The sequence below is a fragment of the Lissotriton vulgaris genome, chromosome 3_1 (assembly GCF_964263255.1).
Source record: "Lissotriton vulgaris chromosome 3_1, aLisVul1.2, whole genome shotgun sequence".
In the NCBI taxonomy this organism is placed as follows: Eukaryota; Metazoa; Chordata; class Amphibia; order Caudata; family Salamandridae; genus Lissotriton; species Lissotriton vulgaris.
In genome coordinates this window covers 840,314,286-840,386,374 of record NC_141689.1, presented here as the reverse complement: position 1 = coordinate 840,386,374, position 72,089 = coordinate 840,314,286, and positions in this window count along the sequence as shown.

Here is a 72,089-nt window from a genome sequence, read left to right as displayed (position 1 = left end):
GCTGGAACCCCGCTTGAAGGTTAGAAAGGATGTTTGAGTCCTCCATACATTCCTGGATTCTGCCTAATACCACCCTGGCAGCAACTTTCTGGATACAATCAATCAGGCTAATAGGCCTGTAGTTGCAAGGCTTTTTTAAAGATGGGTATGATAACCGCACCTGCCCAGGTACTAGGCAGGATGCACCTTGGGCAATGAAATTCAATAACAATTGAATATATTGGGCCCAAGAAGCAACATCTTGTAAAAAAACGTCAGCAGGGATACAATCGAGCCCCGGAGCTCTACCACTTGGGACCTTTAGGAGAGAGATTTCCACTTCCTGTTTGGTGAATGATATTGCAGGGACAGAGGTAGGCATCTCAAAGATATCTGTCACTGCTGGACTGGCTGCAAACTGGGCACCAAAGTGATCTATCCTTAAATCAGGCGCCACATTATTATTGGGAATAATACCATGGACCCTGTTCCCCCACTGCACTAGGTGCCAGAACACAGTCATGTCTCTATCTGTACAGGATTTTAGCAGGTCCCTCCAACGGGCTTCGTCCCAGTCCCTTTTAGCCTGAGATTGAGCGAGCTTGTAGGCCTTCCTTTTCTCACGTGCCGTATCACGGTCCTTATTTTTTTATGGCAGAAGCTGATGATTTGTAAGTTAGACGACAAGCAGAGTTGTACCAAACAGCAGCTTTCTGGGCAATTATAGTTGGGGTTAATTTGGTTCTAGCTATAAAAAACTTTTAACACGATTAAAAAAGTTTTTGTGGACCTGTATGACAGTATTTACAGGAGAACTCTGAAGTTTATCATCCTGGAAAATGGCTATGGCTTCAGTTAACATGTTGCTCATCTGGCTCAATTGGTCTGCCCTAGTTGACACTAAAGACCACATGAGCCGACGAGTGTCATTTGCTAGTGATACCTCAGGAACATCTACATGTAGTTCCCGTATTATTCCAATATTGCAGTTTTTCACCTGCATAAGAAGGAGTAGTGGATTATGATCACTTTCGAGACGTATAAGTACCTGCATGTCTATCATGAATGCCCAGAGCTCCTTGGACAAGAGAAAATCGTCTATACGACTTTTGCGTGAACTAGAAACATAAGTGGGCAACCTTTTTTGTCAGATATGGAACAGCCATTTGCTGCTCTCAGCCCATGTTCCAAACATAAAACTTTGAGTTGGAGAGCAGCGCCAGACCAACTCTTGATTGGCTCATGGTCAAGAGGGGGCATTGACCACTCATCGTCCTGCTCTGCTGTTAAGAACATGTCATGAACGTCCAGGGGTTCAAAGGTGCAGTTCAGGTCACCGGACATTAAAATGTGAATTACACCTCCGTGGTTGGCTAAAAAATCGTCTAGGGACGCTATAGTGTTAGTGGCCTTCCTACCTTGTAGGCCTCTGGAATAGACATTGATTAGGAGAAAGTCTGGAAAATTTCCCTTGCTAACCCTAATAATAAGAATATCCATGGAATCAATAAATATCTCATCCAACCTGCAATTTAAACTTTGCCTGACCCATGTTGTTAATCGTCCTTTGGGTTGGCCCCGTTCTCCCTGTACTGCTTTTTTGTGAAAGTTAATGTAACCAGGGCGTATAACTTGGTCAACCGCCCATATCTCTCTAAAAGACACAATATCAAACTCTTCCATAAAGGTGGACCATTCGCTTAAAACTGTCTTATTTATCAGCCCCGCAGTGTTCCATGAACCAATACTTATACCTACTGGTTGTATCGACATTTTAGTGGTACTTTCGCCGGTGCATAGATTACTCCTAAACGGGGTGAGGTCCCCCATGTGTAAGGTATTGTTCTCAATGTGGGATGTACCACATTCTTTTACTTCATATACAATGGGCTTATCTTGTTTTCTACTCTGTGCTGGGCAATCAATACCAATAGTTAGGGATTGGTCATACAAGGGACATATCAATATCGGAGAGCCCCTGGTCCCCAAAGCTGCAGATAAAGATATCACACCATTCCCTACTGGTATGCCCAGTCAATCTATGTTGTCCAAGCCAGAGAGTACACTAAAAGAGTTGTGTGTGGGTACATTATAATCATAGGGACCCGGGCCTGTGTGGGTAGCCCATTGACCACCCAAAGCCGGGAGCAGTGGAGAATTTTTCCTATAGAAAAAGCCCAGAGGTAGGATACTTATGTCTGTCTCACTAAGGTGCTAAGACCCAGATTTACCAAGGATCGAGTTCACTATGTGAGGAGAACCAAAGGTCAACACTACACAATCGCCTCTGCATGCTTTAGGTGACCTGCCAATCCAAGGTACCCTGCGTACCATTTTAAACTCCCTAAATAAATGACACCTAACCCAGTTTTGCTGTTAAGATGAAACAGTGTTTTATTTCTCAACGATGCCCAGTGTTCTTCCTTGTCTGCTGATAGATGGGGAACATTTGTCAGTATCACAGTGTAGGGTGTGGCTTCAGGCAATAGATTACGATAGTCTATTGGAACAGCCATACCCCCCCTGCCACTGCCCTTAGTTGTTTTCACTATTCTCGCTCCGGGGGGGGGGCTACACTGGGTATACTGAATGGAGGGAGAGAATGCTCTTTAGGATGGGGTGGCACACCTGGTATTTGGCCAGAGGCAGGAACAGTACCTTGAGAGTTAGTTGCACATGAAATGGTGTTTCAAGAGGCGTTGGGGCCCTTAGTTGAATGTGTAAATGAAATGAATGAAACTTATATAGCGCACAACTTACCCTGGGGCATCTCAGCGCTTGCTTAGGGAACCCGTCCTGGTATTCCCCTGTGAGATAACCCTGGCAGGGTATCCACAAGGTGAAAGCCAGGCATCCCACAGCGAGGGGCCGTTGTGGAGATTAAGCAAGCTATTGCCCACAGTCGCAGAGTGTGAACCCGTGAGTTGAGGAGGCACCGGAGCGAGAACTAACGAGTCCGTGGAATTTTGAGCCCAAGACCCGCCGAGGCGGGGAATTGAACCCTGGTCCCGGGCCGAACTCAAGCTCCAGGTCTGCCGCCTCTAACCCCTGAGCCACACTTCTCCACAAATGGGGTAGGGTTAGGAGTAAATAGGCCTTGCTCGATTTTATCCAGTCTCCGTTCAATTTTAGACAGCTGCATCAGTATCAGAGTGAGTAAAGTTGATAGTTTGTCTTCAATTTGTGCCAATGTGGGAGCTACTATGTCACTTGGCAGCCCACAGGCCTTCCCAGTGTTCACGGGTTCATTCACTGTGGATGGTCCTGTGTTACAATGTGCTTTTCCCCGCCCTGCTCCCCTAGTTCTTGCCACCTTGTTGGCCTGGTGGGAAGTATGCGGCAACCCTCCCGCTTTCCTTTTTTTTGACAAGGAGGTGGGAGCTGGAGCCTTACTCTTTCCATTTACTTGTGATAGGTGTTGGTTGCGAGTAAGAATTTTAACAGGGGGCGACAGGGAGGGAGAGGACCCGCTATCTGGAGATGGAAGGATATCTAGCGACTATGTGGGAGACATGACACTCGGATGTTGCAGGGGTTCTACGGCTGTGTTATTATTTGACAAGGTACCCACTAGGAGTACTTCAGATGGTAGACGGCGTGGTTCCGTAGACAGTCTCCTTTCTACAAGTGTTATTTCGTGATTTATAGCTGTTGCAGCCCTCGTCAGATAAGAGTCTAGTCTACCAACAACACTTAAACCTCCCATCCCCTTGCGGCTGTCTTTACTCATGACTGAAAAAAAACCAGGGATAACAACTAATGACTTGACAGTGAAGCAGTGAAGCAGTAGTTGTACTGGCACTTTAAAGTCACTAACCGTAGAGGGAGGCAGTGTTCGATGTTAATTCAAATATTGGTGGCCCAGCCCAGCCTCCTCCGGGCTTCGACGGGCGCGGGACGGGCCCACCCTGGAAAATGTAGTCCCCACGCATCAGCAACAACAATGGCGGCTCTCGGCGGTGCTCACGGGTGGTCTCGAGCGCGGCGGCCCCCTCAGGACTTCCGGGTCTCCTCCGGGCTGGCAGCAGGTAAGTCCGGGCTGGCGCAATTACCAGGGTTGTGTCAGGTTAGTAAGAGGCCCCCGCAGTGCGATAGCCTCCTCGCGTTGTTGAGCACCTCCTGGTGTCATCAGGGATGTCATGAGTGATGTCATTGACCATGTCATGAGTGATGTAATATGTGACGTCATCAGCAGTGCATTGCAGGCGCGCGAGTTGTAGTTGACTAAACTAACTATAATGGGGGAATTTCAATGGTTTTGTATGAGTGAAATGTCCAGCTGACTGTAACATGTGTGAAACCTATGTTTTTTTCGGTGAATTTCTATGGTTTTGTAAATGCTAATTTTTAATTATAACATGTGTGAAACCTATGATTTTTTCAGTGAATTTCTAAGGTTTTTTAAATGCAAATTTTTAACTATAACATGTGTGAAACCTATGATTTTTTTCAATGAATTTCTAAGGTTTTTTAAATGCTAATTCCTAACTATAACGTGTGTGAAACTTATGGTTTTTTCAGTGAATTTGTAAGGTTTTTTAAATGCTAATTTTTAACTATAACATGGATGAAACATATGTTTTTTTCAGTGAATTTCAAAGGTTTTGTAAATGATAATTTTTAAATGTATTAATTGTTATATTTTTTTATACTAATTTACTACATTGTTTTAAAGTATTTATTTTAAGATATTTTATTGAAATTGAAAAAAAATGTTTTAAAAATATTGAAATTGTAATATTTTTTTTATTTAATATTTTTTTAATTTATATATATTTTATATAGCAGGCAATGATATCCTATGGAAGGAAATTCAAGTTACTGGTAAGCACAGTTAAATTTACTTTTGAGGAATAGTAGTGAGCTGAAAGATGCAGCACTGAGGTATCTCCTGATAACAGGTGAGTAAATCGGAATTCATAGTTTGGCTGATTTTTGAGGAAATTTTTAAATTTCCAAAACTCCACACTTTGAAAAATTTACAAGTGAAATCAGTCAATGTTAGCCTATAGATGGAAATTCAAGTTACTGTAACAACGATTAGAATTACTTTTCAGGATCAGTAGTGGGCTGAAAGATGCAGCACTGATGTCTCTCATGATAACAGGTGAGTAAATTGGAATTCGTAGTTTGGCTGATTTTTGAGGAATTTTTTAAAGTACCAAAACTCCACACTTTGAAAAATTTCCAAGTGAAATCAGTCAATGTTAGCCTATGGAAGGAAATTCAAGTTACTGTAACTACGATTAGAATTACGTTTCAGGATCAGTATTGGGCTGAAAGATGCAGCACTGATGTCTCTCCTGATAATAGATGAGTAAATCGGAATTCGTAGTTCGGCTGATTTCTGAGGAATTTTTTAAAGTTCCAAAACTCCACACTTTGAAGAATGTCCAAGTGAAACCAGTCAATGTTTCCTATGGAAGGAAATTCAAGTTACTGTAAGTATGGTTAGAACTACTTTTCAGTATCAGTAGTGGGCTGAAAGATGCAGCACTGAGGTCTCTCCTGATAACAGTTGAGTAAATCGGAATTCGTAGTTCGGCTGATATTAGAGGAATGTTTGTACGTTTCAAAAATAGACAGAAACTTTTCTGGTGAAAACCACACAATAGATTCCTTTGGAAGGAAATACAAGTTACTGGTAAGTACGCTTAGATTTACTTTTCAAGGTCCGTACTGGGCTTAAAGATGCAGCACTGACGTCTCTTGTGATAACAGGTGAGTACATCGGAATTCGTAGTTCCGCTGATTTTAGAGGAATATTGTGCTCAAATGTGAAGGAAGGGGGTGGGGCCTGAGGTGACATGTGTGCAAACACGCCCTGTGGCACCTTTAAGATTGGGGAATTAATTCCTCTTCAATCCTGAGGTCCCCTGTGAGCCAACTAGCCCACCAGGTACCTCCAGTATGCGCAAGGGAGCTGTGTTGCAGAGCGGTGTTCAGAGGGCACGCCCCCTTTTTACAGAGGGGGAACTAATTCCGATTGCATATTGGTGGTCCCTGGGGGCCAACCAGCCCATCAGGAACCTCCAGTATGTGCCATGGGGCTGCATTGCAGAGAGGTTTAATGAGGCCATGCCCCTTTTTACACCTCTCTGCAACGCAGCCCCCTGGCACATTTACAGAGGGGGAACTAATTCCCCTTGCTATTGGGGGCCCCTGGGGGCCAACTAGCCCACCAGGAACCTCCAGTATGCGCCATGGGGCTGCATTGCAGAGAGGTGTAAAAAGGGGCATGTTCTCTTTACACGTCTCTGCAAGCCAGCCCCCTGGCGCATACTGGAGGGTGTTGGTGGGCTACTTAGCCCCCAGGGACCCCCAGAATTCAAGGGGAATTAGTTCCCCCTTTGCAAACGCTCCAAGGGGCGTGTTTGCAGAGTGGTGCCTTAATTTTCGGGGGGGGGATCGGCAGTGTACGCGTACCTCGCAATGAGCAGGCCAAGGGATCAGGGTGTTTCTACCCTGCCCCTTTTTCTTTGTTTTTACCTTTGTTTCCCTGTTTTCTTGCGACTCGGTTCTACGAGGCACAAGATGGCTGCCAACACTTCCTGCTTTCGAGTGTTGACAGACAGTTGACAGCCAATAAGCATGCAGCTCGTGCTCGGGAAGGTATGCGTACTGTACTCCGTCTCTAGATATCGCTATGATTTTACTTTTGATTTTCTCAGGAACTACTGAACGAATTTACACCATTTAACAAAAAGCACAATCTGCGAAACAAAACCTACCTCTCTGCCAAATTTGGTGTAATTCCATTCAGCCGTTCGGGCTGTAGCCCTGGCTAAAGGTCCCTAAGGAAAATTGCATGGGGAAAACATGTTTTGGGACCCCCCTTTTTTCTCTGCTCCCACTTAAAGAATCACCCCCAACATTTCAGGGAAGGAGCGGAGCGGAGCAGGCCATTTTCTTGGAGAAATTCGGGAAGATTCATCCATCGGCGCCAAAGTTATTCCAAATAGAATGTTGCAGATTTCCTACAGAAACTAGGTTTTAACTATAACTACCTACTGGCGACCGGTATATATTAACTCTCGAGACATACAATAGATTGATTATGCTATAGAATTAAGGGTTTGTGGCAAAATTGCACTTTTGTAACATGTTTTTAATAGATAAGGATGTGTTTATAAAAGTGAACCTATTAGCTAACATAATTTTATAGAAATATATATATTTATTGTTTTACTAGATCAACTATATTTATAAAAATTTAATGGGTTTTAATGTTAGGCTAATCTATCCATATTTTTAAAAACATGGGAAAAACTGAAACAAATTTTACCAATATAAATATATTTATTGCGATTGTTTGCACAATAATTCTTTAGATAAGAGGGGATCAATGTGTTGTTTTTTAAGGCATTTAAGCCGTACACAAGAGTTTATGTTTACATTTACATTTGTATGTTATTTGCTGCCCTGAAATAACTGGGGACGAATTTGCACTAGTCTCTTTTCAATGTCTATGCTTGAAAGTATCACATGATTATGTGCACAGGGGGCGGGCATTTGGAATTAAGTTTAAAATGTACCATTTCGCTGCTTTAACTTTGTGTGAGCAAGAGCACGGCTGTGCTCAAAATGTGTCCCAGCAGAGCGAGGGGAGAATAAAATTACCTTCTTGACTTGTTTCTCGTGGTCCGCCTCCTTCATTTCCTGGAAGGATTTGCTGTGAAGGATTGTTTACTATAAAGTAATTTGCGGATGTAGGTTGTCTCCGGTGGCGGTACCCCTTCTCCCATTAAGAGGTTTCTAGTAACAACCGACAACCGAGTGGTTTCGAGGAGAAACAGTAATCCAGAAGGCCCCCTATTGCAGCGGAAGATCTGATATCGCTGAAGCCGTGGGGAACGCGACGACGAGTTGGAGGGCCCATTGCCGCTATCGACCTGTGGTGAGTTATCGCAATTCAAGCTGCGCGTAGGTGGGAGAAGACAGAAACAAACAGGCGAGAGGAGAACGGCAGATACGGCGGACGCCGTCCCAAAAAAGAAAACGTAGTGTGAAAGCCCCGCACTGCTGAAAGCCAATGGTGGGTAGTTTGGAGAGAGAATGGGAGGAGGCGGCCGAGGAACTGTTCGGCAGACTGCCTGGGTTAGTCAATAAAGAACCAGCAGTACTCAATTATAAAGAAAAGCATCAAGATACCAAACAATTGTTAAAAATTCTGGAAAATAAAAGCAAAACTGAAATTACCAAATGGTGGGAGCATTAGTCCCTGACAAAATATGTAGAGGCAGGATGTGTGCCTCGGGGGCTTCGCATTTTACTAACTCCAAGCTTTGAAGCACCAAATCCGGTAATGCTCCGTGAATGGGGTGAAAGTAATTTAGATGCCTCTATGAACCTGGTTAAGATTTTGATCAATATGCGGTAATAGATCTGGGTGTTTTGCTAGATAAAATTAAGAAAATCAATGATGAATTAGAAGTAGCGAGTCAAAACATTGAAGGCAAGGATTTGATTGAAAAAACCAAGAAGTAGATTACTGAACGTTTAAGGAAACATGAAGACAGGATTAAAAGTTCACAAGTTTGCTAGAAATTTGAAAGACTATGAACAGGGACAGATACATACGTTCTCTAAGAAATTCGATCATGCTAAAAAATAAAAAATCAATGATAAAAAAGCGAACCCAAGAGCACTGCAAAGTACTTCACAATTACAGCAAAATACGGACACAGAAGGTGATACTATATCATTATCGAGTGTTTCAAGTGGAGACAGCAGTAATATGGCAGTCTTAGGAAGCAATTTTGTATTGAATTTAAGTGAAGAGATCGATTTTTTAGTCGAGGACAGGTTGAAAACACTCCGCCCGAGATCGAGGAATGTTTAAGAACAAGGAAAAATGCAAGGCGCAGGGCAAGAAGAAAAAGACAAACCACAGCAGCAAAAGAAAAAGCAGTGGTTCAAAAACAAAAAACAATAGATTTAACCATTATAAATCTTTCTTCAACCACGCTAACTCTGGAAGAAGAACAACTTCTTGCGCTGGGACTCAATTTCTGTCATGAAAGTTCTTTTAATTACGCGAACACAAGGGCTGATGTCTTCAGTTTCATTAGAAAACTCAAATTAAAAATACTGTTCACTATAAATGAAGGAGGAAATAACGAAAATCAAATTACTAGTGGACATCGGATTGATAAACCACTGCAAGTAATACAAGCGGGTGATGCTAAAAGCTTATTGACCCTTCATGACTTGGCAGGAACAAGTATAGAGCAAGCTGAACAAGATGAATAAGGAATATCTAATACACAAGAGCAACTTTGAGCTACTGACATAAAACAAAGGGGTGCTGGAGAAAGCCCCTTTAGACCGAAAAGTGTTTTTATGCCGAGTATGCCCAAGGACGCCATCAACATATTTCATGAATGTACCATTGAAGACCTAAAGAAACTCAATCGAACTGTGCAAAAACAAAAGTACAATACAAAGAGGAACTACAAGGTGGAACAATATGCCAAGTTGATGAAAAAGTTATCGGAAAACCAAGAGATCATAATAAATAAATCGGACAAAGGAGGCAATATTGTCTTATGGCCAAGAAACGATTATCTTAAGGAAGGCATGAGGCAGTTGGGAGACACGCAATGTTATTCTAAATCTAATGGACTGGAATATAAAAGGGCAAAAGATGCAATAAAAAAACTTCTGCATGAATATAGAAGAACTGGTTTAATATCATTAACAGAATTTAAATTTTTACTTGTAGAACACCCTGTAATTACAGTACTCTATCCAATACCAAAGGTACATAAGATGGTCATACCCACACCAGGCAGGCCTATAATTTCTGCAATTAATAGTGTGGCGGAAGATGTGTCCCAATATGTAGATTTCTACCTCCAGGATCATTTTAAAAATCTCCCTAGTTATGTGAGAGATAAAGGAGATTGTTTAAATAAACTTGGCAGCGTCAAATGGAGTAGTGATTGGTGTCTAATCACATTGGACATTAAATCACCTTGTACAAGTATTGAACATGAGGCAGGCCTACGTGCAGTCCGTTATTTCTTAGGAACCAAATCTTATGAACATTATAGTCACAATAAGATGATTTGTGAACTAATCGTGTGGTGTCTGAATAACAACTACTTTTTGTTCAACAAAGAATATTGGAAGCAAGAACGAGAAGTAGCAATGGGATCATGTTTCTCCCCCAGCTATGCGTGCTTGCACGTTGGCTGGTGGGAGAAACAGGTCCTCGAGAATACACCTGACACAAAATTAAACATTGGCTTCACTTCATTGATGATGTTTTTGCTACATGGGAGGGAAATGTAGAGAGTGCAGAAGAATTTGTAGAAAGTTTAAATGTAAATTCCTGCAATCTACACTTCACATCTAATATCAATGTGTCTACTGTTGAGTTTCTAGATGTTCGTGTTTCAGTTATTGATAACAACTTGGAAACAACTCTGTTCAGAAAGAAAACATTTTGCATGCCAGCAGTAGCCACCCCCATCACCTTATAGAAAGTATCCCTGTAGGTGAGCTTTTAAGATTAAAGCATATTTGTAGCTTCCAACAGAATTATGAGGTATGTGCAAGAGAAATGATGGAGAGACTAAGCAATAGAGGGTATTCTAAAACTACCATTTTGAGAGCCTGGGCTAAAACTGAAGATCGTTCCTGTGGTTCATTATTAGCTGATAAAAACATAGTGGTTGTTAATGAGAATGAAAGTCCAAGACTTATAACCACATTCAGCAAACAAGAAAGAAAAATTAAAGCCATCATTAAAAAGAAGTGGCCGATTGTATTAACTGATGGTGTACTTGCTAGCAGACTACCAGAATTCCCTCAAATTACTTTCAGACGAGCAAAATCAATGAGAAATTAATTGGTTAGATCAAGTCCGGAAATAAAATCTGAAGGGACTTGGCTAAAACAGAGGAATGGATTCTTGAAGTGTTCAACTTGCAGAGCATGCAGATTTTGTATAAATACGACCCATTATACCACCCTATTTTCAAATAGGAGTATAGCCATTAAGGGGAATAATGAATGTCGCACTGAGTACGCTCTATATGTTCTGACGTGCACCTGTGGGCTTCACCGCTTGGGTAGCACGAAGCTGCAGGTGCATGTCAGAATATTGCAGAATCACAGGGCTATCGCCAATAATGATGCAGCTTACTCAGTGGCAAGACATTTTAGAACAACACATAATAATGATCTGAATTGTCTATCCTATTTTATTATCAACGCAGTAGCACCCTTACGTAGAGGTGGGGATAGGGAAAAACTATTAAGGAGGCTGGAAACTCAAATGATAGTTGAGTTAGACAGCAAGAATCCTAATGGGTTAAATAATACAGAAGATCTGCATCATTATTTATAGATCCTAGGACAATACAAGCCAGTCTGAGAGATAAAAACGTAAAACTTTCCAGATAAATAGAAAAATTTGAATATCGTATAAATGCATGAAATAAGTGATGAGCCCTCTACCCTGTCCAGGAATTTTAATATAACATGAAAAAAATTACTATAAAAATTATATTCTTATGAGGTATGTTTTTTATGACTAATATTTGTTCTGCTCTTTGGCACTTTAAAATTAAGTATGGGCGTAAAATCCGTTTCGCAGGCAAATATGCGGATTTTTGACGATTTCGCGATCTGTGAATCGCGAGAATTTGCCCAAAAATCCACAAATTCGCAAGCTATGAATTATTTTGCTTGGTCGCGCTTGAAAAATACAATATGGCATGTGCGGCGTTGACTTACCGTGGTTCTGAGCCCACTGAGTTGTTTTTCTCCCGGTTTGCGTGTGCTGCGCCATTTTCAATCTTGCTGTGTGATCGCGCAAAAGTTTTTTGAACGCAATTACGTTATCGCGGCTTGCCATCTTGCACAGCGAGAGTTTGACAACGCGAGTACGTCATAAAGGTGATCACGCTGGAGTAAACAATGTCGAACACGTAGATGCAGCGCCCAGCTGACTTCCGGCGGGATATTTGAACAGCTCCCGTTCCTGAAATTGCAAAAATTGCAATTCTGCACAAGAAATCCACTGCAGGAAGCATAAACCTTGTGCAAATGATGATTTTGATCAGAATAACTCCTCAGATTGACATTTGGCTGCACTTTTTGGTGCAGGAGTCCATTTTTTGGGGAGGGGTGGGAGGAAGGAAGTGCCCCAAGTCTCCAACTTCCTGTTCCTGTCCAGCAGTCTCCTCCCAGTGCTTTGTTCATGTCCTGGTCACTTTTGATTTGGCTGTGGAGCTGGAAGGATTACTTTTTGTGGCTGCTGGATATTTGTGGACTTTTTGGACTTTGGAGTTTGGATCACTTTTGGACTTGAGATTGTATAAGTAAGTTGGTGTTGTTTGTTTGGGGCATTGCAGTTGAGGCAACTACTGTTCTAAAACTTTTTTCACAACTTTAACAAAATATATATTGTGGTGGGTAGCCACAGTATCCAGTAGGCCCAGATTAGTAATGGGTGCATGATACAACTGTTTTTGTGATTTGTTTTTAAACTTAATTCTCATTTATGTCATGGTATTTTAGGTCACTGTTATATGTTGATTTTTTTTTATTTTGGGGTGCCTGTAAAGCCTCACTAGCCAGTAGGCCCAGGTGTAGTGAGTGGTGCATGCAACTAGTCTTTCTATGGGGTGTCTTGAATTTAAACATCATTGAGGGCATGGATGGCATTGGATTGTGGTGATTTTTGTGTGTTTTTCAACTTTTTGGGGTGGTGTTGGGGCCTGGCCAGGTGGGTGGGGGCCATTTTGAGGCCTGGTACAGGCAGGGCCTGGCCATGTGGTGGGGGTCAAGGGGCCATTTTGAAGCCGGGCAGTGTGCTCAGGCCTGCACCCAGTTTGCCTTCCTTTTAACCATTATGCTCAGGGGTACTCAGTGGTGCATGGGCCTAGTCTTTCTGTGGGGTGTCTCCAATTTAAACATCATTGAGGGCATGGGTGGCATGGGATTGTGGTGATTTTTTGAGTGTTTTTAGACTTTTTGGGGTGTATAACTGATGTTCCTCTGGCTTCCATTTCTTTTAGGTGCGCAAAAGAACCACCAGTGCCCGGAAGAAGTTCTGCTGCGGTGTGTGCAGCATAACGTCACGTGACGTCACATGTGGCCACAGACAGGACAACTCTGCAACTCGTGCAACTGCGGCCTGGTGTTCTGACATCTCAAGAAGATGGGCCCAACGAAAGTTGGCCTTTCTGCCTCAGCAAAAAAAGTTGCCAGTGCCACTGCCAGTAAGATGGAGCAGAAGAAGCAAGTGGCACCACCTACCAAGGAAGGAGACTGGTGTTCCCACCGACACCTTTTTTGGGAAAAAAACTATGCCTGCAGCAGCAGCGGTGTCCGCCGGGGACCAAGCTGGAAGCAGCACCTCCGCTTCATTGGGCTCAGTGCCACCACGCCAAATTAGGTCCAAGAACATGAGTGCTGCTGCGGCAGCCATTTTGGTTGTTCAAACACCATCGACCAGTAATCTTGGCTCATCACAAGAAAGTACCATCCAATCAACGCCGGGTGTAACTCAGCTGATGAGTGTTCAACAACCACAGCCACAAACACAGGTGCAACTAGTACAAGCGCAAGTACATGGGCAAGGAGAGGCGCAGGTAGAGCCGCAAGGAGAGGCGCAAGTAGAGGCGCAAGGAGAGGCGCATGGACAGGTGCAACTAGAGGTCCATGGAGCGGCACAACTGCCTACATCGCTTGTTCCTCCAGAAGTATGGGCACATCAGGAAATTGATATTCAAGAGGAGGTATCATCCGAGGACGCCACTCCTCCTGATGATGATCCATTGTCTTCCAGATCCCCAGCAAGAAAAAGGTCAAGGAGGGATACTACTACTACTACAAGTTCTTCTTCAAGCCCCCTTTATTTTGATGACCTTGATCATGATTGGAACCCAGCAATGCAGTCTGAGAGTGAGTCACGCCATGAGCCGACAGACAAAAGTAGCTAAGCCTAAAAGGAAGGCTCCCGCAAGCCTTCGACTTATGGGTGATGACGACGAACAATAAGTGGTGTCTTCTGCTGCTGATGAACAGTCTGACGAAGATCCAGTCTTCACAGTCGTCACTCCAGACCCTGCGGGCATGCAGCAGACACACATTTTGACCCTATCCCGAATGGCTGCTGAGCGGGATATGGGCGGAGAGGCACTGTTACCACCAATGTTCCCTCTAATTTTTTTCCTCTGTGTGCGGCAGTGGAGGGTCTCTGTGCGCTGCAACCATGGCTATGTGCGCCAGGAACCAAACCGCGCGTGTCTGCGGCGCCAAATGGCACTCCAAAATTTGTCTTTAAAAAGCTAAAAGATAGTGCATTTTCACACATACAGCGCCACAATAAGGGTCTTAAGGGCAGTTTGCAATATTGGATACTGGTCTATAAATGTGAATCCCTGGGGAAAGCGGCATTACAGAAGGTGTAGCACAAAATACAAATTGCAAATGGTTGAGGTGGGTGAACAAGGTAACCCACAGGATGGCTGAGAAGCACACAATCCATCAAAAGATCCCACCTGAAGCTGCTGCAGTGGCGCGCCAAAATATGATTGGCTACGTTCAAGCAATTCTCAGGCAACCATAAATATGTCAAGATAACTGAAGAATGATGGACCTGCTGCAGAGAGATCTCAGTTTTGCCTACTGGAAGTTGACTCAATAAGTAGCTGAGGAGGTTGAAATGCCTGGCGAAAAGCTGGTGAACCATGCAGGATTGGAAGCAGAACTGGAGTACATCATGTTTGCTTGATGCCAACAAAGTCTTTCTTTGCGCATGGCTACTTGAAGGTTTTCGCTACATGTACTGTTTATATACGGGCTTCTTGGCTCACAAGGCATCTCACCCTTGCTTCACTCTTGGGCTCCCTCTGCGTGCTTCCCTTCCTTGCTGCACTCTCTGTGCTTCTCTCCCCTGCTGCACGCTCGTGCTCTCTAGAGATGTGGCCTAACAACCAGAGCTGCCATCTAAGTCACGTGCATACAAAACATGTTGCACTCCAAATGCTATAGGTGTCACATTCGCAAAAGTTATAACTATTGGCATAATTCATTGTAAATGACAAAGATATCCATTTAGCTATTTTAAAAACCAAAACTTTGTCCTTTACCAGCAAAGATTGCTTGACACTCTAAACTGATTCAGTTAACAGAGAAAGGAATGTTGCATTTCATTCATTTCACGCAGAGCCCTCCCTGCCCCTGTCTACTGTCCTTAAAGTCGAATTCCTTCAATAATCTCCCTGCCCACGTCCAGACAAGTCCTGCCCTGGAGACCCTGTGTCTATTCAGTGCGCTTTATGCCCCAGTGTTTCATTCGTGCCCCCCGCACCCCTCCAGGCCTCTCTTCCTCCCATGTGCATTCGCTGCCCTCCCTGTACCATGATGCATGAGGGCGCTCCTGTCCCACCCCCCAGCTGCTCGCCCTGCCTCATCTACATACAGTACCCTCCCTGCCTCCAAGTGCACTACCCTGTCCACTCACCAATGTCCGTTTGATGCCATCCCTGCCCCAGGTCCATTCACTAATCACTATATACTTATAAAACGCAATTCATGGAAATCTTAAATGTGCTTAAACAACTTACTAAAATAATGACTTTAATAAAAGTGTAAGGACGTGCATGTTTGAAAAGCTGACCTCAGCTCAGCCTTGTCCTTTAGCAGCAAAGATTGCTTGACACTCTAAACTGATTCAGTTAACAGAGAAAGGAATGTTGCATTTCATTCATTTCACGCAGAGAACTGAATAACATCGAAAGATACTAAAGAAGAAAGGCGCAATGCCAAGGCGTATGCAATAGGGGGGAGTTGTAGACCAAATTGCTTATACAAGGTGTCTGTTCTCAGAATGTTGTTTTTATATAATATAGCAGAAGCATACAATATTGAACAAGTTTACACATTACGAATCTAACAGACAAACCATTTACTGGAGTGATGCTTAACTGCATTTATTAGGTCCTTACTCCTGGAGGCTAGCTCCGCAAAATGATAATTCAGTTCAGTTTATGACCTTACCCCCAACCATGGTGTTAGTATCATGTCCAATAGAAAGCGATTCCATTGTCCAAGTAAAAGCTGGTTGGAAACAGCCAGAGGACATAATCTTAGTATTGGACATATGTATCTTGAAGGTATCCTTATTATTAAGCTAATTGTAATCTTACAGCCGCGGAAGTTGTGGTCTGTGACATTGATACAATGATCAACTCATCAGCGTATGCTACATTATTGATCCGATCCTTGAATGGCCCTTTTTAAAAAGGACCCTTCTCATTAGTCCAAGAATGCTGTCAAATCCACAATGTATAGAGCGAATAACAGCCGTGCCAAATTGCACCCCTGGTTCAGATCCTTGGTGGTAAGAATATTAAGGAAAAGACCCTTGCCTGTACCCAAGTGTCTGAATATAATTTTACCACAAAGGCAATTGGGTTTCGTCATTTCCACAAGATTATAAATTCTAAACAATTATTGGGGTTTCCCCTAGCTGGGCGCAGCTAACAGATTTAAGACCATGATGCTATCCAGAGCAGAGCAATTGTTCCCCAAACCCATGTGGGAGAATTATAACACCGTGTTATTGAGCACAAGCTTGGTTAAATAGGGGTGCTCTCGGTGTCCCGCAATGCTATTAGACAGGAGTTGTTTTGCAGTGACCACGGCTCACCGTTTATAAAATGCCTGCAGAATGGAGTCCGTGATTTCATTACCCTTCTAAGGCGCTCATGTACCGCATAAGCAAACGAGTTAGATACGTTCCCTGCGGGACAGGGCCACGTTGGGGTTGACATTTATGTTCACATAGTAAACTTTGAGACTACATAACGCAAAGGTTGTGACAGAAATAACGAGAACGCATTCGGCGTAAGTGCCTATCTTCTGACGGCCGTTTCACTGGGCGCCGAATAATGGTTTTGCTCTGTAACTAATGAAGGCCTAAGGGGCCGCGTTTCCAGCTTGTTAGCGAGATAACTGTTTTTTGCAGTGCGCTTTTAAAAACTGCATGAGGATACACGGACAAGCGACAGGACATTCACACGTGTCATGGAGAGGCGCCGAGGCGCTTTCTCTTACAGAAGTGTTCTACTCCGAAAAGTAGCTGGCTGTAGTGTCTGAGGGCCTACGACCAGACGCACGACCAGGTGTCTAAATGCCACAGTGAGCATACATGGAAACAAGAGAATGCCCGATAGGCGTGTGTCCAGCTGAGAAATGACTGCAAAGCTTCGGCAAAAAGTTTCACTTCTGTTTTTTTACTTCTGCCCTCTCCTATACCGAAATACAAATGCTGCCAGAGAGGCTCCTCACCCGATAACAGCATTCCCGCCTCCCGCCTCCCGCGGTGGAGAATACATTCGCCTCCGGCTTCCCGCCTCCCGCCGTGGTGAATACATTCGCCTCCCGCCTCCCGCCATGGTAAATACATTCCCCTCCCGCCTCCCGCCGTAGTAAATACATTCGCCTCCCGCCTCCCGCCTCCCGCCTCCCGCCTCGGTAAATACATTCTCCTTACCTGCAACTTCTCACGCCCGCACCGCCGCCAACCGCCGCCACCACCACTCGAAATGTGCTGCATGACATGGTCGCGCCGCTCGCTTTTTAAAAGCGGCGGGCGGCGCGAATCTCTTGCGACGGCCTGTGTGCGCGCTCCACGATAGGTGGTGCGCGCTGACGTCATTGAAGGTGCGCGCGCGCGCGCGCGCGCGCGCGGCCTAGAGGGAACAGTGGTTACCACCACCGTTAACTACAACACCAAAACGACCTACAGCTTCCATCTTTTTTAGTCAGAAGGGCCGGCATGGACCTCCATCCAGCTCGACCTCAAGTAGTGGTGCTGTAAGTGAACAACAGAAATTAATTCAGCCACGCCCATCCTCCACTTCATCTGGCATTGAAAGTCAAAGTAGCACCTCCACCTTCAGCAGACATCACCAGTCCCCAGTTTGGGACTTCTTTACTGTTAGCGCAAAGGCGGAAAACATGGTTGTTTGTTCGATTTGTAAAGTATACGTTAGTCGGGGTAAGCTTGATACCAACTATGGTACCGGAGGCCAGAGAGGTCATCTCAAGCAACACCACACTATCATTTGGGAAGCACTTATGAGGAAGATCGAGGAAGGCAAAATATAATTACAAATCCAAATGTATCCCTTGATATTGCATCTGATGATGACGAGAGGCTGATCGTGCAGGGGGAAGTGAAGAAGCGACAGACATTTTTTCTGGTACACCCAGTTCTGCTGGCAGCAGCACTGCAGTGGTATCGCCCACACCCTCTACCCGTGCAACATCTATGAGGCACACTAAGATTCTGGGAGAGACACCAATGCGAAAAACTACATCACTGGGCCTAACTGGTTTGAAGACGTCATCATCATCATCACGTAAAATGATCCAGCCCACCATTCGCGGAATGTTGTGGTCGGAGGCGCCATTTGAACGCAACCACCCAACGGTACGTCTGTATAATGCAAATCTGGCTAAAATGCTAGCGCTGGACCTTCTCCCTTTTTCTTTCGTGGAAGGGGTGGGGTTTCTAGAATTAGTGGCAACAGTCTGCCCTAAATGGAAGGTTCCTAGCCAGTCCTATTTTGCCAGAGTTGCGATTCCAGCACTACATCAAGATGTGCTGGAGGTGATTGGGGCAGCTTTGAAGAAGAGTGCTGTTCACACTATCCACTTGACAACAGACATGTGGACCAGTTTCCAAGCCCTTGATTACATGTGCATCACTGCATACTGGGTCTCTTTTGCAGGGTCTTTTGCAGGGGTTAGAGACAAGTCGAGTGCAGTTGTTGACCTGGACACAGTTTTTCAAGCTGCTCGGAAACATGCAACATTAGCCATGTTTGCCATGGAGAAAACTCATACTACAAAAAACATTTTGGAGGAGTTTAACAGTAAGGTCTCTGAATGGCTGCAACCAAGACATCACATAGTTGGTTATGTTTCCACGGCTAATGGAAGTAATATAGTTAAGGCCATGCAGGAAGGTGAATATTTCAGAGTGCCGTGTTTGGCGCACTGTACAAACCTGGTTGTGCAAGGTTTCTTGAAAAATGAAAACACAGTCAAGAAGTTACTGACCACCTGCCGTAGAATCTGCACACATTTCAGCCATTCTTTTAAGACCCGGAAGGAGCTGAGGAGCATTCAACATGAACGTAAAGTGCCAGTCAAAGGACTCATCCAGGAGGTGGCAACACGTTGGAACTCAACCTTTTACATGCTTGAGCGTCTGTTTGAGCAGTGCATGGTAATCAATGACTATGTCTTTCAACTAGGTTCTACTATGAAAGACATGACGAAAGAGTTGGAGGAATGGAAGCTAGTTAAAAGCCTGACAGACATGCTTCATCCTTTTGAGGTCTTCACGCGTGAAGTCAGCAGGAAGGACTGTTCTTTGAGCAAAGCTATCCCATAGTTGGTCATGCTAGAGCACCAACTGAAGGCGGTGTCTTCAACGTTCAGAGATGATGTTGAAAAGCAAGACGCATATCTGTTGGCGAAGAGGTTATTAAGCCGCCTAGTTGCCAATGAAAGGCTTCAAAACATACATACAGAACAACATTACATTTGTGCCACTATTCTGGATCCACGGTACAAAAAGGCAGTGGCCAGCAAAGCATTCATTCCTTTTGATGAAGCAGATGTTTCAAAGTACAAACAATGGCTAGCTGTGTCAGCCACTCGGTTCGAAAAAGATCGGCAGAAAATTCAAGGAGCCGTCAGAAGTCTAACTGAATCAACAGGCCATCCAGCGTCAAGTTCCACTTCTGAATCTGTGGGCGAAGGGAGTCACTTTCCCTCACAGCCATTAACGACACCAGCAGCAACCATATCATCATCCTCACCTGCACCAGGCCCAGCCATAATATTGTCAGAAGCGGATTGGCTAACTCATCAAGAGTTTGCTCGTTCCAGTGCTGCGAAGGCCACAGATGGTACGCAAAGTGAAGCACAGTGGAGAACTTTGAGTCGATTGTGCAGGCCTATCTGGATGACCCAACAGAGGTCTTTGTTAACCGCATCGCTCCGGCGGCTTTTCCCGCTGTGTGCGGCATTTTTTAAATTACCGCGTTACATGACGAGCTCAGCTCGTCATCAGCACACGGCAGGTAAGCTTGATGATGAGCTGAGCTCGTCATCAGCATCGTAGTGGTTAATATGAACCCATTGCTGTATTGGTACAGGAAAATGGCTCCATGGCCACTGATCACCAACCTGGGTATAAATTATTTGTCTTGCCGACGTTCGTGTCTTCTGAACGTGTTTTCAGTGCTGCTGGTGCCATTGTAACTACAAAAAGGACCCACCTCTCGGCCAAAAATGTGGAGAGGTTAACACTGATCAAGAGGAATCAGCACTTGATACCACCAGATTACAAAGTACGTGAATGCACGCAGGAAGAAGAGGACACCGACTTGGGTGACGGAAGTTCTTCTCTGTTACCTGACCTACTCCCGTCTCAATTCATGGAGTTTAAGGACAAGCTCTACTTCCCTGACACCGAGCCCTGAAAATTACTTCTTTTTTTTGTCCTTATTCACTTTTATTCCTGTGTCTCTTTCTTTGTTTTGCAACTTTTACCACAACAAAACTCTAATCACCTAATCACAACAAGTCCATCAGCAGCACTGTCCTCATCTTATATTCCTTATTGATTTGAAGGTGCCGTATTCTGCATTCCAGAGGTTCACAAGTTCACAACTCAATCATGCTCCTTAATACTCCTCCTCCAGACTCCCCCTATCCATTTCCCTCATGGCAGATGGATGGATTACGACGAGTCCCCTCAAGTGGGACTGAAATTACTGACTGACAACATGCTTGCTGATTGCTGACAGAGTTTCTTCTGATATTGACAGGAGAGGCTGCCCTGTGGGCCCTCACTTTCCGAAGAAGATGCGGACAAAAAGTAGAGCAGGTAATGAATAATTGAGAAGATGGCATGCAGTGGACAGCAATGGCTGTCTGGCTCTGATGAAACCAATTGCTGTTTGTTTTTTGTGCATGTAATGATGATTCATATGTCTTGTCTTAGTTATTATTTAATCTTTCACACAGTAATTGTAACTCATGTCAACAACTCTGTTTTTTTACCTTGTTTAATTAAAATTGTACTTCAAATTCAGGGGCCACTATATTGCATTTCACAAAATATGCAAAATTTCCTTGGAGCGGACTCACTTGCCAATATACCATGATGATTGATTAAATAATATATCTTTTTTCTTTACAGTCACTCACTGGGATGGATGGATCATCAGCGTCGGTTTGCGGAAGAACTATGGCCAATTCTTGAGTGGCAAACAGATAAACCAGTCTACAAAAACTACTATGGCAGGACTACATGTCTGTCTATTCGTGGTATGTATTGGTTGAGGGTGAGGCAGTGTACTGTTGTTGTTATGCCAGGCAGAGTCCACTCCAGACAGCAGTTCATGTAAAATTGGTGCTATGTGGATTGCTGCATACAATTAGATATGCTTTGGTTGTCTGACAAAGAGCCTAGGTATGCTACATCAGGTTGCTTCACTCAGTGGTGCCTGCCTTGACCCTCTGCATGGCACTGCCTCAAGCTTCGGCCAATTCAGCATCCGCCAGGCAGGCAGTGGACAGTGTGGTCACCAAGATTAATCGACGGAGCGCCCGATGGAATGGAGGAGTACCGCAAATAAGAGGAATGGCTGGTTGCATGCAACTTCCCAATTTGACCAGGACAACTACAACATACAGTTACAATATCCACTTCACTTGTCCTCATCTTTTAAATAATAGTGCGACTCTGTGCGTTTGCTCTCTGCTTCAAATTCATCCCTACAGCTATTGGATAAGTTTCTTTGCTATTTTTAAAACTAATGTAATGTACTTCTAAGTGTTTATTCTCTCTGAGAGAAGATAGGCAAGTGAAATTTCGTAATTACTGCAGCCTGTACTGTCTAATTGTTTAGTACTAGTTAGTAAGTTGTAGTAAGTACTACTTTTCAGTAACCTAACCATCCATTTAGCAAACAACTTCATGCATGCGCTTCCTTTATGTCCCTTAAAAGATTTATGGATATCTTCATATACAAAGATTTGTTTTTCTTCATTTGTTGTTTGTCCATGTGTACTGTGTTTTTTTTTCCCTCTCCCAAAAGCCCCATCCCCATCCATTTTTCAAACCCTAATTCTCTTCCCCCGGGCTGTGTGTTATTTATTGAGGTGTGACTAAATGGCACCAATAATTCCACACACTTGTTGCGGAGGATAAGGTCAAAAGCAACAGAAAATCAATTTCAAGGCAGGTCAAGAAATCCGAGGATATATTGTTATTCTGCTTGACACACACCCATGAGTATTTGCAAATCAATTCAGAATTTCATGTCTGCCATCGAGTGGATTCATCATCAACAACATCCTCCTGCACGTAACTAAAGCTTACGCTGCTGTGTCCATCAGTACTAGTTCTTGTAGTAGCCATAATCCACGCAACTAGTAGTTAACTTATGATTGAATACTTCAGCATTGCTTATCGTACTGTTCTAATGCTCCTCTCAGGCAACTCAATGATGCGGTTTCATCCGTTCAGGATCCATAGCCAACCTTAGTCGCCATTTGCCATGCAGCCAGCCCTGTGCCTAGCCCTATTCTCAAACACAAATCATAGGTAAGATAAGCATTTTGGGGGAGGAAGAATAATGGAGTAGGAGGAGAGGAGAGACTGACGGTAGTAGTAGGACAATTGAATTCACTAACTGTCAGTGGCACTTTTTTACAAATTTGGGTGATTACTTGGACAATTTGAATCAACCAGCCAGTTAAGTTTCAGGAAAACAAACGTACTGTTAACCCCCCCTGCCTCCCCCACAAAACAGTAAAACACATATGCTATGTTTAAGTGAAAAATAAATAAATATTTAGACCCTAACAAAAATAAACTATCCCACAAGACCCGACTCACCCCCCTCCATAACCCCAACCAATGTCCATGAAGTAAATGTCCCTAAAAGTTTAAAAAAACTAACGCCCAATTCCCACCCGCCCAAAAGTCTTTAAAAAAGGGGCAAGGGACAGTCCCTACTTTGGCCAGCGGTGTTGGATGGCCAGGTGGTCCCGCAGCTCTTTCCAGAGGGCCTTGAGCAGGACTTTCTGCCTCTCCACCTCCTGCTCAAGGTAGGCCACTCGCAGGGTTAGGTGGTGCACACACGCAATGCAGGTACTGTGGGGGGCAGCTGTTGGTTGCGCTGCTCAGTGGCAGCAGGTGGCTGCCAGACCACAGCGCCATACCGCTGGAGGATTAAGCTGGCTGGATGACTCAGGGGCAGTGGAGGAGGATGCAGTTGTTGTTGTTGACTCCTGCTCCTCCTGAGCCACCAGCCTCCGATATTCAGCGACAATTGCCTCCAGCTTCCGGCGCCCGGCACGGATAGACAACTTCTTCCTCGATGGTTTAGAAGGAGTATCTATATGAAGAAATAAATAAATACTATAGCCAATACTCTTTAAGATGAACACAAAATAATTCAACTGAAAGTTGTGTCACAGAAGCACCAGCAACTTGCAAGCACAGTTCATAACATTTGTGGCATGTATCTATCTAACCTCCCACTTCGTCAGCCTCTGCTCTAACATTAGTGGGAGTTTCAGGAATTCTACTAGCACTATGGGCTCACTACATTAGACTCAGACAGTACACCAGTCTTCTTCTTCTCTCTTGTTTAACAAATTTAGTACATAAACTTGGGGAAGCCGGCATAATGCCAGTGCAGTCAGCTTGCACCCAAGAAAAACAGACACAAGCCATGATGACGCAGACTCACGTTACTGTTACCAGTACATGCAGGTGGGGAAGCTCTTGCTTTTTTATTACGAGTGGCACTGGCCATACTCTGTTACAACAAGGGCTACTGCTCAATTAATTTAACTTTCACCCTGCCCTGCTCCTGACTACTACAAAAGAAAAATGAAGAAGATAATATGATCACATATCCCTTCACATGATATTTGCTTATATAAGGGATGACTTTAGGTCATTTGTTTTTATTGATTGAGTGAACACCGACAGGCCACACATGAATGATAGAGTTGAATTTTTTTTATTAACATAGGTAGTGAGTGGTCCCCGTAATCGCCGGAGGAAGGCCCTTGTGACTTGACTTGATAATGTGAACTATACAATACAGATACACAATATATGCTGTCCTTGCAAACTATTGTTAGTCAAGGGAGTATTCTGAAAAATTACAACTTCTACTTTCCTTGGCTTTGCTACTCTGGCACGGACGTGCGGTGTTACATCCTCTTCAAACTAACACTCTTCATCCAATGACCGTCTACTCTGTCTACTCAACATACACCTATGCTATCTATGAGGAAGATACCATCCAGGAATCCATCCATTCAAAGTAAATGTCAATCATTCTTCTTAATGTCTCAACTGGACAAACCTTACTTTTTCTCACCAACAAACACCCTTTTTTTTATTTTGCAAACCACCACCCATGCATCCATGCTTGACTTGCATTTGAATTTGGCCCAAAGGATATATTGCGCACACATACAGTTTCTCTTTCACCCACCCAGGCAGTCCTCTTTTCTTTCTCCTTCTACCCATCCTTGCTTCAACCGGCCATGCATCAGATTCCTACCAGCCACCTCTGCCTTCATTCAAAAACACGTATCATTCTTTGGCAGTCATTAATTTAACTTGCTCGTCCTTCCTCCTTCCTTGCCCCCTTCTTTCCCTTTTTGTTCATCCCATCCATCAAGTTCATCTCTGATCTGACTTGGCTTCTCGACAAATCTTTCACAGCTGAGTTGAAGTCAAATTTAGAGGAAGCTATTGGTTATTCCTCAACTCCCGCCGCTAATGCTATTGCTAATGCGAACTCAAGGGTGACTGTCTTCTACCTGGTTGACAAAAGCTTAGTTCTAAATTTGTAAGTCTTCTTAACAGTAAAGTGTACTTGTACTGTACAACATACACCCCTGTAGTGAGCCTACTCTGCAATCTCAATAAGCAAGGAATATAATAGCTTACCACTGCCCGCCACTACCGAGGCAACCCCCACAGCACTTCCTGCTGGCACTGGTGGCACCGCATTCGCCCCTGAAATGACTACCTCAGCGCTGGCCCAGGCACTGGTGGTTGTCTGTGCCGATGGTGTTCCACCTAGAAAAAACATTTCATATTTTTAGATGCCATATACACCACTCCCTATTTCGTCTAGGAATGAAAAAAAATGTTACTATATAACCAAATTTAATTATTTGTGACTCTCTAGTCTAAGGGGAGGGTGTTTTTATTTATGCTTAGCCATAACATGCTATACTTTTTCGGCACAACTGATGAATGCTTGCTTTTTAACGCGCACCATTTTCTCATAACAGACAGAAGATTCCCTTCTACGAACAAGAGCAATATTTTACTCATCATCATCACCACCAGTACTTTAAGTTCCAACAAGGTGAGGGGTCTCCCACAATTAATGTGTAAATCAGCCACTTTTCAGTTTTCATGAGTTCACCGTTTCTCTTCTATGAAGTTGATTTTAATAAAAAAAAATATGTAACGCACAATTGAACATTAACATACAGAGTACACACAGAGCTAGTTGTTTTACTTTTAATAAAGCTTTAAAACTTACATAGACTCCGTGGTTTTTGGTCATGAGTGAGTGAGTGAAAGGGTTTGCAATTTGCAAGCATGATTCCGTGACTCTGAGAGGTTGGGACTCTGGCTCCGTAGTCTTATGTTCTGGGTTTTAAAAGCATTGGGGATCATCGCTGCATTCAGGAGCCTAATAATTACTCTGACACACTAGCTCGTCAGTAAGGAGATTTGGGGTTCAACTTCTGTTATGACTGAGGTATGTGGAAAGTCTAACTGCGCCTATTATCACCAATGCCCTATTTCTTGTCCATAGTTCTGTATGTGCAAAATAGTCCCTGCAACAGTAGTAGTATATCCTCCTATCCAATCAAGAAGTAAACCAGTATCTTATTCTTTGTGGCCATTGACATTTTATTGTTGGGAATTGTCAAAGCATAAACATTAAGAAGACTTCAATAGACATTATGGACAACCCAGAGGACTGCACCAGTGCCTAGAGCAATTGCTGAATAGGAGTTTTGTTTAACACCTTTTGCCAACTGTGCAAGCTTAGCTAGCTACACAGACAGAGTAATAATAATAAATAGTAGTAGTACAGAGAGCCATAGTAGAGGCAGGATAAGAATTTAAAAACAGTCTACAAAAAGATGAAAGACGATTTCGGAAAAAATAGAATTATGATGAACGTTTGGAATAAATAGGTGCTGTAAAAGTTAGGGAAGTATAATTATTAATATTAACAGGAAAACTTACAGGGGCCAACAGAAGAGCCCTCGGTGGACCAATCCTGGCCTTCCTGCTCCGCCGACGCCGCTACCTCTGTCCTCTTGCCCCTAAGAGGTGCTGATGTACATGAAAGAAAGACACAAACATGGATGATGGTTGTGAACGAAATCAAACATTTAAAAAAAACAATAAAAAAATATTTCCGGGAAATAAACAACAATTGCACTAAATGTATTGACCTATTTGATGTGGTCTACTAGGATATTAGTATTGCTGGATTTGCGGACCGTCTACTTGGAAAGTTATGTAACTCACTAAACCAACTACAAAAAGGTTCTACTAGGACTGGCAGCACTCAGCAGCACTCGAAGTGACAGACACAGTCCGTCATGAATGCAGACCACTAAAAAATGTCCTACTAAATAACAAGTCATAATATACTCAACCTATCAATCCACCACCACTATCTCTTCTTAGTGGCAGGAGTACAAAGGAAGGACTGGACTTGAGTCTCTAGTCTCTAGCATTACGCAGTTCTGAAAAGTACACTCATACATAATCACTCAGGCCAAATGAGCACAAAATTGAAAACAAGTAAGCATAGTAGCACCGCCACTGAGCAGGCGAGCACCTGCAATCATAAAGCTTTTGAAACATAATTTACCTGCAATGTAATCAGCAGCATTCTTGCTCTTCGGAAAAAAACATATATTTGCAATATAACACAGAGCAGAAGAAAACAAAGTAGTTATTAAATAGCTACTAGCACTCACCAAGCCCAGGGATCACAACGCCAAGCAGTTTGAGCAGTTCTTGTTCCCGGTCCAGTATGTCGGACCACCGGTGTGTGACCTGGTTGTAGGTGCGCTGGACCCCTGACTCCCGATATATGGCCCGGCACACCTTACCCCATAGCTAGCGATGCTCCCGGAGGCCATACCCAGTAACAGGCCTGCCGCCTGATGCGATGGTCTTAGGGATTTGGCACTGCACAAATACGACAAGTGCGGCCACCTCCACCTCGCTGAAGATCTCCCTGGGACTTACAGCCACCCCCCTTAAATGCCCGCAAGGGAGCCAGCTGCGAGGTGTGGGACTCTTCCCCTTGGAGTTCTTGCCGGCTCCCTTTGCCATGGTCCTGGGTTAAAGGAAAAATAGGAAAAAATAGGGAAATAGTAAATAAAAGAAAAGCGATAGAGAGATACAAAAAAGTAGTACTTAAAGCAACGAAAAGTAGAAAAAACACAAAATATAGATGTACAAAAACAGAGAGATAGATAATGAGTAAAAAAGATTAAAAAAAAAGTTCAAACAAACAAAGGATAACAGAGAGTCAAGCAGGATAGGTAAGGCATGCCCAGAACCATAGCAATGAATAAAAAACAAGATGGCCGCGCCGATTGCAACCGCGTGGGTAAGTTCGCGCAATATTTTCCTCGCGAGCATACAAAAACAGACACGAACACGTAGCAACATCTAACATGCAACCCGGAACAGGAAATGCACAACGCAAGCATGCAACTCGTGACCGGAAACGGAAATACGCAATGCGAACAGTAAAAAACAAGATGGCCGCGCCCATATGCCACCGCATGTGTAACTTTCCGATCGCCGCAATGAAAAAAATCTCGCAAACTCGCAAAAATAAAAAATCTGCAATCTCGCAAAAGTTCGTTTATTTTGCGAACAGTGGGTACGCTTTCGTGCAAATTCGCGTACTGCAAATTTGCAAAATTCGCCCATACTTACCACCCACACAAACACTCAGGCACTCATACAGATACTCACTAACCCATATAGACACTCATGTAGCTACTCACCAACCCATGCAGCAGCTTACACAACAACAGACAGATCGATACAGACATTCACACAGTTTAGTCACTAACCCTTGCATTCATTAAGATACAATTAATCACTCACTTATACACTCCGTCACACACCTATTAAATCCTCCACCCAGACACTTAAACACCCACTCATTCTTCAATACACCTTGCATATATATAAGACCTATTTAAACTTTATAGAAACACACGGTCACTGGATGATGTAATCAGTGATGTTATTTAAATATGGGCAAATTTTGCGAATCAGTGGTCCGCGAATTCACTCGAAATTGCAAAAAAATCCACGAATTCGCGGATTTCCCTGCGAAATTGCAGATTTTTTTGCGATTTACACCATACTTAACTGGAGTACTTTCTACTGGCTAATCAGTAAGTGCTATCTGGTTGGAAAAATGTATAGTGCTTTTCCTGCACTACAGCTGCGTAGGGCCAGAAGAGTTGTCTCCAGTGACCATGTGTGTGTAAGTTTGCCATTGCATCGAAGGGCGCTGGGGTCCCTCGAGTGAGCTCTCCATCATAGTGTGTAAAGCGCGGGAAGATGGTGCACACTGCTAGTGTGCGGGGGCAAACGGGGGGCTTCTTTGCGAATTCACATGTCTCTTGTGTGTATAAAAGGTCAGGCACAGATCAGAGCAGCAGATGAGGAGAAAGTAGCTACTGGATTTAGGAACTACCCGGGGATTGCACTCGTGAAAGTTAAGGATGCAAAGGCCTCCATCAAGCATCATAGCTAATTTTCGACGGTAGATATAGGTAGAAAGTACACCTGCCCAGCCTCGACAAAACGCACATTTGTTTTGGGCTAATTAACTTTGCCATCGCGCCGAAGGGCGCCGGCGTCCCTCGAGTGAGCTCTCGATCATAGTGTGCAAAGGACGGGAAGATGGTGCACACTGCTAGTGTGCGGGGGGGCAAACGGGGGGGCTTCTTTGCGAGTTCACATGTCTCTTGTGTGTATAAAAGGTCAGGCACAGATCAGAGCAGCAGATGAGGAGAAAGAAGCTACTGGTTACAGGAACTGAGCGGGAATTGCACTCGTGAAAGTCAAGGATGCAAAGGCCTCCATCAAGCATCATAGCTAATTTTCGAAGGTAGATATAGGGAGAAAGTACACCTGCGCAGCCTTGACAAAACGCACATTTGTTTTGGGCTAATTAACTTTACCATTGCGCCAAAGGGCGCCTGGGTCCCTCGAGTGAGCTGTCCATTATAGTGGGTAAAGGGTGGGAAGATGGTGCACACCGCTAGTGTGTGGGGGGGGCAAACGGGGGGGGGCTTCTTTGCGAGTTCACATGCCTCTTGTGTGTATAAAAGGTCAGGCACAGATCAGAGCAGCAGATGAGGAGAAAGAAGCTACTGGTTACAGGAACTGCACGGGGATTGCACTCGTGAAAGTCAAGGATGCAAAGGCTTCCATCAAGCATCACAGCTAATTTTCGACGGTAGATACGGAGAGAAAGCAGACCTGCCCAGATTCGACAAAACGCATATTTGTTTTGGGATGATTAACTCTGCCATCGCGCCGAAGGGCGCCGGGGTCCCTCGAGTTAGCTGTCCATCATAGTGGGTAAAGGGCGGGAAGATTTTGCACACCGCTAGTGTATGTGGGGGGTCAACAGGGGGGGCTTCTGTGCGAGTTCACATGCCTCTTGTGTGTATAAAAGTTCAGGCACCGATCAGAGCAGCAGATGGGGAGAAAGAAGCTCCTGGTCACAGGAACTGCACGGGGATTGCGCCCGTGAAAGTCAAGGATGCAAAGGCCTCCGTCAAGCACCATAGCTAATTTTCGACTGTAGATATGGGGAGAAAGCACACCTGCCCAGCCTCGACAAAGCGCACAATTTTTGGGGCTGATTAAGGAGTTACTGAATTTGACCTTCAACTCGGGCACCTGCTTTATCTATATCTATAAGTGCTTCCTGTTCACATAAAATGTTTGTGACAGGAGCCTCGTTGTCTACTTGTAACTATTCTCTGACCCTGCTTCGAGGGTCAGAGCAGGGTCAGAGAATAGTTGCAAGTAGGCAACGAGGCGCCGCTCAGGAAGCACTTACATGGTCACAGCAGGTGCCCAAGTTGAAGTTAATTTTTTTGTAACCATTTTGTAAATGGGTACAAAGAAATTAACTGTAAGTGCTTCCTGAACAAAATTCGTCCTGCTCGCGGATTCGCAAATATTGCCGTGATTTCGCGAGATTTGCGGATCGCGAAATTGCAGAAAATCCGCAAATTCCACAAGCGCATCGAATTTTTGGCCCATATTTGAGATGTCATCAGTGATGTAATCAGTGATGTCAATGACCATGTCATGAGTGATATAATATGTGACATCATCAGCAGTGCATTGCGGGGGCGCGAGTTATAGTTAGCTCTACTAACTATAAGGGCTGAATTTCTCTAGTTTTGTAAAAGTGAAATGTCCAACCAACTATAACGTCCCAGAAACCTATGTTTTTTTCAGTGAATTTATAAGCTTTTTTAAATGCAATTTTCTAACTTTAAAGTCCCGGAAACCTATGGAATTTTCAGTGCATTTGTAAGGTTTTTTAAATGCTAATTTCTAACTTTAACCTCCCCAAAAACCTATGTTTTTTTCAGTGAATTTATAAGGTTTTTAAATGCTAATTTCTAACTATAACATCCCTGAAACCTATGTTTTTACTAAAATATTGTTGAAGTCGTGAAGGATGGACGTTTCAGCCAGCCCACTCCGCTTACGCTTACAGAGAAGGAACGACAATGCTAATCACAGGTCTAGTAGTCAGCATGCAACAGCCACTCCCTCATGGCTTGTTTACACCCACACCACACCCATGCAGCAGAGGTATCACAGGACATGTGACCCTGCTAAATAAGAAGGGCCGGGCACACATGCTGGAGGCCATTTCCATTCTCTCCCATGACTTGAAGGTGTGGCGCAGCAGCCAGGGTGCCTGACTCCGGACCACAGGATTCAAGGTTCGATCCTCAGCTCTGGCATCAGGTTAGCCCAGCACCATGTGATTCTGGGCAATAGCTTGCTTAATCTTCCCAACTGCCCCCAGCACCGGGACACCTCCGTCGGAGGTAGCTGTGCGCTTTACAAATGCTGGCAAGTACACAGAGTTGAAGGCAGCCGAGGCACTTTGCCCGACAAGGGCCTCCCACCACGTGGTGATGACTTGAGTTCCACTGAGTTAGTGCCACCAGAGCTGAGCGGCTGTGCAGCCTGTGATGATGCGTAGGCCTCGATACATCATCCTGGCAATCAAGACCCGATTTTAATTGTGAGCTACGCCACACAAAGATTACTCTGCGGCACGGTGCATTGATATGTTCTCGGCCATTGCGATATCAAGACCCAGAATTAAATATGCAACTTTCTGGCTGCCAAGGATGCAGGCCCCGGCCTTGGAGCTGGCTTCAGCTTGTTTGCTCATCGGCGGGCAGTCACCTCTGGGTGGTGGGAGTGAATGGTTTGTAGCAGCCTGGGTGCACAGGGGCAGGCAGACACCTCTGGGGGGAAGGAGTGGTTGGGTTGCAGAGGCCTGAGTATGCAGGGACGGGCAGACACCTCTGGGCAGCAGGAGTGGATGGGGTGCAGTAGCCTGGGTACCAGGGGCAGATCAGCGATGAAGGCATGTGCAGTTGTATGTGCTCTGCTATTACTGATTCTATACTATGGTTCAGGGGAGTGCGCTTGAGGGCTGCAGTACGTCCTGGCACGTGGTTAGAGACACACAGGTGGCGGAAAGGTGAGCTGTGAGGGTTTTGTCTGCAATGTCGGCACTCCCTCTCCCTCTCCCTCGAAATCTCTTTGTTTCTATCTCTCACACTCTTTCTCTCTTTCTCTCTTTCTTCCTCTCTATCTCACTCTTTCTCTCTCTCTTCCTCTCTCTCTCACTCTTTTGCTATTTCTCTCTGTCGTCTTCTCTCACTCTTTCTCTCTCTCTTCCTCTCTCTCTCACTCTTTCTCTCTCTCTCTCTCCTTTGATGGGCGCATGACGTACAATCTTATCTTGCTTTTTGTCTTGCAGGCTGTGGTGCACAGATTGTCGAGGGATGACACTCCATGGCTGTACCTACTTCTATTTTGTGGTTTTTGTTTAAATAAAATGTTTTATATGTAAATCCATTGATGACTGTGATTCTTATTTGTCCAACCTCACATGTATCTTGATTGTTATAATTGTGCAAGATCAGCCGATTTGTTACGTTCCAGATTTTGGAAGGTTGCTGTCACATTTGTTTGTCGGGGGTCAGGGGATATGGTGAACAAGGGAGTGGTGGCAGGGGGTGTTGGGGCACCGTTGGGTGTTCGAGCTGCATGATCGTTGGCTCCATGTCATCTGTTGTCGTTCAGGTGTGGCTGTGGGCTGGGCTCCCTTTCATGTTGCAGGTTGTAGTCTGACTTTACACCAGGTCAGAGCAAATTTAAACTTCCTGGTGCTAACACACCTTATCTCCTGTTGTCTTTGGCAAACTTGCTGGTTGTTGATAATGTTGCGTAGTGGTCTGTTTGCTGCTTTTTGCACAGGAACGCCTACTCTTCATCTCATTAGCGATACTTGCCGGGGTCATCCGTGATGATGTTTTTTGAGGCTGCTATGGCTGGTAAACTGGTGATATGGACTGTGTGTAGCAGCTTGTGAATGGTGCGTTAAATTTATCACCATTTTGGCTGCAATAAAGTGCCATTAACTCGGGGAAGTGTCCTTGAAAATAGGCCCCTCTGTGTTTTAAAGACCTGAGAAGTACAAGAGTGCTGCGCTGAGACCTGCACACCCAGCGCGTTCACACTAGGGGGCCATGCTGAGAGCCGCACACCCTTTGTATTTACACTAGGGGGAAGCGCTGAGAACCGCACACTCTTCATGTTCACACTGGGGAGCCCCAATGCCCCTTGGTCCTGTCAGATCCCCGCCTCCTGCAGGAGCTGGCATTGTTTTTAGGCATCGGGAGCTGCTAACATGCCCAAAAGCAATTCTACAGGGTTTGCTATCACAGAGTGGAAGCCACGCTCCCGCCCTGTCACAGCAAATTGCAGTGTCCTGGGGAAGGACACCCCGGGACTTGCAGGAGCCGGCCCTGCGGGGTAATGGTCCCGAGGGCCATCAAGCACCTCCAGGAGGGGGGCTGCCGGCCCCCCCTCCCTCTATTTTGAAAGCCCTGTGGTGGTGGTGGTCTCCTGGGCTGCAGGAGGGCCATGTGCCCTCCCACACCTAATTTACATAGCCCTGAGGAGGTGGTGGTATAATTATAGGATTGCCCCCTGGGACCTGCCAACCTGGGGGCTCATTTAAATGAAGTGGAGGAGGCCCCACTTAATTTGAAAAAAAAATTGTATCCGGTCTTGCGTACCCAGCGTGCATTCGGACGTTTAAAAAAATAATAACTGGGGGATCCTTGTGGGAGCCCCTGAGCACACCTAGGGGGTCAGGCTGTTTCTACCCTGCACCTTTTCTTCATTTTTCACTTTCTTTTACTGTTTTCTTGTGACTTGGTTCTATCAAGTCACGAGATGGCTGCCAACACTTCCGGGTTTGGAATGTTGGTAGCCAATTAGAATGAAGCTCGTGATATACGGCCAAGTCACCCGCACGATTAGGTCAGTTAGGCCACGGATTTCAGTAACAGCAGACTTCCCTATGATTGAGATACTACATATAGGTTGTAGGAAGATCAAGATTATATACAATTGTATATTGGAGCATATTCAGGATGATATTGAGAAGGTTGAGCCAAATTAGGCTCTAAAACTGGGGGATCCCGATGCCGATTTAGATCTTGCTCTTTCATTAAATAAAAAGATATTCCGGGCATCAAATATTCGCGTGCAACACTACAAGACCATTTTTAATTTATATCACACACCAGCAAAGATATATGCTTGGGGTATAAGTGAAAATGATAACTGTCCCAGATGTAACACAAGCCAGGCAGACATCATACATATGTTCTCTTCTTGCAAACGTTTAGACATTGTTAAAAATGAGATAATGACATTTTTGGAGGGGCTGCTAGGTCATTCCATCGACCTATCCCCTACCTTAATGCTCTTTGGTATAGATTCCAAGCTGGGTCTGGGGGAAGACGAAACAGATTTAGTGTTTTTATCTGTTGCGGTACTTCGAATTTTAATTTCCGCTGCATGGAAGGACTTGAACCCTCCATCCTTCCAGATGTGGCTCTCCAGATTGTTGGGAATCCATAATATAGAATCATGCCTTTATGAATTTAAAGGCAAAAGGGAGCGCAAGAAGGGTGTGCGCTTATGGGCTCCTGTAATAAACTGGAGAGCTGATAGAATTGGGTAAAGGCACGCTCTTTTAAGTACCCGAAACTGTTTTTCTCTCATAATTTATTTCTCTTCTGCTATTAGGCCTCGTTGAAAACATTTTTGTAAATATATCAATTGTTTGACTTATGTTCTTATCATGTATGTATTAATTTATGGATTATGTCCTCATATGTACCATCTTTCCCAATAAAAAAATTAAATAAAATAAAAAAAATAGAATGAAGCTCGTGGTCGGGAGGGTTTGCAAACCCACTGTGCCCCTAGCTCTCAACAACTACTGAACAGATTTACACCATTAAAAAAAAAGGTTGCTTTCTGAACCAAGAAGAACCCTTTTGCAAATTCTGGTGTAATTCAGTTCATCAGTTCGGGCTGTAGCCTTGTCTAAACATTTTCTATGGAAATTTGAATTTTTTACCTTTATTTTTTTTAATTCTCTGCAACTACTCAATGGATTGACACCATTTAAAGAAATGATTGCTTTCTGAAAAAAGCGCTAACTTTTTGCCAAATTTGCTGTAATTCCGTTCAGCAGTTCGGGCTGCAGCCTTAGCTAAAGTTTCCTATGGAAATTAACATGGAAAAAACACTTTTTGGGACCCCCTTTTTTCTCAGCCCTCGTTTGACGAATCACCCCCAAATTTTTAGGATAGGAGCTGACCTGGATAGAGCTTTTTTTTTTAATTTTGTGAAGGTACGTCAAATGATGCCAAAGTTATTAGCATATAAAATATGCTTTTCCTATGCCAGTAGGCAGCTATAGTTAGGACCTAGTTACCATAGGAAAATGGCAACATTCTATTACCAATAACTTTGGCAGGGAATGACGAATTTTCGCGAAAATTTCAAAACTAATTCTTTGCTCAGATCAGCTCCTAGGTTGAAAGTTTGTGGGTGATTTGTCAAGGTGGGGCAGAGAAAAAAGGGGGGCCCAAAAGGTGTTTTTTGTGTTAATTTCCATAGGAAACTTTAGACAAGGCTGCAGGTCGAATGGGTGAACGTAATTATCCCACATTTGGCAAGGAGAAGGGTCTTGGTATAGAAAGCACGCTTTTGTTTATTTGGTGTAAATCCGTTCCGTAGTTTTTGATAAATATCAAATTTTATAGATATCGATATTTGGGAATTCGGCAATCTGATTGGCTGAGGTGTTACGAGCACGAGCTCGCTGCTTATTGGCTGCGAGCGGTTGCAACTAAGAAGTGTTGGCCGCCATTTGTGATTCCGTTGAAGCGAGTAAAGGGAAAAAGGGCAGAAAAAAGCGGTCTGCAGGGTGGTTAGGGTGAGCTGTAGAGGGAGTGTGAAGCAAAGATTTCACCCCTACCGGTGTGAAAGTGCTGTTTTGCCACTGTGAGATGGTGCTGAGGTGAGGTGCTGGTCGGTACAGTCCGGGATGAAAGCTTGCGTGTAAACTGTGAGCTGAGTGCTGTAAACTTATGTGCTCTGTAGCATACTGGCTGAAGCAAAGTATTTACCCCTACTGGTGTGAAAGTGCTGTTTTGCCCATTGTGAGATGATGCGGAGGTGAAGGTGGTGAACTCGGCGATGAAAGCGTGTGCCTAAACTGTGAGCTGCAAAGTATTTACTCTTACTGGTGTGAAAGTGCTGTTTTGCCTAGAATGAGATGGTGTTGAGGTGAGGTATCAGTAAAGCTGGGATGAAAGCATGTGCTTAAACTGTAAGCTGAGTGTTGCCGAAGTTTAGTAGTTACTCCTACCTGTATGACAGTGCTGTTTTGTTTACTGTGAGATGGTGGTCAGGTGAAGTGCCCGTACACTTGGGGATGAAAGCGTATGCCTAAACTGTGAGCTGAGTGGTCTGTAGCATGCTGGCCGAAGCAAAGTATTTACCGTTACCGGTGTAAAAGTGCTGTTTTGTCTAGAGTGAAATGGTGCAGAGGTTAAACTTGTGGATGAAACCGTGCGCCTAAACTGTGAGCTGAGTGCTGTAAACTGGTGTGCTCTGGGCGGTGTAGCTTAGTGGCTGTTGTAGCATATGTGTACAGGTGGTGTCAGTATGCGTTGAGAGTATAGCGGGAGTGGGAAGCAAAGTACTCACTGGTACCGGTCTGAAGAGTCGGGGATAAAACTGTGAGTGTAAGTCGGGAGTTTATTGTTGTAAAGTGATGTGCTGTGGGTACTGTAGGATACTGGCCGCTGTAGAATACCTGTGTAAGTACTGTTAGCATGTGTTCATACTATACAGGGATTGGGAAGTGAACTAGTCACCCCTACCGGTCTATAGACTCAAATGAAGTGTTTTAGGAATAAAGAAATAATTGTGAAGAATATATTGTAGAATGTTGCAATGCCACAGAAGAAAAATGGTGAAATGAGGTGTCTAAGAAAGTGTGTGTGTGTAATAAGAGCATAGAGTTTGGAAATTATATAGAGAGTGTCTTTATTTAAGTGGCATAATTGGACCCACTGGTGCAAGAGCTAAGGCATTCAGCTGATGCAAAGTTGAGGCACCTCTGTTGTACCAAATGTAAGCTCCTGCATCAGTGAATTGTATATTGCATGTGACATAAACAATAGCTATTACGCTTGAATGACTCTACATTCTATAAGGAAAATAAAGGAAGGATACGATTACCACATGTATCCTTTAAGAATAAAAGAAATAAAAAAGAAATTGCAAATTGTAATCAACAAACTTTTTAGGTACCTTGGCAGTGCTTTTTTGTAACACAAAATTATCAACAGTAAAATAGTCCGCAATCTGTTGTACAGTACATTCAATGTGGTGCATGTCAGAATTGGTACTAGTTCTACCCACATTGGAATGTTGAGGATGAATACAAACATTGCGCTTCGGAGAAGCACATTTGGTACCTATGTAGTGAAACTATACATTATTGTCTTCAGCTGTTTTAAAAAAACAATCTTGTGTAGAGAGCTAGGGCATTGAGCTGAGACAAACTCCAAACGCTTCTGCTGTAGTCAAATCGAAGCTCCTGCATCAATGAATTGCACATTATATGTTAGAATTCTATGTGACCAACACAATAGCTATTAGACATGGATGAATGAATTGTAGAATAAAAATAAAGGTAGTTTGAGATTACTACACTGTGCAACCAGTTGCTAAACAAAGTCGTCTTTTTCATTTTTATTGTGAGGTTCCGAGCGGAAGTTGACTTTGATTAAATTTGTGTGAAAGGGCCTTGTGAATAACAGGGAGGCAGAGAGGCACAAAGAATAGACGTGGTTTCAAAATGGGTGTTGTGTTTAGGCTAATTTAGGAAGTAAATGGCGTATTTACATAGGCCATACATTACTGATCCCTGGTTAAAGTGGAGACGTAAGGGGCAATAATGAAGATAGAGTTCAAATGTCTGAGTACACTTAGAAAGTTGTTATGTGAAAGTAGTAGGATTGAAGTTTATTATAAGAAATTTAAAGAAAAAGTGAAAAAAGATGGAAAAAAATCATTCAAGAATAATGTGAGTTTCTTACAAGTCTTGGAGATTCCACTCCAGAAGTTCTTCAGCTGCTTGAGATGCGTAATGTTCCAAGAGGCAATTGTTGGCATCGTCTGAGAAAAGCGAAGCAATCCAATTCATACCTTCGAAGGGACAGTAATGTTGCTCGAATTTTGGAGCGGCAATTTTAATTGGCAGGCAATCTGCGATGTTGTGAAAGGTCGCACGCTGCAGGAGATTTTTCGCGGCTGCGCACAAATCCCATTCCGCTGCGATTCCTTTTTGCATTGCGTTCAACATTGCTCCACTGCCAGAACAATCCCGTTCATGGTTTTCAACATAAATGTAAATGGGAGAAACCACTGCTCATGAATAAACATGCTACCTTATATAATCACATACAACATTGAAAACAACATGGGCACCTAGCAGACACAACAACACTACAAACTGTGGGAAACCTGGCTAGCCATGTTCACAAACTAAACATGGCATGGCACCTCTGCCTCACAATGCAGAACGCAGGGAGAGATGGAAGCAAAGTATGTGCGAAGGTGGTAAGTAATTATCGATTATAAAATTATATAATGTAAAGTCTTGAGGGGGTGTGCCGGACACAGTTGAGTATGCAGTGCACAGATATGTACATGTCAACATACATACATGGTCTATTGAGTGAAGTGGAAAGTTGACGTAACCATGATAGTACAGTCAGTAGGGAAGATTACGGAAAGGTAGTGCATACATGCCTCCTCCTCCTTTTAAATGTTTAGGATAGTGGCCTGGTTCAGCGTACGCAAGGCTAGCATAGGGGTTTGAAGAAGAGGTATGTTTCTCTGGGTATGGTTCTCTTCCGGATTCTCGAACATGTCTGCCAGGTTTGCTCAGCTTACACTGCCACGAGGCTGACGCTGTGAGTGAAGATGGATGCGTGAATGATGCTTTCAGCGTGCTGTTATTTAGAAAGCGTAATGGTCGCTGCAATGCATATATGCTCCACAGTTCACCTTTCAAAACCCCTGCATGTGAAAGAGGGCCCACCACGTGCCGGCGGAAGGTCCTGGGCCGAGGTCTGCGAGCTCGGAAGGCTCCTGAGATTAATGCTGGCCACCGCGACACAGGCACACAGAGCCCAGCCTGAGGCCAAGGAGTGTGGAGTGCTCTGTTTACTACTAACACAGTAGTCCAATAGGTACCGACAGTGGAGCAGTGTTTTTGAGACCATAGTGGGCAATGCTATAACTGTATCTGAGAGAGGAGATAAAGGTATCCAACCAACCAACTCTACGTCCCAACAGTGGAACAGTGTCTTGTTCCAACAATGGACAATGTCCCATATTACCTGGTGGTTGTTTTCCACAGAGCTCTGTCCATTGAGGTGAATTAGACTCTATGATTCTGAATTTAGGTGTTGCATATGATTATTGGACTTGGTTGACTGCAGTCGCTGGACTAAACCGTGGTACAGTAGGTCCGAACAGTGAAACAGGGACTTAATTATATGAATGAGGATGATCATTTTGTGATGATTTCTGTGTACCCTGTTCGATGAGGTGCAAGCAACTGTAGGTCCCAACAGTAGTAGAACAGTGTTTTGATCCCACAATGGATGATGTTAGAACTGTATCTGAGAGTGGAGATGAAGGTAGTCCTTTCGACTAGCTGCAACCAACTCTAGATCACAACAGTGGAATGGTGTCTTGATCCCAGAAAGGACGATGTCCGATATTACCTGCTGCTTGCTTTTCTCAGCCGTTCGTGTGTTGAGGTGCATCAAACTCTGTGCTTCCATAGCTAACTGCTGGACATGATTATTGGGCTTGGTTGACAGTAGTCAGTGGAGTATACTGTGGTACAGCAGGTGCTAACAGTGAAATGGGGTGTTGATTGTATGATGGAGGATGTCATAAGTTAAAGTTTGTGATGATATCTGTGTACCCTCTGTGATCAAGTGCAACCAACTCCGTGCTTTTGAATTGAACGGTATGTGGGTGTGAGGTGTTAATGACCAGTACATCTGTTCTAGACTTTGGTTTGCAGAGTTCACAATTTAGATTGAGTGGTAATTGTTTAATTACAGAATCCAGTAGTTAAGTAGTTAGAACATCTATTGAAACATACACAATTTTGTTCTATTAGAACATTGGAATGTTGGGAGCTGCTCTGTTCTTATAATGTTTTGTATAAGCCTGGAGCTTCAACATTGCAAAGTGTTTTTGTTCCCAGCTCCGGCTGTGAACAAATGCTTCAGGGAGGCTGAAGGGATTTCAATCCCTTTGCGCTCTCTTAAGGCTTTGCTTTGTTTGTTAGAAGATTGTATCCTCTATTGGCAGAATGTTCAAATAGCCTTATAGCTCTTTGTAGCTGGGCTATAGTGGTTATGAAAGTTTCTCTGCCTTGTTAAACACCCTCGTCTTCAGCTTGGGCCTTTAATGCTGGAGAGGGCCTTTAACAGCCTGTATAGCCTGCTATGGCGGGCTATAAGGGTATAGTGTACTTGGTTGAAGAAGTTTTTTTAGATGAGTTAAAGGTTTAGTAAAATGACCAAATTCATCTTGCAAGTCGAAAGGAACAGTGAATAGAGTAGACTGTGGACAGATGAAATCACAATTCAAATTGTTTTGATTTATTTATTGTAGAGTTTTATTTAATTTATGATGTTGTATTTTGAAAAGAGTGAGTGAGAAAAAATATTGATGGTTGTGTGTGTAAGTACTGCCTTCAATTACCAATACAGACAGTAGTGTTCACAATTCAGATTGAGTTGCTATTGTAGATGATGCAGTCCTGTAAGAGAAGAGATTGTTGTAGTTTGCTCTGTCTGCACCACTTATTCGCATTGTTAGAATTGGGGTCTCTGGTTTGTACAGGTAGGTACTTGTGACAAGCAGGGACCCTCTCCTCCAGTCAGGGCAAGGGAAATACCCTCTTAAAAAAAACCCTGCTCACCCTCTAGGCGGCGTTGTGCGAGCAGTCAAGGCTTATTTCAGAGGTGATGTAAGTTAAACATTTGTGACCACATGAAGTAACCCAGTGACAACACTACAAATGGACACCACACAAGGTTTTATATAGAAAATAAGGTATACTTTATATAGAATTATCACAAGACCAATAAACGGCAAAAATAATTCACAGTACTATTAAATGTCAAGAGTTCTGGTTACAAAGGTGTAAATCAAAAGTTCTGTGCAAGTCGGTGGCCTTGTCCGGGTACAGCGTGCTGAAAGAACACAGAGTCTAACAAATCCAGCGGATCGCAGCGGTCCGGGTCCACTCAAATGTCGACAGACTCAAACAGTACCTTTTCCTTGGGGCAGCCGGCACGGATGTGCGAGCCGGTTCCGGTGATCGTCGCAGTGCAGAAAGGAAGCGTTGCAGGTCGCGTTGTCCCTCAATGCGGTGCCGGCATCGACCCGTTGACAGAGTCGGTGGATCCAAGGCTTGCGTTGCAGGGCGAGACGGTGCTTCAATGTGGTGCTTGCAGCTTGCGGTGTGGCGAATGAGCTGGAGTTCGGGAGGTGGCGTCAATCAGTCCGGACAGCGGTATGAGTAGGGCGGTGCGTCGCAGGACTCGAAGTCAGCAGTAGTGACCGCGTCAGTCAGACCAGTTTGATTCAGTGTAGGGAGGCGTTGCATGTCGCGGTGTCCTTCCAGTCGCTGTGCAGGCTACGGCTCGTTGACAGCATCAGGACGGAGTCGGTGAGTGCAGAGCTTGCATTGTTCGAGGCGGACGTTGCTTCGTGTGGTGCCTATAGGACACCGGGCCGGTTGTGAGAGTCGGTCAGAGCACCCTGCCTCTGTAGCCACTTGTTTCCAGCAGCAATTCACAAAGGCTGATGAAGTCCACTGGTCCTGGGACTTCAGTGAGGGGGCAAGCTCTCTTCCAAGCCCTTGGAGATCTTTGCACAAGGTAATAATAAAGGTAAGGTCCACAAAGTCCTTTCTCCTCTCTTTGGCTGTCAGGCAACCACTGCAGGCCAATCCCCCAAGCAGCACTTCAGCTTGGGAATAGTCTCTCCTCAGTTTCTTCAGGTTCCTTCTCCTCAGCAGAGGATATGTCTTGTCAGATCCAGGAGTAATCTAATTTCATGGGCTCAGGGTCCCAATACTTATACCCCAAATTCCTGTGTTCTCTGAGGGGAGAGGGGCCTGTACCCAGTTCAAGCCATTTCTGAAGCACTCTGTTTACCAGACTTCTCCTTTCCTTTCACAGCACAGGGCACAGACATTAGACACACCACAGGGGGTGGAGCCAGCATTGTAGAGGTAAGCCCCGACCCTATTCAGGTCCCATGTGCCACTCCTCCCTCCCATCTAGATGCAGAACTCCCTATTCAACAGGCATACTAAACTCGAATTTCTACCATGTTCTCTGAGTCTGCTAGGATTATAAACATATAACAATCCAGCAGCCCATTCTAGCCTATGGAGAACAGGTAGCCTTGCAATAGTGAAAAACGAAAATGGCTGTAATTCACTATTAGGACATGCCACACACATCAGGGCTTGTCCTTCCTTACATTTACAATGCACCCTGCTCGTGGGCCTACCATAGGGGTGACTAATATGAAGTCGAGGGAAGGTTTAGGGACTGGCAAGTGGGTGCACTTGCCCAGTCAGCATGACAATACTAGACTGCATGCAGGTTCTGCAATGGCAGACCTTAGTCACATTTTACAGGGCCGCTTCTGTGGGTGGCACAACCAGTGCTGCAAGCCCACTAGCAGCATTTGGATTTACACGCCCTGGGCACACTCAGTGCACTGTACTAGGGTCTGACAAGTAAATAAAATATCCAATCATGGAACCACTAATCAATACATACATTAATTTACAGTAGGGAGAGCATATGCACTTTAGCACTGATCAGCAGTGGTAAAGTGCCTAAAGCCACCAAAGGGTCATATAAAATATAGGAGGAAGGCAAAAAGTTCCGGGATGACCCTGCAAACAGGGCCAAGTCCAACACAACCCCCTTGCAGCCAAAACACAGGGTAGACCAATCACTAACTTGATGGGCTTCTCTGCTTTGGGTGATAGAACATGGACCTGGCCCGCAACAGCAGGGACACATTCCAGTTCTATGCCAATCTGAACCCATTTCAATTCCTCTGGCCATACTGTCAGGGTCCACCAAGCTAATCCATGGGGAACCCTTTTCTTCATCTGTGGACACCACCTGTACAGCATCTAACCTTAACTTGCTCACAGGTGTGTCCCAACAGACAGACAGCAAGTCACAGTGGCCACTGATAGTAGTCGATGAGACCGAGGCCTAATGCCTCTCAGGGCTCTCAAACCTCTGTGGCATCAGAGAGCGTGGGCAGTAACCCCTGGGGCTTGCAGCCTTTGTCCACTTTCCCTCCTGTCAGGTCGGGTATGACATCCTGGCACTGACCCACCAGCCCCAGGCCTATACCTGGTGGCTGGACCAGAGACTGGGGTAAGCTCTCCCACACCCGGTCCTCCTCCTTGGGGCTTTGTACCCTCCCACCTGGAACGGTACCCCCTTCTAGAATTGTCATGGCACCTGTGGCAGGTGTCCTGCACAGTTCACCCACCAGTTCAGTGGTTCTATCCTACAACTGGGCTACCAGGTCAGGGGGCCACCCTGAACATGGCCTTCTAACTCAGGGTCTAGACCCTCGGGCTACTCCGGGGTCAGAGGCGAGGACTCCCCCCCTCTGCACCCCCTTCCAGAGTGCTGTAACCTTCCACCTTGAGTTGTACACCTAGAACTACATTGGTCAGGACACTGATTACAGATGTTCCTCCCTCCAGGTCAGGTAACCCCTGTACCCGGCTTCCCAACTCAGGAACCAAACCCTGCAGTTGAACACTTGCCTGCCGCACCAGGACTTCCTTGGGAGCACGAATGCCCCGCGTGAGGGTAACACATAACTCATGTGTTGTGTGATAGTCTGCCTGGTGCACATCTCCCGACCCCTGACCATCTGACAGTGCGCAAAGGTCCTCCAGGACAGAAGTGGTGTCACCATGGTCATTCATTGGTGATGCAGCCCTTCCGACTGGCCCCTGACCCACTGGTTCTTCCCCTTGAGACTCTTTCTCCGTATCACCCCTCAGTCTGGACCTCTGTACCCTCCCAACTGGAGCAGCACTGCCATACACAAGTACTGAGGGAGGTCTGATTACAGACACTCCCAGCTCACCAGACACTAGGGGATCCCCCTCAACAATTGGCCCATCAGGACAGCTAGGCTCCCTACCTGGTCTTCCCTTAAAGAACCATCCAGGCCCTGAGACTGGGTTTTGGGCACCTGGGGAAACGCAGCCCCACACTCACTCCTTCTCCACTGAGACAGGCTGTGAGCCCCTACACCCCTCCCGCTACACTGGGACATAGCTGGGCTACACTGAACCACTTCCACCACTCTGGGTTGGAAGATACCTGAGCGACTTCCCACAGGGTCACTCCCCCATGCCTCTCCAGACCCTCTGGACTCCACCAAAAGGTCTGCCTCCAATTCGAGTTCCCTGGGGTCAGAGAATTCACTCTCCAACGGGTGTTGGCATAGCTCTGAAAACAGGTCAGGTGCCTCATCTCTGGATGTGTGTACTACTCTCCCAGCACTAGATACCTGAATATCGCTGCTACCATCTGAGCTGGATTCCACCTCTAACTCAACACTAGATAACTGAATGTTGCTGCTTCCATCTGGGCTCGATTCCACCTCCAACTCAGCAAAGCTCACTTTCTGAGCTACACAAACTTCTTGTTGCTGGGCTGAGACACTCTTGGCCTCAAGCTCCTCGAGCTCTAAATCAAGCTCCCTCATTATCCACTCATGCTCCATTTGCATTCTCTTTTCCTCCAGGGCCAATTTCCTATTCTCTAACTCCAAATGTAGAGCCATTTTCTTGCTTTCTAGCTCCAGTTGCCAATTCAATTTGAGCTTGGCCATCTCCATCTCGTGCATCCTGTTTTCTTTCCTGTCTGCCAACAAAAATATTTTAATATTTTGAATTATCGCTTGCTCTCATATACACTTGTCATATCAGTGATGTGATTTGAGATGTCATCTGCGATATCATCAGTGATGTCACTGACCATGTCATGAGTGATATGTGACGTCATCAGCAGTGCATTGCGGGCCTGCGAGTTATAGCTAGCTCAACTAACTATAACTGCCGTATTTCTCTGGTTTTATATGAGTCAAATATCCAACTAACTATAACGTCCCTGAAACCTATGGTTTTCTCAGTGAATTTCTAAGGTTTTTTTAAATGCTAATTCCTAACTATAACGTCTGTAACGTCTGTTTTTTCAGTGAATATATGTATTCACAGTGAGAAAAAGGTGCAATGCCGAAACGCGTCTTGTTAGTTGATTTACATGGAAAATAAACCCGTCTGACTTTAACCCCTCGAGTGCAGTCGATTCTTTTGCGTGCAGCAAAGGAAGCTAAGCCCGATATATATACATATATATAAATGTCAAAGTGTATTCAGAGAATGACTGGGTATATGAGTGTCTGTGTGGATGATTTTTTGGGTGTGTGACTGACTGTATGAGTGAGTGAGTAAACATGCCTTAGTCAATATACGGGTGAGTGACTAATCTGTGTAAATGTGTGTATCAGTCTGTCAGTTGGTGTGCAAGTGGCTGCATGGGTTGGTGAGTAGGTATATAAGTGTCTATAAGGGTTATTTATTAGTTGTCTGAGTACCTGTATGGCTGTCTGAGTGTCTGTGTGGGTGGGTGAGGAGCTGTGTGACTCCCTTCGTGGATGTAGGAGTGGGTAAATCCCAGGGTGAATCCCAGGGTGTATGGGTTTCACAATTGCTTCTGTGAGGGACAGTATCATTGAGTGAGTGTGCTTATGGCTGTGTTGGTGAGTGAATGGATGTCTCAATGGTATATGTGTTAGTGACTTCATATGTGAAAGGCAGTATATGTGAGTGTTGGAGTATATGAGTGACTGTATGTATGAGTAAATAAGTGTGAGAGTGGCTGTATGTGTGAGTGTGTGTTTGTTTCAGTGATTGTAGAAGTAAGTAACTATTTGTTACCATATATATGAATAGGTGAGGTGGTGTGTGTATAACTGTATAGGTAAGTAAATGGCACTGTGATTTATTCTTTGAGTGACTGAGTAGGTGTGTGAGAAAGTCTATGGGTGGGTGGCGGTGTGTGAGTATCTGTGTGGGTGTATGAGTAGATATAGTAGTAGCAGAATTGATGACAGACTACATGTATGAGTGAAGGTATGGGTACATGAGTGCATGGGTATGTAGACATATGAATTAGTGAGTGGGTATGTACTAACTGGTAATGCTGTGTCTATTGCTTCAAAAAAGGTATTCTGTGTTTTAGAGTTGGTGTGCAAGTGGCTGCATGGGTTGGTGAGTAGGTATATAAGGGCCCGATTCACAGAATGAACTTAAGACTCAATCCTAAACTTACTACTATTTTGGTATTCACAGTATGCACTTACTACTTTTGGCATTCACAGAATGAACTTACTACTTTTGGTATTCACAGAAGTTAGGATTTTGTCTTAAGTTTGTCTTAATGAAAGATTTATAGTGTTATCTATTTGAATTAACATTGTATTATTGTTTGTAATTTTGATCGTGTGATATTATTAATGAAATTTTAAATTGAAAAATATATATTTTTTAAATGTATACTTTCTTTCAAGTATTTTTCGCTAAGGTAACTTTTGTGAGGTTGCTTTTAGTACTTTCAACATTGTATTATTGTTTGTAATTTTGAACAGTGTGATATTATATAATACATTTTTTAAATTGAAAAATATATATTTTTTAAATGTATACTTTTTTCAAGTATTTTTCGCTAAGTTAAATTTTGTAAGGTTGATTTTAATACTATCAACATTGTTTTGTTGTTTTCTTATGATAACTATGTTTTTTATCTATTTCTTTTTTTAATTTACAAAAAAGGGTCGCGCACCATAGGTGATCCTACACGATGTGTGCGCGTATCCAGAATATGAATCTTCCTCTTAAAAACACATTTTGAATGAATTAATATATGTTTTAGACTTAGAGGTTTATTCCTGAGTGCATACAAATAGTAATATGGTGTTATAAACAGATTTTTGTGTAGATCATGGTATCGTGTACGGGACGCAGTTTACGTGGTGGGTGCGAGATTCCTGCCTTCACGTATTTTCGGGTTTACGTTGGAGATGCGGCTCCGGCATAAATTCAACAGTATGAAATATGACTGTTTTCAATTTAAATATTAGTTTTGCATAAAGAATTTGCATTGAAATTCCTTGAAACACAATATCATGATCGGAGTTTACAGGTGCATATGACATTTAGCACATTTTACGGGTGCATGACGGATATGCGTAGGGTGCGCAATCCCTACTCAACCCCATGTGACATAGAAATAAAGCTTGTCATTGGTTGAACAGCTTTTCATTCTCTTCGTAGGTGGAACCAACACCTCTTGCAGTGCTTTTGTTTTGGGGGTGTATGGCTTGAGGACTACCTGTTTTGTAGGCTATGTCAGTTTTCTTTTTATTGTGGTGTTTTTCATTTTACTTTTAAACAACATGGCCTCAGCATTCCCAGAAGAGCACAAGGAGGAGATGGAGGAGGTGGAAGAGCCAGTGAAAAAGAGGAAGGAAAGCATTATGTGGGCCTTCTTCACTGTGGCTGAAGGTGGAAAAAAAGTAAATACCCGTAAGGTGACCTGTACCTTTTGTCACAAAATCTTATCAAAAGGCTCTGAGAAGTAGTACTCTCATAGTACTTCTTCGATGAAAAAACATTTGGAGACACTGCATCCAATTTGCCTGGCACTTAAAGTGGAGTGACGAAGACAGGAAGAAGCAGCCAACAATGATGAACAACAACCATCAAGATCTGCAGGGGTTGTTTTGACAACTCCACAACCCCAATAGTTCCTTTGTTGGCAGATGGTGCCATACACTGCTGCCCCTGTCTTATAACACTGTGTATGGGTGAACACTCCATCGACACCCTCAAGTTGCTCCTCAGAAATCACACTTTTACTGTTATTTTCTGTTTCGAAAAAATGAAAAACACCCACATTTTTTTTAAGAAAGTACCAAAACAATATAAAATTGTTCTATTAAAAAAGGTCTAATGGAACCGCCTAAACTGGTAAAAAATAGAAAAATTGTACGTAACGAAAGTGATTGATTGTATGAATGTGTGTATGATTAATGTTAAGATTGTATATAAGTAGTGTCTCAGTGAATGAATGAGGTAGTATTTGAGGAAATATATGAGTTCTACCGTAATGCCTGAGTGATTGCATGAGTGCATGGATAGTGCATGGATGATTGCATGAGTGCAGGGATACTACCCAGGTGATTGTATGAGTGCATAGGAAGTACCTGAGTAAATGGTTGAGCGGAAAAGTAGAGTGTGAGTAATTGCATGAGTGCATAGGTAGGGCCTGGGTGATAACATGAGGAGAGTGGTTTTGCTTGTGTGATTGGATGAGTGCATAGGTAGTAAGTGTGAGCGGGAAATCCGTTACACTCGCGGATTTTGCGGATTTTTGGGAAATCCGCAATCCACGAATTTTGCGGATTTCCCGCAAAATCCGCAAAAAAAAATCCGCGAACGTAACGGGTTCAAAAGTTGAACCCCCACTCATGCAACTATTTTACAATGGCGCCAGCAAGCTGCCAGCGCCGTTGTAAAATAGTTACAAAGTTAGCTTGCACAGGAACCACTAGATAAAACGAAGCAGGTGCTGCTTTATTTTATCTTAGTTCTTCCTGTGCAAGCTAACTTTGTAACTATTTTACAACGGCGCTGGCAGCTTGCTGGCGCCATTGTAAAATAGTTGCATGGCTGGGCACAGGTCTGCAGCTCACTCAAGAGACCCCTGCGCCCTTCGGGGCGATTGCATAGTAACACACACATGGTCGCTCGAACTAGTTGATGCTCAAATTCAGAGACTCATTCATTAGCCCAAAAACAATCGTGAGCGTCGTCGAGGCTGGACAGGTGTGCCTTCTTCCCAAATCTACCGTGGAAAATCAGCTGTGATGCTGGATAGGCTTTGCATCCTTGACTTTCACGAGCGCAATACCCGTGCTGTTCCTGTGACCAGGAGCTTCTTTCTCTTCATCTGCTGAACTGATCTTTCTCTGACCTTTTATTCACACAAGAGGCACATACCCTACTGGGCACATTGTGTTCGCACGGGTTTCTGCAAGTTCGCACGCGTTTTGTACAATTTCGCAATTTGCGAAATTGTACAAAACCCTCGCGAACTTGCAGAAACCCGTGCGAACATAAAAAAAAAAAATCCGCAAATCCGCGGGAATTCGCGGATTTTGCGGATTGCGAGTTCGCAAATCCGCAAAATTCGCGAACGCAAGATTCGCAAAATTCGCCCATACTTAATAGGTAGTGCCTGAGTGGAAGCATGGGTGCAAAGGTAATGCCTGGGTGATTTCACGAATACATGGGTAGTGGCTGAGTGAATGGATGAGTGCATGGGTAGTGCCTGAGTGTATGGTTGAGTGCAAGACTAGTTCCTGAGTGATTGCATGAGTGCAAATGTAGTCCCTAAGTGATTGCATAAGTGCAGAGGTACTGTCTGGGTGACTGGATGAGCGCATGAGTAGGGCCTGATTCATTTCATAAGTGTAAGGATAATCTCTGGGTGCTTAGACCAGTGCATGGGTAGTTTCTGAATAAAATGATGTTTGCAAGAGTAATGCCTGGGTCATTGGATTAGTGCATGGGTACTGCGTTAGGGAATGGATGAGTGCAAGGCTAATGCCTTCATCATTGCATGAGTGCATAAGTACCTGAGTTAATGGATGTGTGTATGGGTACTGCCTAATTGAATGGATGCGCCAGAGGAGCTCACCGAATTCTTTAGTGTGGATTCACAGGATCCAGGCTCCAGTCCAGGTTTTCATTTTTGCCCGAGCTCCGAGAGGTGCACAGCACAGGCAGTAGCAGGAGGGAGCCGGGAGTTAATCGGAGAGATGAGAGACCGGAGCCTCGAGTCACCCGCGACCCGAGACCCGCTGGGGCTGCTCATGCTCATGGCCGCCTAGAGCTGGCGAGATCCGCGGAGGTTGTCTAGAGCTGCCCTGAGTGTCGGAGGTCTGCCCGCGACCTGCGGGGGCTGCTCAGTGCTGCTCAGAGCCGCCTGGAGCTGAGGAGGTTATTCGGAGGTCTCAAGTCTGCAGCCAAAGCTCCTTCAGCACTTAGGATTACTGGGAGCCACAGAGGGGCCGCTGGAAAATGAACAGCACGCCGGAAGAGCGGCAAGCATCCCCCGGGCTCGGGCTTGTCAGCTCGTGAGCCCAGCTGCAGAGGTGCAGGAGCAGAGCTCAGGTGTTGGTGCAGAGGCAGAGGAGGACTGGAGGAGGACTGGAGGATCGAAGTTTGGAGAGCAAGAGTGCAGGGGAGCAGGAGAGAGAGTGCATCGGAAAAACAAAGAGAAAAGCGAGATAAAATACTGGCAGATTAAAGTGCAGTCTTCGTGTCGTTCCTGTCACCGGGGCTCACCTGCTTCCTGATTCACAGCCGGGCTTGGCTCCGCCCCCAACCTCCACGGACGACCGGCTGGGCTTGGCTCCTTTGTTCGGACAAGAACTACACTACCCAGGATTCTTGGCTCCACAACGCTGACGCCACCACCGAGCGCTCCAGGAGGCGCTTCAAGCTGTGTCAGGGCCCTCGTCCCGCGAGGACGCGCGCGGGACGCGCCGGACAAAGGGCGGACAGTCTTAGACATTCCGAGACTGTCCGCGACTGGACTGGGCCAGGACTTCTGCCTATGCTGTAGCAGAGGTAGATCCCTGAAGTAAGACTACATTGCCTAATTGAACCTACTGTATTAAGAGACATTATTTATGTAACCTATTCTCTTCTATTCTGTGTGTTGATTACCCTTTGACATTAACCCCTTTGCCAAATTGTGCGACTGTAGAATATGCCCAAATAAAATTGCGGCTAACGCGACCAATACTATGGATAACTATCTGGTCCAGCTGGTAACTAAAATCAATCAACAGCGAAAGAAGGCGCAGTCATTAGGACTGAGCCAATCCCCTATTCTTTACCCCCCGAGCCAACACTCTGAATAACCCTCGATAGTCTCACCACTGCATGCTGCCAACAGTGACGCCCCTGACATTGACCTCCATGTCAATTAAATCTTCGATCAAGGTGCACTGTTGGTGGCTGATGCAGTAACTGACGCTGAAAATAACCTTGACACACAGGTGGATGTGATAATTGAGGAAGCTTCCCCCCCTGTGTCTGTAAATAGGGCAGTTAGGATGTGTAAGAAAACACAGCTTAAGCATGGGGGATTACGGTCTGGGAGAAAAAGGGTTATACCACCACAAAAAAACAAGGACATAAGTATGGATCATGAAGAAGATAGTGCTAGGCAAACCATAGATGATGAGCTATTCAATAGGATAGCTGACATGATCGATTGCAAGATAAAGGCTATTATCAAACCGCTGGTGTGCAAAATTGACAAGCTCACTGCTGAGGTAAAAAGATTGGGTGGGGTCCAGAACAAGATAGCCTAGGAGGTGGGCAGTATGACAACTCTAGTATCAAATTTAGCACACACAAATAATGAGCATACTGTGAGCGGGACAGAGGGCAGTGGTAACGCCGCATTGATTACCCCCCTGGGCAGGTATTAGAAAATCCTGACAATGAGGCAGTGACAAGAGAAGACCCTCTATTAAGACCAATTGTCCCAACCGCACCGTGCCCGGAGAAAGATTCTCTCCAATTTATAGTAGAGGCTTCACCTTTGGTGCTGGTATTGGCCAATGTACCTGTCTTGCCACCTGGCCAGACAGAATCTGTTTCATCACTGACTAGTAAGGCACTACACTGGCTGTCAGGTAACATGCAGATGGCTCCATGGGGGAAACAACAGTTAGCCGGGGAGATAGAGACGGCCAGGAGGGTAGCCTGGATAGGGAACAGACAAAAAAAGTTTCAAGGTGACTGTGTAGTACTGAACTTCTCTAATTCGGCTGTATTACCTAATCTCTTGTCAAATATACTCCCCCCCAACGTAGGAGTGGAACTATTGTTCCCCTTACTCTTGAATTTTTTTATGGTGAGAAAAAAAGTGTGACACACCCAAATACTTCAAGGCCTAGGTGGAATGCATGGGCGCATAGATGGGATGCGGGTGCTCAGTAAATGATTGGGGGACAAGCTCAGGAAATAGATTTGGGGCGGCACACCCTTATACTCCTAGGCCCAGGTGGAATACAGGGGTACATAGATGGGATGCGGGCGCTCCAGTAAATGATTGGGGGCTAAGACAAGAAAATAGATTTGGGATATTGTCAGGCCTAAATGACTGCGACTGACTCAAGAGGGGTCATAACATGATATGCAGCATAGTATCTGATGACCTTGGAGCATGTGATTCTATAACCCAGAGAATTGCCTCTACAAATGATATTCCCATGAAAGAGATAAATAGGATGGGAAATTGTAATATACCCAAGGATCTGGAAAGGTTGAACTGTGCTAGTCAAACCTCTAACTTTAATGTCTTTGACCCATACAACTACCAAGGGCAAGAATCACTAGAATTAACATTGATATTGGGTAACCCATCTGCTAGTGAAATATCTCTGCCTACACTAGATGATGGGACCCAATGTACTACTAGGGCTATGTATCCATCTACTTTAATAGCTTGTCCAGTAGATACAGATCTACCAATATCAGTTGCTCCTGAGAGTGCTATCATAGCCTCTGGGCATGTGACCTGTAATGGAATAAGGGAGGCTAGGCTAATCTCCTGGAACATTGCAGGAATAAAAAAGAATCTGTCTGATCCAGCTTGGCACCAATATCTTGATAGCGGGGACCTCAACTTATTCCAAGAAACTTGGGGGCTAGAAAACTATTATAAAATTGGATATAGGTCCTTCTTTACCCCAGCTGTTAACATACATGGTGGCAGACCATCTGGTGGCTTGATGATCTGGGCCAGAATCACAATGGGGGTTACCTTTAAACAAATAGATTCAAACAACCCCGATATATTGATCATAGAATTAAAGAAACCTAAAGGACCCACACTTTATGAGATCAATATTTATAGTAGACCACATAACTCATGTAAGGAGTCACCTGTAATAACGCAGTTATGTAACATCATTTTGGAGCTTGGTCACAACCCTATGCTAATCATAGGTGGTGATTTCAATAGGAACTTTGAGCCTATACTGGGCCTGGAAGATGTCCAGAGGGACGAGGATAGTGCTAACAACATTCCTTATGTTGATGCAGAGCATAAAGTAGCCTGCACAACAAGTGCCCTACAGATTTTGAGCATGACACTGAAATATATATTACGTGCATGTAATGGGCGATTTCCCTCTGACTGTCCAACCCGACCAACATTTGCTAGAGGGGTCTGCACAAGTCACCTAGACTATATCCTAGTCTCCTTGGCTTTATGGCCAATGTTAGTGGATATAAAGGTGGATAAGCGTACCGAAAGTGATCACTTTCCACTCTCTTTATTTGCTCAAAAGTCACTTTTTACTTCCTCCAGCGCAAAAGGTAATATGGATTCTATACCCTCACATGAACCTATAGAATCGAACAATCGCAGACGTTTGAAGTGGCCAGCGGTGCTGGGCAATGGGGATACTGTTAGGAAGATTTATCAACTTTTTGTTAAACATATGACTCCACTAGCTAATGCTGATGCTGTCATTGATAATTCCTCTGTCATGGAGACCCATGGCGAGTTAATTACTGAACTTGGTATTACTTTGACAAAGGCGATAAAAAGGAAGGATCTCGGTCGCCAGCCCCCTTCACAGGAAAATCTTTGGTATAATCAAGCTTGCCGACGAGCCAAAACAGATCTCATCAAAGCCGTGAAAGGGAACCAACTAGATATTGTCAGAGCTAAGAGGACACACTACAAAAAAACTGTCCACTTAGCTAAGATGGAATGGGACGAGAGAGTCTGGTCGGATTTGCTTGAGGCCTGCAAACTAAATGATCAGACCTCCTTCTGGAGCCTTATTGCAAGAGGTAAGAAAGGGGCTACAGTGGCAAAAGATAGATTTCTTGAAGAAAGTATCTGGGTTAAACACTTTTCCTTGTTCTATTCTTGTAAGGAAGAAGAGGAAGATTGTGTAATAAAACAAATTAGGCTAGCTCCATATGAAAACCCCTTAACTTTTAATTTAACAGAGACCATCTCAGCAATTAAGGCAGTGAAACAGGGCAAAGCTCCAGGTCCAGATAGAATACCTGGGGACCTTTGGAAGCATGAGGATTTTATTTGGGCCCCCTACATTAATCTACTTACAAATAAAATAACTCGAGGGGCCCCAATCCCAGAGACCTGGAGGGGCGCAGAAATCGTGACTATATTTAAGAAAGGTGATAGGTCTAATCCATCCCACTATCGACCTATTAGCTTGATCGATGTGCTGCAAAAAATCTTTGCCCGCCAACTCCTTAGCAGGCTTAGTGCATGGGTCGAGGATCATTTTATTCTTACAAAGTACCAGGCTGGTTTTAGATCTAGAATTAGCACAGTGGACCAGGTTTTTAGATTTTTATGGTTAGCATGGAAATATATCAACATAAGGAACTCCCATATATATGTGCCCTTCGTCGACCTAAGAGCAGCCTTTGATCTTGTTCGAAGGGGAAAACTTTGGAGAACGCTAAATGATATGGGTGTCCCCGGGAACATTCTCCAACAACTGATCAGACTGCACAAAAATAACTTTGCAAGAGTCAGATGGGGGCCCAATGGGGAGTTGAGTGAGAAAATAGATAAAGTGAAAGGAGTTAGGCAAGGATGTGTTATGGCGCCTACCTTATTTTCCCTTTATGTTAATGAAATCCCAGACACCCTCTTGGGCTGCGAGCATGACTCTCCCAAGTTGTGTGGTCAAGCCGTTCCGGCATTATTATTTGCGGATGATACTATTTTAATTTCTCAAACCCCAAAAGGACTTCAGAACCTTCTTAATAAATGTAGGCTGTATTGTCTGGACAAGAAGCTTGAAATTAATTTGTCCAAAACTAAGGTCATGACAATCAACCCACATAAAGGTTTTAATAACATTTTTACCATAAATAATGAAAAAATTGAAGAAGTCCCAAGTTTTAAGTACCAGGGTATCACTCTAGATAGCAAAATATCATGAAATCCCAACTAGAAACCTCAAAGATCAGACTAGTTCAGAATCAAGCCCCTATTTTGAGGAAACAAAAAAATAGTTACTATAAATCAGTCTCTCCAGCAATATGTTTGTTCAAATACAAAGCACAATCTGCCTCCCTTTATGGTGCAGAACTTTGGGGACATGTTTCGAAAAGCACGTTCTTAGTTCAGGAAAATAAATTTATTAGACAGCTTTTAGGTGTACCTGCCTCTACTCCCCTTAACCCCGTTTTATGGGACCTTCATTTCCGCCGAACAGATGACCACGCTGCATTGCGCCCACTGTTATACTGGGTTCGTCTTTGGTCCATTGATGAGCTAGCGGACTATAGAGAGGCGTTAAAAGAGATAATGGTAATAAAAAATTCCACACGCTTAGCATGGCTGGCCTACATTGAAAAGTGGTTTACAAAGCTTGGGTTAAGTAGCTTTTGGTCAGACCCGGATTCGATTACCAATAATTCTAAGAAACTGCTTAAGAATAGGTATTGGGAATATGTCAAAGACTCTGTGTTGGGAAATTCCAACCTAGGGATTTTGACCCTCAGGTTCTTTGAACTAAAAATGGACATGAAATTAGAATCCTTTATGGACGAAATTACCCACCTATGGCCAAATCGTTATATCTAAAATTTCGCTATAGTGCCCTTCAAAATAAATCTAGGACTTCGAAATGGCACTGTAATAAAGGACCAAGAGGTAGTACTGGACCTGATTTATGCAAATTATGTGAAATGGGCCTAAGGAAAGATGAGCCCCAGGTACTATTTATATGCCCAGCTTATTTACAGGCAAGGAAAAAATGGCTAAAACGCATATGCCAACTTTTGGGTCTTTGCCACATTAAAGATTACGAAAGAGTCTTTAAAGGAGATACTGCACACCCAATAGTATTTAGTTTGAGCCGCTTCCTCCTATCAGTAGCGATAGTCAGGAAGAGAAATGGCTATAAAATGTAACCAGAATAATTGATATGATTGCAGTATAGCAGCTGAAATGCACCCTGATTGTACTCTAGTCTATCCGAACTAATTGTCTGTATGTAATGCCCATTGGAAAGTGTGTGCAATATGTAACTATAAACGCAATTGGCCTGATAATATTACTATTAAGTGGTGCATGTAATTGAATTTGATTTAGATTTATATTGCACTTAAATAGAGTGACTTAAACTAGATTAATGATAATATGAATTGGCCTGATCTTAGTGTACCTGGTGCCTTGTTGTGTTTTTTTTTAAACTGTTTTTATAGTACTTTTTAAAAAAAATTTAATCTATCATGTGTTCCTCGATGTGTGCTAATCTAACTACGAAGGACCTGCTGCTAGTTTCCTCTTAATTTTAACCTGGGACTGTGTTGATATGTTTATTGTACTGTAATGTTTTACAATTGTATTGTACTGTATTCTTTTAAGGTTGTTTAACCGAAATAAAGAACAATGAAATGAAATGAAATGAATGGATGAGTGCAAGAGTAGTGCCTGAGTGATTTCCTGAGTGCCTGGGTAGTGCCTGGCTGATTGCATGGGTGCAGGGATAGTGCCCGAGTGATGGGATCAGTGTATGAGTAGTACTTGAGTGGGAGGATGGGTGCAAGAGTGATGCCTGGATCATTGGATGAGTTTATAGTAAGTATGAAATCGCAGAATTTGCGGATTTTCAGCAAATTCACAACCCGCGAATTCTCGCGAATTTGCCGACAATTCGCAAATTTGCGTGAAGCAGATTTGTTTGCTTGGTCGCACTTGACAAATACAATATTGCGGCGCGCGGCGTTCACTTACCGTCATTCAGCGCTTGAAGAGTTGTTTTTCTCAATGTTTGCGTGTGCTGCGCCATTTTGGATCTTGCTGCGTGATCCCGTGGGAGATTGTCGACCGCGATTACGTTATCACGGCTCGCCACCTTGCACAGCGAGAGTTTGTTATTGCGAGTACGTCATAAAGGCTCATGATCACGTATCGTGGGAGTAAACAATTGCGAACTCGTAGATGCGGTGGGCAGCAACAATCTCGCACTCGCGAAATTGCAAAATTTGCAATTCTGCACAAGAAATCCACCAGCAGGCAGCATAAACCTTGTGAAAATGATGATTTTTATCAGAATAAATCCTCAGGTTGACATTTGCCTGCACTTTTTTTGCAAGGAGTCCATTTTGGGGGGGTGGGAGGAAGGAAGTGCCCCATAGTCTCCAACTTCCGGTTCCTGTCCAGCAGGCCCCTCCCAGTGCTTTGTTCATGTCCTGGCCACTTTGATTTGGATCTTGACCTGGAAGGATTACTTTTTGTGGATGCTGCTGGATATTTGGATTTGAGGCCTTTTTGACTTTCTTTGGATCACTTTTGGACTAGAAAGTTCACAAGTAAGTTGATGTTGTTTGTTTGGGGGCATGGATGGCATTGGATTGGGGTGATTTTTGTGTGTTTTTCGATTTTTTGTCTGCTGTTGGGGCCTTTTGCCAGGGGTACTCAGTGGTGCATGGGCTGAGTGTTTTTGTGGGGTCTCGTCAATGTAAACATCTTGGAGGGCATGGATGGCATTGAATTGTGGTGATTTTTGTGTGTTTTTCGATTTTTTGGCTGTTGTTGGGGCCTTTTGCCCAGGGGTATTCAGTGGTGCATGGACTGAGTCTTTCTGTGGGGTCTCTTTAATGTAAACATCATGGAGGGCATGGATGGCATTGAATTGTGGTGATTTTTGTGTGTTTTTCGATTTTTTGGCTGTTGTTGGGGCCTTTTGCCCAGGGGTATTCAGTGGTGCATGGACTGAGTCTTTCTGTGGGGTCTCTTTAATGTAAAAATCATGGAGGGCATGGATGGCATTGGAGTTTGGTGATTTTTGTGTATTTTTCGATTTTTGGGCTGTTGTTGGGGCCTTTTGCCCAGGGGTACTCTGTGGTGCATGGACTGAGTCTTTATGTGGGGTCTCTTGAATGTAAACATCATGGAGGGCATGGATGGCATTGGATTGGGGTGATTTTTGTGTGTTTTTCGATTTTTTGGCTGTTGTTGGGGCCTTTTGCCCAGGGGTACTCAGTGGTGCATGGTCTGAGTCTTTCTGTGGGGTCTCTTCAATGTAAACATCATGGAAGGCACGGATGGCATTGGATTGTGGTGATTTGTGTGTGTTTTTCAATTTTTTGGCTGTTGTCGGGGCCTTTTGCCCAGGGGTACTCCGTGGTGCATGGACTGAGTCTTTCTGTGGGGTCTCTTTAATGGAAACATCATGGAGGGCATTGGATTGTGGTGATTTTTGTGTGTTTTTCGATTTTTTGGCTGTTGTTGTGGCCTTTTGCCCAGGGGTACTCAGTGGTGCATGGACTGAGTCTTTCTGTGGGGTCTCTTTAATGTAAACATCATGAAGGCCATGGATGGCATTGGATTGTGGTGATTTTTGTGTGTTTTTTGATTTTTGGGCTGTTGTTGGGGCCTGTCCATGTGGTTGGGGGCCATTTTGAGGCCTGGTCCAGGCAGGGCCTGGCCATGTGGGTGGGGGTCTAGGGGCCATTTTGAAGCCAGGCAGTATGCTTTGTTGTGCCATAGGCCTGCACCCAGTCTGCCATGCTTTCATCCATTATGCCCAGGAGAAGTCAGTGGTCCATGGGCCTAGTCTTTCTGTGGGGTGTCTTGAATGTAAACATCATTGAGGGCACGGATGGCATTGGATTGTGGTGATTTCTTTTTTTTTTTTAGATTTTTTGGGGTGTTGATGGGGCATGGCCATGTGGGTGGGGGGCATTTTGAGGACTGGTTAAGGCAGGGCCTGGCCATATGGTGGGGGTCAAGGGGCCATTTTGAAGCCAGGCAGTGTGCTTTGTGCCGTAGGCCTGCATCCAATGTGCCATGCTTTCATCCATTATGCCCAGGGGTAGTCAGTGGTCCATGGGCCTAGTCTTTCTGTGGGGTGTTTTGAATGTAAACATCATTGAGGGCATTGATGGCATTGGATTGTGGTGATTTTTTTTGGGGGTGTCGATGGGGCATGGCCATGTGGGTGGGGGCCATTTTGAGGCCTGGTCCAGGCAGGGCCTGGCCATGTGGGTGGGGGTCTAGGGGCCATTTTGAAGCCAGGCAGTGTGCTTTGTTGTGCCATAGGTCTGCACCCAGTCTGCCATGCTTTCATCCATTATGCCCAGGGGTACTCTGTCAGTGGTGCATTTTATTTGGTCTTTCAATTGTGGGGGGTGGGTATAATAAAAATGCTTACTTGCAAACTATTAATTGAAGCGCTACATATGCAACATTTATTTAACTGATGTTCCTCTGGCTTTGTTTGCTTTTAGGTGCAGAAAGATGAATCATCAGCCTCATCGTTCCTCATCAGTGCCAGGAACAAGTCCTGCTGCGGTGTGTGCAGCACAACGTCATGTGTGGCCACAGAAAACTCTGCAACTTGTGCAACTGCGGCCTGCTGTTCTGACATCTGAAGAAGATGACCCCAAAAAAAGTTGCTTGTAGCTCCTCTAGCAAGAAAGTTGCCAGTAAGGAGCAAAAGAAGCAAGTGGTGCCACTTACCAAGGAGACTGGTGTGTCAACCGCCACATTTTTTTTGGAAAAAAAAGTGCGCCTGCAGCAGCAGCGGGGTCTGCTGGGGACCAAGCTGGGAGCAGCACCTCCGCTCCATTGGGCTCAGTGTCACCACCACCACGCCAACTTAGGTCCAAGCCCTTGAGTGCTGCAGAGGCAGGTAGTATAGTTGTTCAATCACCATTGACCAGTGATGTTGGCTCATCGCAAGAAAGTAGCAGCATCCCTCAATCAACACTGGTTGTTGTAACTCATCTGACAAGTGTTCAACAACCACAGCCGCAACAACAACCACATGTGCAAGTACAAGCCCAAGTACATGTGGAAGGAGAGGCGGCGCAAGGAGAGGCGCAAACAGAGGTGCATGGAGCGGCACAAGTGCCCACAATAGTTGTTCCTCCCAAAGTAGGGGCACATCAGGAAATCAACATTCAAGCCGAGGTATCATTTTAGGAAGCCACTCCTCCTGACGATTCATTGTCTTCCATATCCCCAGCAAGGAAAAGATCAAGGATGGTGTCTACATCTTCTTCAAGCCCCCTTCCTTCTGATGATATGGATGAAAATTGGGAACCACCAGCGCCGTCTGAGAGTGAGGCACACCATGATCTGACAAAGGTAGCTAAGCGTAAAAGGAAGGTCCCCGAAAGTCTCATAGTTATGGAGTGTGAGGATGACGCTGAACAAGAAGTGGCATATACTCCTGCTGATGAAGACTCTCACGACGACGAAGCAGTCATCATAGACGTCACTCCAGCCGACATTTTTACCCTATCCCGAAATGCTGCTGAGCGTGATCTTGGCGACGTGTCAATGAGACCATCACCAATGCAGTTAACTAGTACACCACCACCTACAGCTTCCATATTTTCTCACCAGAAGGGACCTCCATCCACCTCGACCTCCATTTCCTCAATTAATGGTGCTGTAAGTGCACAACGTAGTAAATTTCGGCAACACACATCCTCCACTTCATCTGGCATTAGCATTCCCAGTATCGGCTTCTCCGCCCCCACAGACATTTGAAGTCCGCAGTTTGGGACTTCTTTAGTGTTAGCCCAACAAGGGAAAACATAGCCATTTGTACCATTTAGTTAGTCGTGGTAAGCTTGGTACGAACTATGGTACCGGAGGCCAGAGAGGTCATCTTGAGAGACAGCACACTGTCAAATGGCATGCGCACCTAAGGGAGATCAAAGCAGCCCGAATTGCAAGTCAACAAATTGTATCCGTTGATGTTTCATCTGATGATGACGAGGAGGAAGAAGCGTCAAACATTTCTTCAGTTACACCCAGTACCTCTGTCAGCAGCACACCCCCTGCAAGATATATGAGCCACACTAAGAGTGTGGGAGAGAGTGAGACACCAATGCGAAAGAGTTCATCATCACTGAGCGTAACTGGGTTGAAGAAGTCATCATCATCCCGTAAAATGGTCCAGCCCACCGTTAGAAGCATATTGTTTTCAGATGCGCCATTTGAACGCAACCACCCAACGGCACGTCTGTATAACACTAAGCTGGCTAAAATGCTAGCGCTGGACCTTCTCCCTTTTTCTTTTGTGGAATCGTGGGTTTTCTTGAAAGGATGGCAACGCTCTGCCCTAAATGGAAGGTTCCTAGCCGGTTCTATTTTGCCAGAGTTGCGGTTCCAGCACTACATGAAGATGTGCTGGAGGTGATTGGGGCAGCTTTGCAGAAGAGTGCTGTTCACACTATACATCTGACAACAGACATGTGGACCAGTTGCCAAGCCGTTGATTACATGTGCATCACTGCACACTGGGTCTCTTTTTCAGGGGTTGCAGCAAATCTAAACGCAGGTGTTGACTCGGACAAAGTTTATAAAGCTGCTCGGAAACATGTAACACTATCCATGTTTGCCATGGAGAAAAATCATACAGGAGAAAACATTTTGCATGAGTTTAACACAAAGGTCTTTCAATGGCTGTCCCCAAGAAAACGCATGATTGGTTATGTTTCCACGGATAATGGCGCCAATGTAGTTAAGGCCATGGATAAGGGTAACTATTTCAGAGTGCCGTGTTTGGCGCACTGTATAAACCTGGTTGTTAAAAAATTCCTGAGTTAAGAAAGTCCAGTTTACGAGTTACTGACCAGCTGCCGAAGAATGTGCACACATTTCAACCATTCTTTTAAGGCTCGGAAGCAGCTGAGGTGCCTGCAATATGAACGTAAAGTGGCAGTGAAAGCACTTATCCAGGAGGTGGTAACACGTTGGAACTCAACCTTCTACATGATTGAGCGTCTGTATGAGCAGTATGCAGTAGTCGATCAGTATTTCTTTACACTGGGTACACCTATGATTGACCTGAGGATACAGGTGGAGCAATGGCAGCTAGTTAAAAGCCTGACAGACATGCTTCATTCTTTTGAGGTCTTCACGCGTGCAGTCAGCAGGGAGGACTGTAATTTGGGAAAAGCTATCCCGTTGTTGCGCATGCTAGAGCACCAACTGAAGGCGGTGTCTTCTACGTTTCAAAAAGATGGAAAGCAAGAAGCATTTGAGTTGGCGGAGAAGTTATTACAGCGCCTACTTCGCGATGAACGTCTTGAAAAGATCCACACAGAACAGCTTTACATTTCTGCTACTATTCTGGATCCACGGTACAAAAAGGCAGTGGCAGGCAGAGTATTCTTTCCTTTTGATGACGCAGATGTTACAAAGTACAAACATTGACTAGCTGTGTCAGCCACTCGGTTTGAAAGAGAACAGCGGGAAATTGAAGGTAAAGGCAGTACATCAGCATCAGCAGGCCATCCGGAGTCAAAAAATCCACTTCTGCATCTCTGGCTGTGGCAGAAGTGAGTGATTTTCCCTCTCAGCCGTTAACAACACTAGCAACCGTATCTTCTGCACCAGACACAACAGTAATATTGTGTGAAGAAGAGGATTGGCCAACTCAGCTTGAGTTTGCTTCTTAAAAGGTCCCAGAAAAAAGTAAGCAAAGTGGAACAACCCTGGAGAACCTTGAGTCGATGGTGCAGGCCTATCTGAATGACTCAACAGAGGTCTATGTTCATCATGACCCATTGGTGTATTATCATGGGAAAAGAGATGTGTGGCCAGAGATCACCAACCTGGCTATAAATTACTTGTCTTGCCCACTCGCAAGCGTGTCTTCTGAACATGTTTTCAGTGCTGCTGGTGCTATTGTAACTTCCAAAAGGACCCACCTCTCGCCCAAAAATGTGGAGAGGTTACCAATGATCAAGATGAATCAGCACTTCACACCACCAGATTACAAAATACGAGAATGCACGCAGGAAGAAGACGAGGAGGACACCAACTTAGATGAGGGAAGAACTGACCTACTCCCGTCTGAATTTGCAGAGTTTGAGGACAAGCTCTTCTTCCCTGATACCGAACCCTGAAAATGAGTCAATGAATCACTAACTTTCTTTTTCGTCCTTATTCACTTTTATTCCTGTGTGTCTGTCTTTCTTTGTTTTGCAAAATCTATATAAATAAAAACTTTAATCACCTAATCACAAAAACAAGCCCATCAGCAGAACTGTCTTCACTTATTTGCTTATTGATTTGAAGGTGCCGCAGTCTGCATTCCTCAGGTTCACCAGTTCACAAGAACATGCTCCTCTATCCTCCTCCTCCAGACTCCTATTTCCCTCAAAGCAGATGGCTGGATTACGCCCAATGAAGAAAGACTCTGCACTTGTGGGGGTGTTCAACTTCTTTGCGGGTGAGTTGACGGGTCTGGGGCATTGCTGTGAAGGTCTAATATGGGATAAAAGTGGTTTGGAGAAAATCGGTAAAGAAAATGTTTTTGCGTTTTTGGGGGGCTTCCGGGTTTTTGTGGGTGGGTTTTGGGGTCTGAGAGCACTGCTGGCACAGTCTAATGTTGATTGCATTTGTTTTTCAGGAAACCCATGGTGGAAAAGGGGAGTTAAGGCCTAGCTGCACCGCGCATTTGGACAGAATTGAAGGTAGGCCCATTTTTGCTTTTTGCCTGTTTGGGGATGTTCTGCTTTTTTGCGGGTGGCTGCAGGGGTCTGGGGTCATAGCTCGGAAGGTCTCATATCGGAATCAAGTGTTTTGGACCAAATCCGTGGTGAAAAAGATTTAGCATTTTTGTTTACTTGCCTGTCTTTGGGGTGCTGTTGGGGGGGCTTTCAGGTTTTTGTGGGTGGGCTTTGGGGTTTGGGAGCACTGCTGGCACAGTCTAATGTTAATTGCATTTGTTTTTCAGGAAATCCATGGTGGAAAAGGGGAGTTAGGGCCTAGCTGCACAGTGCATTTGGACAGAATTGAAGGTAGGCCCATTTTTGCTTTTTGCCTGTTTGGGGGTGTTCTGCTTTTTTGCGGGTGGCTGCAGGGGTATGGGGGCATAGCTCGGAAGGTCTAATATCGGAATCAAGTGTTTTGGACCAAATCTGTGGTGAAAAAGTTTTTGCGTTTTTGTTCACTTGCTGTCTTTGGGGTGCTGTTTGGGGGGCTTCCAGGTTTTTGTGGGTGGGTTTTGTGGTCTGGGAGCACTGCTGGCACAGTCTAATGTTGATTGCATTTGTTTTTCAGGAAATCCATGGTGGAAAAGGGGAGTTAGGGCCTAGATGCACCGCGCATTTGGACAGAATTGAAGGTAGGCCCATTTTTGCTTTTTGCCTGTTTGGGGATGTTCTGCTTTTTTGCGGGTGGCTGCAGGGGTCTGGGGGCATAGCTCGGAAGGTCTAATATCGGAATCAAGTGTTTTGGACCGAATCCGTGGTGAAAAAGATTTAGCATTTTTGCTCACTTGCCTGTCTTTGGGGTGCTGTTGGGGGGGCTTTCAGGTTTTTGTGGGTGGGCTTTGGGGTCTGGGAGCACTGCTGGCACAGTCTAATGTTGATTGCATTTGTTTTTCAGGAAATCCATGGTGGAAAAGGGGAGTTAGGGCCTAGCTGCACAGTGCATTTGGACAGAATTGAAGGTAGGCCCATTTTTGCTTTTTGCCTGTTTGGGGGTGTTCTGCTTTTTTGCGGGTGGCTGCAGGGGTATGGGGGCATAGCTCGGAAGGTCTAATATCAGAATCAAGTGTTTTGCATCAAATCCATGGTGAAAAACTTTTTGGGTTTTTGCTCACTTGCCTGTCTTTGGGGTGCTGTTTGGGGGGCTTCCAGGTTTTTGTGGGTGGTTTTTGGGGTCTGGGAGCACTGCTGGCACAGTCTAATGTTGATTGCATTTGTTTTACAGGAAATCCATGGTGGAAAAGGGGAGTTGGGGCCTAGCTGCAGATCACATTTGGACTGAATTCCAGGTAGGCCCAAAGTTTTCAAAGTGTGGCTTTTCCCGGGTTTTGCCTTTTGGCTTGTCGGGGGTGTTAAACTTGTTTTCGCCCGGGTTGACAGTTCTGGGGCCATTGCTGGGAAGGTCTAATACCCGAAAGAAAGTGTTTTGGAGACAATTCCTGGGGAAAAAGTTTTTGCATTTTCTGAGATTTCGCTAACTCTACCGTTTTGGGGGGGGCTGTTTGTGGGTATTCCTGGTGTTTGTGTGGGGGTTTGAGAGTCTTGGGGCAATGCTGGGTATGGATTCTTTTGCTTGCTTGCAAGTGATTTGAATACAATCCATGGTGGGTAAGGGAGGATTTGGGCCTACTTTACTTTCAAAGTTTTGTCACCATGTTCTACTAGGCCTCGTTTTTTGAGATCTGATTGGGGGTCTTCTACATTTTTGCGACTGGGTTTAGTAAGGGTCTGGGAGCACTGCTGGGAAGGTCTAATTTTGTTCTAAAACACAGTTTACAGTACACCTAGCTTGAGGGGAAAGATCCGCTAAATTAATTTGCCGATACTTATTTATCCTTCAAAAGGAGACTCAGACAGAGTACACACTTTCAAAAATATTGTACTGTCTATTAGGAAACTCAAAGTGTGACCTTTTGCACTACACAGCGTACATACCTTTTATTTATTTGTCAGTGGTGTTCTAATATCACTTCCTGTTTTTCCATTAATAATTACAGGCCGGGTTTCAGCCTGTGCAATGGGAAAAAAGGATGAAGTCAGGCTTCACATTAGCGAGCTGCAATTCAGCATCCGCCAGGCAGGCAGTGGACAGGGTGTCTTCTGGTCACCAACATTGATGGACGGAGCATCAGATGGAATGGAGGAGTCCCGTTAATAAGAGGAATGGTTGGATGCATGCAACTTCTCAAATTCAACAGGACAACTACAATAACATACAGATACAGTATCCGTTCTTTTCTAATTAGCTTTTAAGTAATGTTATTGCTGTGAACTTCTATGAGTGTGACTCTGCGTTTCTTTGATCTCTGCTTCTAAATTCATCCCTACAGCTATTGTATAGGTTTTACTTCTGCTTTTTTTCAAACCTAATTTAATGTACGAAGTGTTTCTCTGAGTGCAGAGATAGGCAAGTGAAAACGCATAATTATTACTGCAGCCCTGTACTGTCGCATTCTTTCATTCACGGTTGTGGAAAGTACTACTTACTTTTCAGTATCCATGCATGCAATAGTGCATGCACTTCCTTTATGTCACTTAAAAGATTTATGGATAGCTTTGTACCCAAAGATTTGTTTATCTTCAATTATTGTTTGTCCATGCTGTGCTTTTTTTTTCTTCTCTCAACAAAACTTTCCCAAAAAACCCCATTCCCATCCATTTTCCAAACCCTGACCCTCTTCCCCCGGGCTGTGTGGTTTTGATTGATGTGTGACTAAATGACAGCAATACTTCCACACACTTGCTGTGGAGGATAAGGTCGTAGCAACAGGCTGGTGAAGGAATCAGAAGATATATTCTTAGTCAGCTTGACACAGACCCATGACTATTGGCAAATGAAAGCAGATTTTCATGTGCGCCATCAACTTGATTGATCATCAAGAACATCCTCCTCCTAGATGTGGCAAATGATTACGCTACTGTGTCCTTCACCTTCAGTACTATTTCTTGTAGTAGTAGCGAATGTCAAAGAAATTCAACGCAAGTAGTAGTTATACTTTCAATACTTTACCATTTTTTAAGCTACATTGTGGCACTGTTCTAGTGTACTGTCACCTGCTATATTCTCTATCGTACCGTTCTAATGCTACGGTAAGGACAAACAAGGTTTCATTTTCTTTTTTTTCATATGCTGCAACTGCCACTGTGTAACACCACTAGTACCGTCGCAATGATGACATTTCATCCGCCCAGGATTGCCAACCTTAATCGCCATTTACCATGCAGCCAGCCCTGTGCCTAGCCTTCTTTCCAAACACAAATTACAGGTAAGATAAGCATTTGGGGGGAGGTAGTATAATGGAGTCTTAGGAGAGACTAGAGACTGACGGTAGTACTAGTAAAGTCCTAGGACTATTGAATTCACTTACTCTGTGAGAGGCACTTAGTTTTGAAAACCTTTGGGCAAATACTTACACAACTTCAAGATGCCACTTAAGTTTCAGGAAAACAAACTTACTGTTAAACCCCCACCCACCAGCCTCAAAAGCAGTAAAAAACACGTATGCTAAGATAAAGTTTAAAGTATATTTATATCCCTAACATAAATAATCTCCCGCAAGACCCAACCCACCCCCACTCCTTAACCCCAACGAATGTCCGTGAAAAGTCCAAAAAACCCAACTCCCAATTCCCACCCCCAGAAGTCTTTAAAAAAGGGGCAAGGGACAGTCTCCTCCTACTACTGGCTGCTGTTCACTTTTCGGGCCAGGTCAGCATGCTCCTTGCGGAGGGTCTCGAGCAGGGTTTTGGCATTCAACAGCTCCTGCTCGAGGTAGGACACCCTGAGTGAAAGGCGGTGCAATCTTTTTTTGGTACTGCTGTGGGGGGCAGCTGATTTTTTTGCTGCTCGGCGGTGGCGGGTGGCTGCGGTACCCCGGCTCCGTACCACTGGAGACCTGCTGCGCTTACTGGGTGACCCAGGGAGCGCGGAGGAGGATGCAGCTGTCCCGGTCGATGTTGTGGTCGACTGCGTGTCCCCCTCCTCCTGGGCCATCAGCCACCGATATTCGGCGACAGTCGCCTCCAGCCTCCGTTGCCGGGCCCTTTTAGCCAGCTCCTTCTGTGTTGGTTTGGAAGGAGCATCTATATGAAGAAAGAAAGACATAGTCTGTAACCAATGCTCTTTAAGATTAACACAAAATGATTAAGCAGAAAGTTGTGTCACAGTAGAACTAGCAACTTGTAAACGCAGTACATAACTATTGTGGCCAGTATCTATCTAACCTCCCACTTCTTCATCCATGCTCTAACATTAGTGGGAGTTTAAGGAATCAATTCTACGAGCACTATGGACTCACTCCATTAGAGTTGACTATGACAGTACACCAGTCTTATTCTTCTTCTTCTCTCTTGTTTAGCAAAATTGGTACGTTAACTTCTGCAAGCCGGCATAATGCCAGTGCAGTCAACTTGCACAAAAACAGACGCCCGCCATGATGAGTAAGACAGACTTGCGTTACTGTACCAGTCCAGTACATGCAGGTGGTGATGCTCTTACTTTTCTATTATGGGTGGCACTGAGAATACTCTGTTACAAGGGCTACTGCTTAATTAATTTAACTTTCACCCTACAGTGCCAATGAATACTAGAAAAGGAAAATGAAGAAGATAGATAATCTGATTATCTATCACTGCACATGGTATGTATTTGATTACATATGGGATGACTTTAGGTGCTTTGCTTTTTATTGAGTGAACAGTGATATATCCACACATGAATGGCCGAGTTCTACTAAACTTATTAACAGAGGTAGTGAGTGGCCATCGTAATAGCCGAATATATGCTGTGCTTGCAATACAAACTACTGCTACTATTCATGGTAGTATTCGGACAAAATTAAAACTTCTTTTCCTTGCCTTTCCTACACTGGGACGGACGTGCGGGTGCGTTGTTACATGCTCTTCAAAGTAACACTTAGTTCATCCAGTGACCGTCTACTCTCTCTAGATACACATGTGCTATCTAAGAGTCAGATAGTACCATGATCCAGGCATCCATCCATTCAAACTATATGTCAATCATTCTTCTTCATGTCTCTCATCTGGACAAACCTTACTTTTTCTCACGGGAAAACAACCTTTCATTTTTTGGGGGAAACCGCAAGCCATACATCCGTGTTTGACTTTCATTTGAATTTCAACCAAAGAATATATTGCGCACAAATACAGTTTCTGTTTCACCCACCCAGGCTGTTCTCCTTCCACCCATCCTTGCTTCATCCTTCACCCAGCCATGCATCATATTCCTTCCCAGCCACCTCGGACACCAATCAAACACGTATCATTCTTCTTTGTCAGTCATCATTACTTTTAACTTGCTCGTCCTTCCACAATTACTTACACCCTTCTTTCGCTTTTCGTTCATCCCATCCATCAAGTTCATCTCAGATCTGATTTGGATTCTCGAAAAAAAATTCACTGCTTAGTTGAAGTAAAATTAAAGGAGGCTACTACCTGGTTGATAAAAACTTTGTTCTAAATTTGAAAGTCTTCTTAACAGTATAGTAACTTAACTGTACAGCATATATACTACACCCGTCCAGAGAGCACACTCTGCAGTCTGCAATCTCAATAAGTATGGAATATAAGAGCTTACCACTGCCCGCCACTACTGTAGCAACCCTCACAGCAGTTTCCTCCGGCACTTGCACCGCCTCCTCCCCAGAAGTGTCCTCCTCCTCCACCTCTGCGCTGGGCCCGGCACCAGATGTTCCACCTACAAAGTACATTTAAGAATGTTAGATGTCATAGATATACACCACTCACTAGTATTTTGTCTAGGAATGAAGAAATGTGAATACAGAAACCAATCTAATAATTTGTGACTGTCTACTCTAAAAGTAAAAATGTCCCTTTTTCCAGGGAAGGGTGTTGTCTTGCTGCACTTTTTGGCACAACTGATGAATGCTTGCTTTTTAACACGCACCATTTTTCTCATAACAGACAGAAGCTTCACTTCTAAGAACAAGAGCAAGATCAGATCATCATCACTAGGATTGAATGGCCAACGATTCAGCACCAAAAAGAAAAATTAAAGTTCAAACCAGGTGAGGGCTCGGCTCGCCCAAAATAAATGTGTGAAATAAATCACTAAGCACTTTTCCATTTTTAATCAACCGTTTATGTTTAATGAAAGCTTTATTTTAATAAATGTTTTTACTTTCAAAAAAGCTTTAAAACTTAACTAGACTCTGTGGTTTTTGGTCAAGAGTTACTTAGCAAAAGGTTTTTCAATTTGCAAGCATGAGTCCGTGCCTCTGACACTTCTGGACTCTCACCCCGTACTCTTGTCCTGCGTTGGATAATCATCATTGGGGATCAATCATCGATGAATTCAGGAGCAAAATGACTCTGCCACACTATCTAGTCAGTAAGGAGATTGGGGGTTCTTCAAAGTCTGATATCACTGAGGTATGTGGAAATTCTACCTGCGCCTATTATAATTGATAAACAATGCACTAGTTAGTGTCCATAGTTTTGTTTGTGCAGATTTGTCCCTGCAACCTTAGTAGTATGGATTGTCCTCCTATCCAAAACCAAAAGTAAAGTAGTATCTTATTCTTTCTTGGTGGTCATTCACATTTTATTGTTGGGAATTGTCAAAGCATAAACATTTAGAATACTTGAAAAGACATTATGGACAATCCCAGAGGACTGCACTCAGTGCATTGAGCTATTGCTGACTAGAATGGGAGTTTCGTTTAACACCTTTTGCCAAATGTGCAATCTTAGTTAGCTACACAGACAGACTAATAAGAATAATCTAGTAATACCACAGGGAGTCATAGAAGAGGCAGGATAAGAATTTAGATACAGTCTACAAGAAGATCAAAGACGATTTAGAAAAAATCGAATGAGGAACGCTAGGAAAAAATAGGTACTCTATATTAAAATTAAAACTTACCGGGCCAGCAAAGGAGCCCTAGCCTGACCGATCCTGGCCTTCTACAGCAGCAGCAGCCGATACCACCTCCTCCTCTGTCCTCTTGCCCCTGGGGGGAGCTGATGTACAACATGAAAGAAAGAAAGACCCGAAAACATGGATGATTGTTGTAAACCATATCAAACATTTCAAAAGAACAATAACAAAATATTTTGGCGAAATAGCAAATAGACAACTATTCCACGGGATATATTGACCTATCTCATGTGGTCTACTATGATATTAGTATTGCTTGATTTGCGGACCGTCTACTTGGAAAGTTATGTAACTCACTAAACAAACTACTAAAAAGGTTCGCCTAGGACTGGCAGGCAGCAGTCCGCAGCACGCGAAGTGACAGACAAACTCCATTGTGATTGCAGATCAGTGACAACACAAAAAAGTTTCCTACTACATTAACCAGTCATTAAAATACTATCAATCCACCACCACTATTTCTTCTTATTGCCAGGTGTACAAAGGAAGGACTGGACTTGAGTCTGTAGGGCCAGATTTACAAGCCCCTTGCGGCTCTTTTGCTCCGTTATTGCGTGACTTTTGTGACGCAGCAGCAGAACAAAAGAGGCACCATGGTGCGGCTCATATTAACAACGTGACGCATATGGGAGATGCATCACGTTGTAAAGCCCTGCGCCATCAGGGGGCGTTCCGGCGCAAGGGAGGGCGTTCCTGCCCAGGAACGCATCCTAAAAGTGGCTGAGAGAAATCTACAAGATTTCAATCAGTCACTTTTAGGACAATGATGTGTCACTCAAACCCTGCGCCTGCTTGAAGCAGACGTACGGCTTGACGCAGCATTGGGGAGATAGGGCACCCCAGAGCATTGCTGGAGCTGCGCCATTGTTGCGACGCAACTCCGGCAATGCGCCGCCTTTACGGCACAGATGCGTTACTCTTCGGTGACGTTTTTGGGCCCATGGTGCGCCGCATTGTAAATACGGCGCACCATGGGTGGTGGTGGCGTGGCGCACAATTACTGGCGCATCCCTGCTACTTTGCAGGGATTCGCCGGTAATTGCAAAACTGCCCCTTAGTGTCTAGCATTACGCAGTTCTGTAAACTACACTCATACAAAATTTCTCAGGCCAATGAAATGAACACAAAATCGAAAACAAATAAGCATAGTAGCAACGCTACTGAGAAGGAGAGCAGTGCACCTGAAATGCACAGAAGATTTTGAAATATAATTTACCTACAATGTAATCGGCAGCATTATTGCTCTTGGTAAAAAACAAAAATTTGCAATATAATAACACACAGAGCAGGAGAAAACAGAGTAGTGATGAAATAGCTACTACTACTCACCGTCCAACGGTGGGTGGCCTGGTTGTAGGTGCGCCGGACCCGAGAGTGAGAATACATGGCCCGGCACACCTTCTCCCACCGCTTCCGGTGCTCCCGGAGCCCGTAGCCGCTTGCGATCTTGCCGCCTGCCATGATGGTCCTGGGGAGGCGGCGGTGTACATAGAATCACGAATTCGCTAAATTCGCCCTTGCTTAGTTTATAGGTAGTGCCTGAGTGAATGAATGAGTGCATGGGTAATGTCTGAGTGAATGGTTGAGTGCAAGAGTAGTGC